The 72,089-nt window shown below is 32.2% G+C and overlaps 3 protein-coding genes across 3 annotated transcripts; 2 read left to right on the plus strand and 1 right to left on the minus strand.

Moving 5' to 3' along the window:
- The first annotated feature begins 2,181 nt into the window (after positions 1-2,181).
- Positions 2,182-6,784, plus strand: LOC129946516 (uncharacterized). The gene is made up of 2 exons (XM_056056730.1): positions 2,182-3,890; positions 6,491-6,784. The coding sequence occupies exons 1-2, from the start codon at positions 2,226-2,228 to the stop codon at positions 6,509-6,511; spliced, it is 1,686 nt and encodes a 561-aa protein (XP_055912705.1). The 5' UTR covers positions 2,182-2,225; the 3' UTR covers positions 6,512-6,784.
- Positions 6,785-14,796: 8,012 nt separating this feature from the next.
- Positions 14,797-17,577, minus strand: LOC129945078 (uncharacterized). The gene is made up of 2 exons (XM_056054738.1): positions 15,348-17,577; positions 14,797-15,155 (listed from the first exon to the last, which is right to left on the minus strand). The coding sequence occupies exons 1-2, from the start codon at positions 17,575-17,577 to the stop codon at positions 14,797-14,799; spliced, it is 2,589 nt and encodes an 862-aa protein (XP_055910713.1).
- Positions 17,578-24,619: 7,042 nt separating this feature from the next.
- LOC129945079 (uncharacterized protein K02A2.6-like) lies at positions 24,620-26,479 on the plus strand. The gene has a single exon (XM_056054739.1). The coding sequence runs from the start codon at positions 24,620-24,622 to the stop codon at positions 26,477-26,479; it is 1,860 nt and encodes a 619-aa protein (XP_055910714.1).
- The last annotated feature ends 45,610 nt before the right edge of the window (positions 26,480-72,089 follow it).

Below are 72,089 nucleotides of genomic sequence, written 5' to 3' on the forward strand. Positions count from 1 at the left end.
GATTGATGGTCCGTTAGAATCTTTATTTTCTTTGCACCATATAAATAGCTTCTTAAATTTTCGAGAGCCCAAACTTTGGCGAGTATTTCTTTTTCGTTCGTCGCATAGCTTTCCTCCGTTCTATTTAGTGATCTGGAAATAAAAGTTATAGGTCGGTCTTTGCCTGTGAAAGAACAGCTCCTATAGCGGTGTTCGACGCATCCGTTGTTAAAATGAATGGTTTCTCGAAGTCGGGGAAAATTAAAATTTCAGATGAGCTTAATAGTTTTTTTAAGTTTCTAAACGCTTTTAGTTGATTGGTTGGCTCTTATTTGAGCCTTTTCGCCCTCTATTGAGATTCGTTAATGGTTTTGCAATTTTAGCAAAATTCTTAATGAATCTACGGTAAAAGGAAGTTAAGCCAAGAAATCCTTTAAGTTCTTTTAGGTTTTCTGGAAGTTTCATTTTTGGAATTGTCCAACTTTTTTAGGGTCAGGTTTAATTCCTTTGTTTGTTATCAGTTAGTTTCTGTAGTATAAGTTCTAGATTTTTAAAATGTTCCTCAGTCTTACTGTCAAGTTTCTTTCGTCGCAAAGCAATTTTTCCCGCGGCTATTTTAATTTTTAATTTTTGTATAAATTAAAGTAAACGAACAATTCAAAAATTTCATTTAACAAACGAATTAAAATAAGATCTCTCGTTCAACTCAAAAAAAAAAAAATACAAAATTCCTTAAATTACGTCTTAAACACCAAATTCACAAAAGTGCTGATGTCAGGCTCAAACAAGAGACCTTTGGAAATGTCACCGGAACAATTAAAGGCTAATAAAAAAAGCAACTGTGATACCATGTCGGTCGCCGAAATGTCTGTGCCTGCACTAGAAAATTTGCTTGTTACTCTACTTGAAAAAAAAAACTATCTGATCTCCCAAAAAAGAAGGACTTTGATAGTATGTTTCAGCAGATACATAATCTACAAACTCAAAATGAACTTCTTTCTAATGAAGTGTTGGCTGTCAGAGAAAAAAACATCATTTTGGAAAGAAAAATGGACTACATGGAAAACCAATACAAATCCAATCACATCATTTTTTCTATACCAAATAATTTGAAAGAGAACCCAACAGAAACAATTAATCGATGCTCGAATCAAATTTTAGACCGCCAAGACATAACCTTCGAAGACGTCACAGAGCTCCCTTCAAGAGGAAGTCAAACTCGGTTGCTGGTGAGAACAGGAAACAACAGAATAACCTCAAAAATCTTCAAAAATTCTTGCAGATTGAAGGGAACCGGTGTTTACATAAATCCTGACCACACACGAGATGACCAGAAAAAACGTCAAATCTTGTTGCAAATAAGACATGCTATCAAAAAAAAACACCCATCGGCTAATCCTCTGGTCCGTGGCCTAAAACTGCAAGTAAACAATAAAACCATAAACTGCGCACATGATGGAAAACTTTATTGTGACAATCGAGATGGGATGGAGGTACTGAGAGAGATATTTGGAGAATTACATCTTGATGAGTATAAAAACAAAAATAAATCAAATCTTTTGAATACTCAAGTCAACTCGTCAAACGAAAATTCACGATCAACAAACTTCATGTCAACGTCAACAGCAGCTGTCACTCCAGGGATGTCATTAACTCTGCCATCCGGCAGCCACCAAGAAAAACAATGAAAAAGTGTTGCCGTCTGTCAAAAAGCAAGTAGTACCAACAAAAGTAGTAAAGTAAATAGTAGCGAAAAAAATGAAATTATAAATATTAACTTATTAGCTTATAATGTTGCTGGGCTTAGTAACAAATTATTATTTGTAGATTTTTTCAACTTTGTAAAAAAACATGTGTAGCATACTATTCCAAAATAGTCAGTAAACTTTTCTATCGCACTATGCCTAACTGCAAGCATTTGTTATTTACTTATATCAATGTACATAGAAATCGTTGTTTAAAATTATGATTGGGCCTTATGATCGAATGATTGAACCGAAAGTCATTCTTTCTTTTAGTTCTCTTTATCGATGTAAAGCTTTGTCAGATCATTAAATAAATATCCTTCAAGCGAAACAAGTCGTTCTTTATTAATTCGTCTTACAAAATCCCCTACAATTCATCAGAAGTGAGATAATCCACGTTTTAAAATAGTTTGTGAAAAAAAAAAAAAATTTGTCTGTTCTTTCCATCGAAAAAAAATCGTGTTTTTTTTCTCTTGCAATAATTAATTAAAACAATTAAATATGTCGCAAGCGTGGACAAAGTTCTTAAATGAAGCAACAATCGTTGTTCTCAAAGCTGTGTTAAGATCTTTATTGCTTCCAACCAGTGGTTCAAAAGCTGAATTAAAGCGACGTGTGGAAGTTGGAGTAAAAGATCTCACAGACGACGATCTGCGAAAGCTCATACAAGAGACTTCTAGAGAATCCACCGTTGAATCTGCCGACGAACAGTTTTCTGATGCTGAGGACAACAACGAGGAGCCACGTTCGGAGGAAGAAATTCTGGATGAGGAATTAGAAAAACTTCATCGGATTTTTAAGAAGAAACAGGAGATTCATAAACTGCAAAAACAGCTTCAAGAATTTCAACTCGAGGAGTCTGCAACCAGTACCAAATCGACTACAGTTTGTTTCAGGGATATTGAAGACTCCATACCCCCTTTTAGTGGCGACGACAATTTACCTGTGCAACGTTGGATAGAACAATTCGAAGACTATTCCGAAATCTTAGGCCTGGATGAAAGAAGTAAATTTCTTTACGGGAAAAGACTTTTGACAGGTACAGCCAAATTATACATCAGAACAATCATCACAAAAAGTTGGCAAGATATGAAAACTTATTTGATCAATGAGTTTAAAAAGAACGTGACTAAGGCTGATGTATACAGTGATCTTCAAAATAGAAAAAAACGTCATGACGAGACTTTCCAGCAGTACGTTCTTTCGATGATGGAAATAGCTTCACAAAGTGTCATTGAAGAAGAAGACATTATTCAATTTATAATTAAAGGAATCGCAGATGTTGAAATTAATAAGTCAATTTTGTATAACGCCAACACCATCATTGAATTAAAATCAGCCTTACGCAAATATGAGAAGTTAAAGCGCAATTGCCGAAACAATTTTTCTGACGTCAGGCCATCGAGAAGTACACCAAATAGTTCTCATGCACGCAACATTACACCAAGCCGATCAAATGTCACAAATCAAGGTTTTAATCGTATCAACACTCAAACAACACCTGATAAGCGAGAAGTTTCGTGTTTTAAGTGTGGGAAGCAGGGACACATTTCACCCCACTGCTCTGGGAAGAAATCAGTCATGATTGTGAATACGAAAGATCAAGTCGAAGAAAAAGAAAAAATTGATTTACCAGCCAGCGTGAACACATGTGAAGAGAACGAATCATCAAGCAATGAATTCGAGAAAATCATCAGCTTTAATTTTGTCAGTGATCAAATGGACTCATCAGCAACACTCTTGACTCTTTTGGATTCAGGGTCCCCCATCAGTTTTGTTCAAGCTAAGTATATACCTCCGTTTTTGATATCAACATTAGACCTGAGAAGCCATAAATATGTTGGAGTAAACAACAGCCCGCTGGATGTACTAGGAAGTATAAGTTGTATCATATCTTTTGAAAATTCATTTATAAATTTACAAATGTTAGTTGTTAAGAATAATTCAATGTCTTATCCTGTAATCTTAGGTAGAGATTTCATGGGCAAAAATGGTTTGGTTCTACAACAACAAAAGAAGAATTCTGTAAATGAAATTGATCGAGATCTCCAATTGTCATCTGGCGTTCGTGATGCTCCAGCTACAAGTCAAAATAATGAGCTGATAACTACAGGTGATGATGTCAACTTTGTTTTTAAGGTTATGAATATTGACCTGAGTTGCAATGTGAGTAAATTAGATCTTAATATTAATGAACATTTACCTGAGACTATAAAAGAAAACGTTATTAGGATCGTTACACCAGCTTTCTCTATTTCGAAAGTTAATAAGCCATCAAATGATTTTTTAAAAATGCAAATAGTTTTGTCCAAAGAAACTCCATTTCAATGTCCACCAAGGAGATTGCCTTATGTGCATAAAATAAAACTTCAAGAGATTTTAGAAAATTTAATGAAAAAAGGCATTATCCGCGAGTCGACTTCCTCATTTGCGTCACCCATAGTTCTGGTCCAGAAGAAGAGTGGGGAGCTTAGGCTTTGCGTTGATTACCGCGAATTGAATAAGATAACTTTAAGAGACAATTATCCCTTACCATTAATAGAGGATCACATTGATCGTCTTAAGAACAAAAAGTTTTTTACAACCCTCGACCTAAAAGATGGTTTCCACCACGTTAATGTGGCGGAAGACTCAATTAAATACACGTCTTTTACGACACCTCTAGGGCAATTTGAATATTTAAAGATGCCATTTGGCCTTAAAAATGGTCCATCTGTGTTCGAACGGTTTATTAAGCAAGTATTTAAAGATTTGATTGCAAAAGGTAAGATTTTGACATATTTGGACGATTTTTTAATTGCTACAGAAACTGTAGAAGAGAATTTAAATGTTTTAAAAGAAGTTATTCAGGTTTTAATTCAAAATGGTTTCGATCTTAGATTAGACAAGTGTTCTTTTTTACAAACCGAAATTCAATACCTGGGATATAAAATAAATAAAGATGGTATAAAGCCAAATGATGCCAATACCAACGCCATAAGGAATTTTCCAATTCCCAAGAGTACAAGAGAGGTTCACAGTTACGTGGGTCTTTGTTCATATTTTCGAAAATTTATACAAAATTTCTCAAATTTAGCCAAACCATTGTACGACCTTTTGAAGAAAAACGCACCATTTGTTTTTGGTGTAAATGAAATAGAATCTTTTAATTTACTAAAAACCAGGCTTTTACAATCTCCAGTTCTCTCAATCTATAGTCCTCATAACGTAATGGAGTTGCACTGTGATGCGAGTAGTGTAGGTTTTGGTGCCGTCTTACTCCAAAAACAACACGATAACAAATTCCATCCGATTTTTTATTTTTCGAAGCGAGCCACAGAAGTTGAAAGTAGATACCACAGTTACGAGCTTGAAACTTTGTCAATTATTTACGCCTTAAGACGGTTTAAAGTATATCTCGTTGGAATACCTTTTAAAATAGTCACAGACTGTCAAGCACTGACACTGACTCTAAAGAAAAAGTCAATTAATCCGCGCATTTCTCGTTGGGCCTTAGAGCTACAAAGTTTTGACTACAAGGTAGAACACCGTAAAGGGAACATGATGAATCACGTCGATGCTCTTAGTAGATCATTTAATATACTCCACGTTGAAGATGAATCATTTGAGTTTGTTTTAGCAGCAGTGCAGAGACAGGATCCTAAGATATTATTAATCATCAAAGAGTTGGAAAAATCTGAAAGCCCGATGTATCAAATGATAGATGGTCTAATATACCGAAAAACTAAAGAAAAGGTTCTTTTTTATGTCCCTCTAAATTTGGAAGACCAGGTAATTCGAACTCATCATGAAGCAATGTGCCATTTAGGGGTCGACAAGTGTTTCGAACACCTATCCACAACCTACTGGTTTCCTAAAATGAAGGATAAAATCAGAAATTATATTAAAACTTGTCTTAAATGTATTTGTTTTTCTCCTGATTCTGGAAAAATTCAAGGAATTTTGCATTCAATACCTAAGGGAAATATACCCTTTGACACATTGCATATTGACCACCTTGGTCCATTATCAAATGGGAGCAAAAAACACCTTCTCTGCGTAATAGATGGTTTTACAAAATTTTTAAAGCTTTATCCAGTTAAAACTACCCAAACTAAAGAAGCTATCATCTGTTTAAAGTCATATTTTGAAAACTATTCAAGGCCAAATCGGATTATATCCGATCGTGGGAGTTGTTTTACGTCAAAGGAATTTTCAGATTTTATGAGTGCAAATAACATTTATCATATAAAAGTTGCAACACATTCTCCTCAATCTAATGGCCAAATAGAGAGAATAAATCGAATTCTTATTCCCATGTTGGCCAAAGAATGTGATCCTAGTACAACGAGTGGGTGGGATAAGAATATTGCAAAAATTGAATTCGCTCTTAATAATACGTTGAATCGTAGCACAGGTTTTTCGCCTAGTACACTTTTGTTCGGAACGAACCAGAAGGGACAGTTTTGTGATAGCGTCAAAGAGTTTTTAAATGTTAAATTGGATTCCAAAAGAGTAAGATTCGAAGACATGAGAAATAAAGCTAGTGAAAATATAGAAAAAAACCAAAACTTAAACAAGATTTATTATGATAAGCGCCATAAGAAACCCCATGTGTACAAAGAAGGAGACTACATAATGGTAAAGAATATTATAAACACTCCTGGCATTAATAAGAAACTATTTGCAAAATTTAGGGGTCCATACGAAATAGATAAAGTTATGCCTAACGATAGGTACCTAATAAAAGATATTGATGGTCTACAATTAACCCGTTTACCATATAGGGGAGTCTCATCACCTTCTAATATGAGGCCATTTTTGACTAAATATATCTTGGAACATGACGAAGACGCGAATGACGTTGGAGATCATGATAACAATGATTTTAATAAATAAATAAAAAAAAATGAAAGATAAAAACCAAACAATTTTCTTTAGATCTCGATTTATAAGTAAGAACATACATATATGTATATAACTATATTTATGTTTTATAATGTAATTTCGTACAAATACATATATAATCATATTTATGTATATTTTAGTGTATCATGCATTATATGAATAATTGCATGCAAATTTTCACGATATTTTAAATTCATTTCATGCAAACTTTCGTATTATTTTAAAAGAAAAAAAAAAAAAAAAAAAACATCATTTAATCATATTTCATTTCAAAGATGTAAATGTTCGATGTTATTCAAAAGAAAATTTATTTTATTAACATTATTAACTTTAAAAAATACTTTATGTTTATTATCTATTAAAATAAAACAAACATAATCGCTATAATAAGAATCTTTATTTATGTTAGAAAAATGTAATCGGGGCGATTACTCGATCAGGCTGGCCGATCTGTAGCATACTATTCCAAAATAGTCAGTAAACTTTTCTATCGCACTATGCCTAACTGCAAGCATTTGTTATTTACTTATATCAATGTACATAGAAATCGTTGTTTAAAATTATGATTGGGCCTTATGATCGAATGATTGAACCGAAAGTCATTCTTTCTTTTAGTTCTCTTTATCGATGTAAAGCTTTGTCAGATCATTAAATAAATATCCTTCAAGCGAAACAAGTCGTTCTTTATTAATTCGTCTTACAAAATCCCCTACACATGATATATTTTTTCTGTTCGAAACATTTATAACGAGTGAAAAATTTGAACAATACTCTAAATATTTCTCTGGATTTAAATTGCGTTGGGTATCAGCAGTACAGTCAACTAAATTTGGAAGAGCTAGTGGTGGACTTTTATACGGTTTTAAAAAAGAAAAAATTAACGCTGTTTTTGTAGATGTCAACAACATACCTTGTGTTAAAATACTATGCACAAACTTAACTTTTTTTGTATTACCCACGTACCTTAATTGTAATAATTGGGAAAATGACTTTTTTGCGTTAGAAGACGTTTTAAATTCTTCGCTTGTCGAAAATGTTTTGCTTATAGGAGACGTTAACGCCCGAATAGGTTCAAACCAAATTATTCCAGCAAATTTCCATCTGAATTCAATACCTTCCTAGTTTCTTGAAACCCGATCTTCTAAAGATAAAACAATTAACAAAAATGGACGTCTATTTTTAGATTTATGCCAAACACATGATCTGTTTATCCTTAACGGTTGCTCCAATCATGATAGTAATGGGGAGTTTACTTTTATAGGGGGAGCGGGAAAATCAGTGATTGACTTTTGTACTGCATCAGCGGAATGGAGAAATCGTATTTTGTCTTTTAAAGTTGAGTCACAGTTTTTCTCTGATCACATGCCCTTGGTTGTCCAATTTACACTAAATAAAATCTCAAACTCAAATTACTCAGAAATCACCCTACCACCCAAAATTATTTGGAAAGAAAGTAAAAAAGAAAACTACCAAACAAAAATTTTGCATGAACTTCAGAAACTAACTGATACTTCTTTAGTTTTCGATACAAGTTCAAGACTAGACTCTCTTTGTAAATGTATAAAAGTTGCTACCCATATAAGAAACAACAGAAAAATTGTCAACTTCAAACAAAAATGGTTTGATAAGGACTGTTTGAATGCAAGAAATAATTCCTTCGATCTTTTAAAGAAATCAAGAAAACAAAATTTAAATGAAACAGCCACCAAACAGTATATTTCAGCAAATAAAGCTTACAAGGATTTGTGCAGATCAAAACGCCAGGAATATTATACATTAGTAGCACGCGAACTTTCAATGATCAAAGATAGTAAAAGTTTCTGGAATAATATAAAAGAATTGAAAGGATCTAAGCTTATTTGCGGAACAAACTTGAAAGCAAGTTGTCTAGCTGATTATTTCAAAAATTTACTCAATCCTGATCCAATCTCGAATCATTTTTCTTTTGCGGAACCTTTAATTTTAGATCAAACTCTCGATTGTCAAATTTCAATAATTGAAATCCAAACTGCAATCCATTACGCAGCGAACAACAAAGCCCCAGGTCCTGATAGAATAAGCAATGAGTTTTACAAAAATGCGCCTGTTGATTTTGTATATGAAATTCTTCACCTTTTTAATAATATTTTCAATACCGGAAAGGTTCCACAAGCTTTTCAAGATTCTCTGGTCTATCCAATTTTTAAAAAAGGCGATGTTTACCTAGCAAATAATTATAGAGGGATATCGTTTATGAATTCTATTGCGAAGCTATTTGCATCTGTACTCCTTAGTCGCATCAACATTTGGTTAGCAAATAATGAAGTGCTTAGTGAATACCAATCAGGTTTTCGTAAAGGCTACTCCACAGTTGATAACATTTTTACATTAAACTCAATTTCGCAGTATTTCCTTCGGCAAAAAAGAAGTTTGTACATATTTTTCGTGGACTTTAAAGCTGCTTTCGATTCGATAGACCGACAAGCATTATTTTATAAGCTATCACAAAAAGGACTGTCGACGAAACTTCTTTTGGTCCTGAAAAATATGTACAAAAATACTCGCTCAGCGGTTTGGGATGGGAAAGATATGTCTGAATGGTTTGAGACTACATCTGGTGTCAAACAAGGTTGTCTTTTAAGTGCAGTTCTCTTTGCTATATTCATTGATGATATGTCAATGTATCTGCCCGCTGGAATAAGTTTTGCAGGTCTAAACGTTAAGGTACTCATGTACGCAGATGACATTGTACTTTTAGCAGAATCGCCTCAAAGTTTACAACTTATGATAAATAAGCTAGTTGATTTTTGTAGAGTCTGGAAATTAACGGTAAATCTAGAAAAATCTAAAGTAATGATAGTAAGAAATATACAATCAAAACTTAAATCGAATGAAAAGTGGTTCTTTAATGGTGAAGCCATTGAAATAGTGACAGAATACAAATACCTTGGAATACTTTTGAAATCTAATATGAAGCTAACCTCACATCTCGAAAACTGATTGCATCAAAAAGTATGATTAACGCGTCATGGAAAGATGTTATGAGCAGCAAAGATGTACCAACCTCAGCCAAGTACAAGGTATTTTATGCTGTAATGTGTTCCGTTATGTGCTACGGTTGTCAAACATGGGGATATCAGTCACACGAAGAAGTAGAAAAACTTCAACGTTACTTTCTCAAACGGCTTTTCTTCTTACCATCCAATATTCCAAACTATGTTCTTACACTTGAAACCGGCCTTCCTGCTCTTTTTATTCATACTCTAAAACTCCACTTTGACTACATTTTGAAAGTACTGGCATATACACCAAATAGAATTCAATTGTCAATAGCAAAGTACATCATCGATAACAAAGTGGAGTGGATAGGAGAATGGAGAGAATGGGCAACGAAGTGTGGAATTGAGCTAAATTTTCAATATACTAACATAATCTTGCTAAAAGAACAACTCTACGGGTTATTACAGGCTGTCGACATCTACCAGCGTAATGAAAATTTACAAAAAATGTCATCTTCAATCAACAGAGTCATTTACCCCGATTTAAATCATAATATTTTAAATAACTATTTTAGTGATGAATACAGTACAAAGGAAATTTCTTTAATCTGTAAAGCAAGAAGTGAGCAACTTAATTTAAACGGCTCACCCTATAAGGGTTCACCCACATTTGCACCCTTTGTAATTTGAATTCAAAAGAGGATACTTTTCATTTTTTATCAATTTGCCCAGTCTATAAAGAACTTAGAGTCCTCTACTTCGGGAAACCAACTTTAACTATGGAGCAAACGTTAACAATTTTAAACGGTGAAAATTGGAAAAACCTAACCATTTATCTTGAAAAATCAATCTGTTACAGAGAAATGATTATAACAGAATTTTCTTAATACTTAAATTAAAAACAGTACAATTATATATCATGTTTTTATAATTACTAGTATATTATTGTTGTATATTATCTATTTTTTTAATTATTATTTTAAATAACTAAAATTTTGTTTTAACTAAACTAAAAGTCTGTACATAATGCTTAAATTAATGGGTTCAAAAACCCGTATTTTTGTTTTAGCCAAACTAAAAGCTCTTTTTTTTGTAATCTTGAAACCAAGTTTTACTCAATTTTATTTTTATTTTTGTTTTTACCAAACTAGAAGCTGTTAATCCATATGTCCAAAATATTATGTATTATCTAATAAGTAATTTATTTTTGTTTTAGCTAAACTGAAAGCCCTATTTGCATATTTATATAATTTTTGCAATTGTTCATTTACATTTTGTTAAATAGTAAACATTTTCTTTGTACACAATTTGAAAACACATAGTCAATCTGGCAGACGGCATTGCCACCGCCAAAACACTTTTATTACCAAATTTAAATGTTATTCAATTGTAACGGAAACTATTGTATTTAACAATTTTAAGTAATAAAAAAACATCTATCTATCTATCTACTCTGTTCCTCAATTGACGATCCAAAAATGATAATGTCGTCTATATAGACCAAACATATTTTCCCAATATACTCTCTTAAAACGTCATCAATTATTCTTTGAAAATAGCTGGTGCGTTTCGTAACCCAAATGGGAGTCGAGTATATTCCCATTTTCCGTTCATTGTGTTTCCACAATGCAGTTTTTTGGATATCACTTTCTTTAATTTTAATTCATTGTGGAAAATGCTGTTTTTTGGATATCACTTTCTTTAATTTTAATTTGATGGAACCCGGACGTTAAGTCTATTGTTGTAAAATATTTCGCTCTTAATAGGCTTGCAATTGTTGTCTGAATGTCTGGTATAGGATAGGTGTCAGGAATTGTGACACTGTTTAATCTGTGATCCTGGACTAATCTGAGTTTTCTTTTTCCACTAGCGTCCGTTTTTTTCGGCACAACCCACAATGGAGAGTTGTGCGGACTCCTCAAAGGGCCTTATTATTCCATCGTTCAGAAGCTTTCGTATTTGAGTGTCAATTTCTGCTCTCATATGAATCGGATATGGATAGGATCTCGTATATATTGCATCGTCGGTTGATGTTTTAATTTCTGCTCTAATGTTTGTGTCAATTGTATCTTCATCATTTACAGTACCAAATACATTTTTATATTTTTTTAAAAATTGTTCTTTATATTCTCTGGTAAATGTGTGTCTCTTTTTTCAATGTTATTTACTTGTTTAGATTCTTTCTGTCTTAATGGAATTTTAATATCAGGTTTGATTTTCAAAAGGTTTTCTTTCCTGTCTTTAACCGCCTCAAGCTCTTTCAATGTATCATCAGCGATGATACCGTCAAAAGTTCTGAGTCCTTATAATAAGTAAAATTCTAAAATTGTATCGTTTCCAATACTTTTAAAGAATTTTGCAGACATTTTTTGTTTATTTTAATTGATTCTCCAGCCGATTGCACTGAAAAAGGCTCATTTGTTGGGAGTGCTTTTGTAGCCAGTTCAGGTTTGATGAAGTTTTTATTCGCACGTGTGTCGATTAAAAACTTCAGTGTTTTATTATTTTTTGTTAAATATTCTATGTAGGGGATGCTTGACTTCCCTCTATCATAAAATTTATTTGTCCTTCTTCGAAATTTTCTTCTATGTCTTCATCCACGGCAAGGGCGGTTCCTCATCGAATTCTTTTGTATATTTTTGAAGATATTCTTCTTAGTCAAGGACGTCAGTGTGGTAAAGGCGTTGGCGTTTTTGAGGAAGATTTTCGGAATTTGGGGTATTGTTTCCAGAGTTATGACTAAGATTTTGATTATTATAAGGTTTGTTCATGTAATTGACCTGTCTAGAGTTTATTGACTTATCAACTTCCATAGGGATTGGAGGTTTTGGTTGAGTTGGCCTTGGCGGTGGAGGATGTCTATTAGGGAGTCTAGGAACATTATTACGTTAATAATTATTATTGTGTTGGATATTATAGGCCATGTTTCTATTTGGAAGATTGAGTTGAGAAGGATTATTATAATGCGGTTTTACAGGTCTAGGTTGATTCTTGAATTGTGAGATTATCATTTATCTGGTTGACTGGGGTAGTCACAGTATTAGAGCCTGCTTTTGAGTGTAAGGACATATTCCTAAAATTGAGGTTTTGTACTTCAAGGCACGATGCATATGCCTCAGGTGAGTTTTGTGGTTTTTGAATCATTAATATTTTCGAAAGATCGCCGTTAAGGCCGCGTATGAAAACTTCAAGAGCACGATTTCTATAGCTCTCGTTGAGTGCGTTTACAGTTTCTGAACTATAGTCTTCCGTTTTTATTTTATTAATGATTAGGGAGAATTGATGGTTTACAGTTGCGTAGAACTCATCAATACTTGAAGAACCCGGAGCGAGGCTATTTAATTGGTGTTCTAAGGTACGAATATCTCTTTTGTCTGCATAGTGCAGAGAGAGACATTTTTTTATTGACAACCAATCATTGTCGAAAATATTATACGACACCAAAGCTGTATCCGCACCGCCTCTTATTTTTGTCTTATACTTTGAAGTATAGACCTATAGATTGGTTTATTTTTTACAATTTCATAATCCCTTAAAATTGATTCGACATTATGAATCCATGAGATGTATTGGAAGGCAATCGGGTAACTTGCTTATTTCCTGCAGTTCCTTTTCCGTCTTAGGACCTGGTGGAGAAGTTGGTAATACATACACGTACTGTTTCTAATGAGGTTAATCTTCTCTGCAGATTTTGAGTAATTTCAATATGAAGGTTGATTGCACCTGTCAATTACGTAACTGCATTTTGTAGAGCTTCTATTTATGATTTAAGAAATTAAAGAGGAAATATTTTTTTTTGAACTGAATTGATGGATAAAAATGTTTCCTTTACCCTTTCCCAATAGTTTGGCAGTTAATAGAATGTTCAGAAGTTTGGAATATTTGATGATTTTTTCTCAAGTAAGAGATAGGATTTGTAAGATAATATTTAGATTTTTTCTATTAGGTGACTTAAAATCTTAGATTTTTTACAAGACTTCTTTTGATTAAACTTTTAGATAAATTTTGTTCAACTGTTTTTTATTTAAATATTTAACCGTTATTTAAAATAACTTATGAATTGAATACATTTTTTTTCTTTTGTTTTTGATTGTATTTAAGAATTAAATTTAAATATTTAATTGTATGTTTCGTTTTTATTTCTAAACGATAACTTCCTATATTTCGGTTATATGTATTTAATCTAATATTTTTTTTCTTGTGCAATGGTTTTTTTCCTTTTTGTCTGGTTTATTTTTTCAATATTCACTTCGTACATATAAAATATTTTCTTCTTACAAATTAATTGAGTAATTAAGACTTACGATATCAGACTCATTTTTAAATAAATCTCCATCGAACAGCTTCGTGTTACTCCTTTTTAATGTCCGCCGTTGAGTTTGGAGGGCCTTACTGGGGCACTCGTCTGTAACGTTCGGATTACCCTTGATTCCAGGAATTCTTTTCTTTTGTACTTCACTTGCGCCTTTGTTTCACAAAGAATATATTAGTTTGTAGCTTTGGGATATTATTTTCTGGACTACACGCACTGAATTTAACTTGTACTTCACTTTTTTAATTTGTTTTAAAAGTTAAAAAGAATTTCCTTGCTTCAAAATCAGGTAAACTGCTCGGGCGCCAGTTACAAAGTTTTATCTTTGTATTTTAAATAATTTTTATTGTTTACTTCGTCACAATCTGCTTAACACTAAAATACATTTTCCTTACTCACTAATATTTATTGAAAACTTTGTTTACTGAAAAAACGATACTTTTTATATTTTTAAGGCTTTTTATTTAACGATGCGTTCAAGGTGGAGGTCAATCTGCAACTGACTTTATATATTCTTTCTCTTAAGGAGATTACAATTGACTTTCAGAAATAACTGTTAGACTAAGAGTTTTACATTAGAAAAGCTATCGTATGATTTATATATTTATATAAATGGTAGATCGCATGATTTATTTATACGGTTTTTTTAAATTACGTACAACATTCGACACTCCGCCCACCTAAAAAAACTCTTTTTTAATTACATACAAATAATGAGATCTTCATGAAATGTAATTTAATAGAATTATTTATCAAAAACAAATGATTAATTAAAAAATCAATTCAACATTAGTCATAAATAAGGATATAGGTATTACATAATTTAAGTTTCGGTTAACATTTATACTTTGTGGTAATACAAGCCAATAGATAAATTCTTGTGATCTAGATAATGTTAATCGTCGTTCGGTAGAAGTAATGCAAGTTTAGTGATGTCACGTCTCATTACACCAGATTTTGTTCGTATCTCAACAACTCGAATAAGGCCATCTGCACCAGGAAAAAGATTTATGACTCGACCCATTAGCCATTTGCTTGGTGGAAGATTGTTGTCCAGAACCAGGACTAAATCGTTGAGCTCCATGTTACGTTTCTTCAAGGTCCATTTCGTTCTTTGTTGTAGTTGGTGAAGGTATTCGCGTTGCCACCTTCGCCAAAACTCTTGTTGAAGACGTTGTGTGTACTGCCAACGAGAAAGTGTATTTATCTTCGCATCGCACAGATTCTGCTCAGGTAATGTCATTGTTGGACCACCTGTAAGAAGAAAATTTTTAGTTAATGGTTATAAACTATATTTGTCGTCTATAAAAGCAGTTAATGGACGAGAATTCAGACACATCTCTATTTGACAAAGAAGAGTGCTAAGTTCTTCGAACGTTAGTGATGTCTGCCCCATAACTCGACGCAGGTGAAATTTAGTGGACTTAACCCCAGCCTCCCAGATACCTCCGAAATGAGGCGCATGTGGAGGTATAAACTCACAAGAAATTTCCTCTTCAGCTACATATTTGTGGATATTTTCATTGGAGTTAAATAATTTATAAATGGCTTTAAGTTCCCGAGATGCGCCAATAAAATTTGACCCATTGTCACTCAAAATTCTTTTAACAGATCCTCTCATTGACAAAAACCTTTTTAAAGCCGCAATCGCAGCATCCGATGTTAGATCCGAGACGAGTTCCAAATGAATTGCTCGCGTTGACAAGCAGATGAAAAGAGCCACATAACATTTTTGATGCTTTGCTCCACGGCCTTTATATGTTTGTATGGTTAAAGGCCCCGCATAATCCACCCCTGTGTTCGTAAACGGCTTACACATTTCTAGTCGAACCTTTGGCAAATTACCCATTTGTTGTTCTAACGGCCGAGCCGCATACCGCTGACACTTAACACACCCTCGAATGTATTTGCTAACTTTTCCCTTTAGATGCAAGATCCAATAATTTTGCCTTATAACTCCTAGCATGAGATGGGGTCCACCGTGTAGGTACTTATGATGATAAAAAGCAAGAATAAGAGTTGTTAAATGAGATTCCTTAGGCAAAATTGGTGGATGTTTTTGTTGAAACCCAAACTGTCCCTTCTGAATTCGACCTCCAACCCTAAGTAAATCATCATTTCCAATAAATGGATCCAAAGATTTCAGATTGCTATCAATACGTATCGGTTTTGAAAGTTTAAGTCGATTCAATTCCATTGAAAATGCTGCATTTTGGGTTTCCCTTATCCAAAAACATAGCTCAGCTTCCAGCTCATTTGTTGAAAGTGGTCCAAATTCCCTTTTTCCCTCATCTTCTCCCTTTAGTTTTGCATTGTGAATAAATCTTCGACACCAAGCCATTATCCGTTTAAGCCTTGTAAGTGAAGAAAAACGAAGAAGAATTTCATTCTCAGGCGGTGCTTCTGTAGTTGCTAAAGAAAGTGTGATGTTCCTTTTCTCAAGATCAGTTTCTGTATTTTTAAAAATGAATTTGTTCTGAATAGCTTCCATGTCCCGTAAGAATGCAGGTCCTTGCCACCACAAGTCAAATGAGGGCAATAGGTTTGGTTGAAGTCCTCTCGATGCACAATCCGCAGGGTTGAGCTTAGAAGAGACATGCCTCCATTGACTTTTAGGAACCAATTCCAAAATCTCTGATGTCCTATTTCCCACAAAAGTTGTCCACTTACAAGGATGTTGAGAAAGCCATGCCAAAACCACTTGTGAATCTGTCCATGCATAGCATTCCACATCACCCAAACCCATACCTTTCTTCACAGATGCAATAAGCTTGGCCAAGAGGTGGGCCCCGCAAAGTTCCAATTTGGGTATACTAATACGATTAACCGGTGCAACCTTGGTTTTTGATGCAAGTAAGGATACAAAACATTTACCCTTGGAGTGAATAGATATATAGATGCATGCCGCATACGCACGCTCTGACGCATCCGAGAAGCCATGAAATTGTATTCGACACCCTTCCTTTTCAGTTCGTATCCATCGAGGAATAGAAATGTTTTCCAGGCATCCTAGATTTTTTCGTATAGTTAACCATTTCTGCATCAGTGAAGGTGGAAGCTGATCATCCCAAGAAACCCCAGCTATATACAAATCCTGAATTAAAACTTTCGCCATAATTATCGAAGGACTCACCCATCCAAATGGATCAAAAATCCTTGAAATCTCAGAGAGAACAACCCTTTTAGTAGCTATTTTCTGTTCTTCTAATGTGACTCTAAAGAAGAAAAAATCTCCAGACGGATTCCAGTACAGACCAAGAGTTTTTACTGCCATATCTTCAGAAAGGCTTAAGGCTGACATTTCTAAACTATCTTCTGGAATATGCTGTAAAAACTCAGAACAGTTAGATGCCCACTTTCTTAAATCGATTCCTCCCCTTGCTAATAAGTTGCATAAATCTGTTTTCACACCTAATGCCTCCTCGATCGTATCACTCCCTCCCATAAAATCGTCTACATAAAAATTGTTCAAAAGATTTGCTGCCCCAACTGGATGCCTTCCCTGTTCATCTATGGCTAGTTGTTTCAAAGTCCTTATGGCTAGGAATGGAGCGCAAGTAGTGCCATATGTTACTGTTTGAAGATTGTATTCTTTTACCGGCTCACCTTCGTTTTGTCTCCACAGAATCCTTTGGAAATGTGCATCTTCAGGATGTACTACCACCTGTCGATACATTTTTGCAATGTCTGCCGTGTAGGCGATTCGATGTATTCGAAACCGACCCAGAATATCAACAAGATCTGATTGTATTTTAGGTCCATTTAGAAGAAGACTATTGAGAGACTGTCCAGATGTGCTTACAGCAGAGGCATCAAAATGGTAGTTGAGCTATCTAACTTAAATACAGCGTGATGTGGCATGTAAAATGATTTTTCATATGGCCTAACGATAAATACTCTTCCATAAATTTCGAATACTCTGCCTTAAGCGTGCTGTTGTTTTTGAATCGCCTTTCCAACATATCAAATCTGCGACCTGCCATAATTTTAGAATTCCCTAACATCCCAGTTAATTTCTTGAACGGCAACCTAACCATGTAACGACCATCTGGTAGACGGATGTGAGTTGCAACAAAATGATTCTCACAACTCTGTTCCTCCTCTGAATACAGATTCTTATCCCTTATGCTTTCAACTTCCCAAAATTGCCTGAGAGTCTTATCAACGTCTAAGCAAGATGTCAAAGTAATGTTAGGTTCCATTGTTTGATTCCCTTGATGAAAGTGTGCTTTACCCGAAATAACCCAGCCAAAGATGGTTTACAGTGCAATGGACGATTTACTTTTTGATTCCATTTTTTTAGTTGCCCAAGATTCTAAAGAAAACATCGCAACCAAGCAATATGTCGATCCGTCCCGGTGCCTCGAATGAAGGATCAGCTAGTGCAAGACCTTGAATCATATGTCTACAGTCATCTTCAATTTCAATCGATGACAAACTTGATGTGATTTCACTTAAAACATAAGCTGGTACCAATAGTTGTTCATTGTGTACACGCGATTTAATTTGTAGATTCACACCTCCCTTGGCAAAGTTTGAAAGCCTTTCACCCACTCCATTGATTGCAATGCGTGCGTTTGATCGAGGCAGATTCAACCTCTGAGCACATGCCTCACTAATCAAAGAAACTTGAGACCCTGAGTCCAATAATACTCTACACAATTGCCAGCAGCCAGAAGAATCCATAACAAAACAATTGCAGTTGGTAAAATAGAAGCAAACGATAAAAATTTATGTATTGTTGAAAGCGAATTCACACCCTCAGTTTTAGATGAAACTGACCCTTGACTATCAGATATTTTTGTGGTTGGATAGACTGAACTCCCTGGATTCGCACCAACTGAACCCTCATGGAGCAGTGTGTGATGCTTCCTATTACATACTTGGCAACAATATGAGTGACAAACCTTGCTTAAGTGACCCTGTTTCAAACAGTTGAAACATAAATTTTTATCTCTTACAAAATCCCTTTTACCTTTCACACTAAGTTTTCCAAACCCTGGGCACTTCTCTACCTGATGATTTTCTTGACAAAAAACGCAAGCCAAAGAAGAGGAAACTGCAGCACATCTTGCTTTGCTAAGTGGAGTAAACTTTTGCAATGAAGGTTTTTGAGCACGTGGTACAATCGTACACACTTCATAAATTCTCCTATCAATAAATTCAAGAAGCTCTTTGAACGTTGGCCTCTTCTTTTGAGCACTTTCACGCCTCCATAGTTGTTGAGAAGATTTGTCTAACTTTGATGAGACCACAAACACCAGCCAACAGTCCCAATAATCTGTTGGAATTTTCATGGCTTTCAAAGCCCCTATAGAATCACTTACAGATGACTTTAAAACCCTAAGTCCATCCTCCGTCACATGATTTAATGCCGGTTGATCCATTATTGTTTTCAAGTGTTCCTCAACAATAAGATTTTCCTTGCTATATGTTGCTACTAACTGTTCATATGCTTGTATGTAATTTACTTCCGTAATATCAAAACTGTTAATTACCGTTGCTGCATCATGAGTCAGCGAGCTCTGCAAATAATAAAACTTTTGTGTATTACTTAACTTCGGGTTATTATGAATAAGTGATACATACATATCATGAAAACTAGGCCAATTCTTAAATTTTCCATCGAAAGTTTGCAATTTAATCGGAGTAAGCTTGATTTCCGAATGGGGATATGTCATTGCAGAAGGTACCGAATCCTGCGCAGGCGTTTGAATAGACGCCTGTTCACCCTCATGTGGCGGCGGGGGAAGCGTACCAGATTGCAACATAGTCGGCTGCTCTGTACCAATTTGAGAAGCAGAAGGCTGTATGGAGCGTGAAACTAGCTCCCCAAGTGCAGTTTGATGTTCCAAAAGAACCCCTACCGCGGAGTTAATTTTGTCAATCGAAGTTTCACTAGCACCATTATTTAAATTTGTCCCTTGTTGAACAGTTAATCCCTTTAACAAAAACCTTCCCTTAGCCCTAGCTTGAAAATACTTTTCCTCTATGTCCACCCTTTGACCATCGCTTTCTGCCTTAAGTTCATCATCATCAGTGATTAACCCTTCTATCCAAAACTGAACCTCATGGAATTCTTTAAAGTGGTCTGACAATTTTTCTAACCTCTCTTCAATAAGCTCTTTAAAACATGCATCATCCCCAGGCGCATCGTTTATAAAATTGCAATCACGTGTAAGTTGCCCTTTAATTGTAGCCCTTTTTCGTTTCAATTCTTCCAACGACATTGTTATGTATTTATATGGTAATATAATATATGTATAATGGAAATTTAAAAATAGGTATATTGTTTTTTACCTGATTAACAGAATACTTAACAATTTTCCCTGAACGACAGGATTTATCCAACAACCAATGTCCAAAAACAGCAGCCACAGCACAGCAGCAGAAGCAACAGTACAAGCGCATTCACCGGCACATTACACGTGTAATTTTTCGCACAAACTGACTTGGTTTTGTGTGCTTCTATTTATTGCGTTATTTTCTTTTCCTCTCTTTTGTTTCAATTAAGAGCACAGAAACGAAACTGTCTTTATGTACTTAACAAAATACCGCACGGTTGAAAAAGCACTTCTTGTTCTTGTCTCCCGTCCGTTCGCCCGATGCTCACACAAGAGTCCCGTTGCTGAGCAGATGTATTAAATACCCACAAGATTTCGCGATTTGTCTTTTAACAACTTTACCGATTAGTAATCCCGATCAATGATTTGATTTAATTCTTTTTTACTAAGAAAAACCCGATAATTAATTTATTAATAAATTTCTCCCGTGGACTGTATACCATTACCATATACCACTACCAATTCCTATCCGGCTCGAAGGACCAAAATGTTTACTGAAAAAACGATACTTTTTATATTTTTAAGGCTTTTTATTTAACGATGCGTTCAAGGTGGAGGTCAATCTGCAACTGACTTTATATATTCTTTCTCTTAAGGAGATTACAATTGACTTTCAGAAATAACTGTTAGACTAAGAGTTTTACATAAGAAAAGCTATCGTATGATTTATATATTTATATAAATGGTAGATCGCATGATTTATTTATACGGTTTTTTTAAATTACATACAACATTCGACAAACAAACAAAATTATGGTGTCGTCGTCGTCGTCGTCGTACAATACGTACAGTAAGTGAAGACCCCATTTACTCAAAATTTTACCCCTACCCTATGGGTGTAAAAGATTTCGTTAATACTGAAGTTAAAGACCTTCTGCGGAATGGTATAATTAGACCATCAAGGTCACCCTACAACAATCCTATTTGGGTTGTTGATAAAAAGTGTAATAGACTTTCGGAAGCTCAACGAGAGAACCATAGATGATAAGTACCCCATCCCAAATGTAACGACAATTTTGTCAAATTTAGGTAAAGTGCTGTTTTTCACAACCCTAGACTTAAAATCAGGGTTTCACCAAATCGAACTAGCCGAACGAGACCGAGAAAAGATAGCTTTCTTTGTTAACGGAGGAAAGTATGAATTTTGTCGTCTCCACTTTGGTTTAAAAAATGCCCCCAGCATTTTTCAAAGGGCCATAGATGATGTCCTACGCGAGCAAAATTGGAAAATTTGCTATGTTTACATCGATTACGTTATTGTTTTTTCAAAAACTGAAAAAGAATATGTCGAAGATATCAATACATTGACAAGTTTTCCAAATTTGCGGTTTTGGTGCCAATACCGTCACGCACAATAATAGACGTAAAAGTTCCAATACTGGAGGTAATGAACATCTTCCCAAATACAAAACAAATCTTTGGTGACAATGAGGCTTCTTTAAAATCCGAGACAATTAGGTCAATTTTGCTCAATCATTTTAATTTTGACATAGTAAATGCTCCACTTTTACACAGTACATCTGACGGTCAGCTAGAAAGGTTTTACTGCACTCTATTAAAAATTGCAAGATGTCTTAAACTTGAAAGAAAAGTCGAGGGTACGATTGAATTAATACTATTACGAGTAGCAACGGTAGAATATAATAGGACCGTCCACTCTGTTACAAACCAAAGACCAATTGATGTAATACATTCGTCCCCGATAGATTTTAGAGAAAAAATAAAAACTAATTTTTAGTGTACGCGAAAAGGTTTTAGTGAAAACAAATAGAAGATTAGGTAATAAGTTAACTCCATTATACGTTGAAGAGAAAGTAGAAGCGCCGATTTGGGGACAACGGTCTTAATTAAAGGAAGGGTGGTCCTGAGATGAGTCGAAAAATATGACTGATCTTTTCCCGTAGTCACATATGCACAAGATTCTGGAAATAGATATAAGACATTTAGAAACACTTTTCGAAAGTATTAGTATTCATCATAGAAATACTAGAAGTCTTAATTTCTTGGGAACTGGACTAAAAATTGTGGATGGTACCCCTGATTTTGATGACTTTGAAAAAATAAAATTCAATCAGGCCCAGTTAATTGATTCTAATAACAGACAGGCTATTATTAAAACAAAATCCCAAGAATAAATTAACAGGTTAACAGATACGGTAAATAGTATTTTAGATTGACACTGGCCATCTCTACGAGATCTTGCTGGCAAGAAATAGGATTCTTATTTCCCAAATTCAGAATTGAATGCTTTCAATAACACTTGCAAAACTAAAAATTATACATCCAATAATTTTAGAAGATGATGGCATAAAATCAAGAATGAACGAACAATTTACAAATGTAAGCGTAACAGAGCTAATGGAAATATCTCATGTTAAGATTTTACAAAATGATAATGTATTGCATTTTATTATTAAGTACCCTATAGGACCTAAAATAGTATGTAAGAAAATAATTATCTACCCTGTTGCTCAGAACGGAAATATTATATTCTTCGATGGAGATGATGTGGTTGCGGAATGTGGAAGTCAAGTACTGGCTTTTGAGGACTTCAACAACGATAACATTTCATTGTCTGATAAATCCAATAAGAAATTAATTGCTGATTTAAATAATAAAGTTAATTATATAATTCATTACAAAACATTAATTCAATGCCTTAATGGTTGTTGCTACAGAAAATTCATAGGGTGATGCAATTCAAACGATCTCAATGGCTGAAAAAATATATTGATTTAAACAATGAACAAAAAGAAGAAACTTTTCAACTTTTATATGGAAAACGACAAAGTTAACAAAAATGTCTCAATATTGTGTCTAATAAGGGGATGAATGAAATGTTTGTATGCTTACATCAGCTGCTAAGGATCTCTTACCGATTTTTGTTTTTATTTACGTTCATAAGGCTGCTTCTCCTTGTTTACGATCTTTATACATACAAACATAGTTTTTATGTCTATGTCTTTATACATACATAGTTTGAAAAGGATCAGCGTAAACTTTGCAATAATGCTGTATTCGGAAAAACTATGGAAAAAATAAACAAACGAAAAGATGTTCGAATTGTCGATTCAATAGAAAGCAAAGGCACCCATCTCGGTAGTCGCGCCCTTATAGCTAAACCTAACCTTTCCAACGATATATCATAATGTAAATTTTGTGGAATTTTTTTTTTTCAAAACTTTGAAGTCGATTATCTCGGAAACTAAGCGTCCTAGAGCATTGAAAATAGCAAAATCGTAATCTAGGGATCAGTTCCTTTAAAACGATATATCATAATGTACCTATACATTTTGTGGATTTATTTTTTTCAAAACTTTGAAGTCGATTATCTCGGAAACTAAGCGTCCACGAGCATTGAAAATAGCAAATTCGTAATCTAGAGATCAGTACCTTTTCAACGATATATCATAATGTACATTTTGTGGAATTTTTTTTTCAAAACTTGAAGTCGATGATCTTGGAAACTAAGCGTTCTAGAGCATTGAAAATAGCAAATTCGTAATCTAGGAATCAGTACCTTTAAAACGATATATCATAATGTACTTTTCGTGATTTTTTTTCAAAACTTTGAAGTCGATTACCTCGGAAACTAAGCGTTCTAGAGCATTGAAAATAGCAAATTCGTAATCTAGAGATCAGTACCTTTCCAACGATATATCATAATGTACATTTTGTGAAAACATTTTTTTTTCTAAACTTTGAAGTCGATTATCTCGGAAACTAAGCGTCCTAGATCATTGAAAATAGCAAATTCGTAATCTAGGGATCAGTACCTTTAAAACGATATATCATAATGAACATTTAGTGATTTTTTTTTTGAAAACTTTGAAGTCGATTATCTCGGAAACTAAGCGTCCTAGAGCATTGAAAATAGCAAATTCGTAATCTAGAGATCAGTACCTTTCCAACGATATATCATGATGTAAATGTTGTGGAATTTTTTTTCAAAACTTTGAAGTCGATTATCTCGAAAACTAAGCGTCCTAGAGCATTGAAAATACCAAATTCGTAATCTATGTTGTATTAGATGTCTGTTAGTGCATTCTCTAATAGCATATATTGATATTGTACTGTACTACTCTAGATGTATATACACATAGCACACACGAGTCATGATGAGAGAACGAGGAGTCGAAGCAAGACCGTCTTAGAGGAAAGAACTGCCTGGCTGTGTGATAAAATTATAGATTAAATAAACCATTCCGATATATACATAAGTCTAAGCGTGTTTCATTATTTGGCCGAATAGCTAAATACTACATGGCGCAGCCGGTACAAAATCGAAGTTGAACTAAAATCAATTTATTAAAAAAAAAAAAAAAAAAAAAACCAACACAAAGAAGATAAGAGAAACACGTGGAAACAGCAACTATGGACTTCCCAAAACCAGAACACTTGAATCTTGACGGCAATCTGAAGGAGAATTGGAAAAGATTCAAATCACATTTCGAGATTTATTCGACTGCAACAAAAACTGATGGTGAGGATGAAAAAATACAAGTGGCAAGATTTCTGAGCTGTGCGGGCACAGAAGCTATAGAACTCTTTCATACCTTTGAGCTTAGTAGTGACGAGCAAAAGAAAATTGAAAAAGTTAAAGCTAAGTTTGAGGAATACAGTAATCCGCGAACGAATGTGGTATATGAAAGGTACCGATTTTACATGAGAAATCAAAAGGAAGGTGAACCTTTTGACCATTTCTTGAAAGAGATATCAACTCTGGTACAAAGCTGTAGCTTTGGAGATGAAAAGAAGTCCATGCTGAGGGACAGAATCGTCATTGGAATAGCAGACCATAGCATTCAAGCACAACTTTTGAAAACGAGTGAGTTGACCTTAGAAAAGGCAGTGGACACGTGTCGAGTGGCGGAGATGACAGGAGTGCAAAGCAAAATCATGCAAGGAGAGGCAGTATCTGGGAGAACAGCATCCGCAGTGGATGCAATTGGAAAAGAAGGGGGAAGTAGAAACAAGGCAGAATACCATCCTAAAAGTAGTAAAAATAGTGTTCCTTCTAATTTCAGATGTAAAGAGAATGCACAGCAGTTAGAGAAATGGGGCGAGGGAAGGGGACAGTTCAGCAAAATCAAATGCACATTTTGTAGCTACACACATTTGAAGGGCAAGTGCCCAGCGTATGGAAAAAAATGTGCCGCGTGTGGAAAAGTTAATCACTTTGCATCAATGTGTAGGAAACAAAAACTTGTGAGTGATGTTGCGGTTTTGCAAGAAGATGATGATTACGATAGTGATGAATTATTCATTGATGCAATTAAGTCGTATAAATCGAAAAACACGTGCTGGACTAAGTCTTTGACAGTAGAAAATACAGAGGTGATTTTTAAGCTAGACACAGGGTCGCAGGTAAACATTTTGCCAAGGAAATTGTTTGACAAAATAAGAACTCAGAATAGGCTCAAGAATTATGCTGTGAAATTGGAAGCTTACGGGGGTTTTAGACTTGAGGTAGTTGGAGCGGTAGAGTGTGAAGTTAAGGACGGAAACAAAAAATATAATATCCAGTTCGTAGTGGTGGAAAAGGGATGTCAGGCATTGCTAGGTTTGGAATCATGCATGGAATTAGGGCTAGTGGCTCGTATAGACAGTATAAATCAAAGTATGAAAGAGAAGTTTATAAAATTGAATGAAGATATATTTGAGGGATATGGATTTTTCCCAGACGAATGTCGATTAGAGCTTAAAAAAGATGCGCAACCAGTGAACAGGCCACCAAAACGTATACCCCTAAGCTTAAGAGAAAAAGTTAAGGAGACATTAGGTAAAATGGAAAAAAGGGGTGTAATTTCAAGAGTTAATGGGCCATGTGAATGGTCTCATCAGATGGTAGTAATAGAGAAGAGGGATGGGACCTTAAGATTTTGCCTTGATCCAAAAGAGTTGAATGCGGCTATAAAAGATGAAAGGTGCATGCTACCTACATTTGAAGACTTTAGAAATGCAATGAGAGATTACCAAATATTTACGGTATTAGACTTCAAAGAAGGATTTTGGCAGCTTAAACTGGATGAGAAGTCAAAGAAGTTGACAGTATTTAGTACACCATACAGTGGTTGCTATAATTTTAATGTGTTGCCGTTAGGAGTAAAAGTAGCAGCAGAGATATTTCAAAAGATAAACAACAAATATTTTGGGGTATTGCCAGGAACATTTGTTTTTGAAGATGACTTGATAATAGGTGGGAAAAACAGTGAGGAACATGATGAAAAGTAGAGTACTGCAGAGAGCCAGGGAGTTAGGAATTACATTTAACAAAAAGAAGGTGCAGTTTAGAGTGGAAAAAGTAAGGTACTTGGGACATATATTTTCAGCTGAAGGTACGACTCCAGATCCGGTAAGAGTTGAAGGGATCAAAGGTATAGAAAATCCAAAGAACCAAAAAGATTTACAGAAAATACTAGGAACAGTTAATTACTTAAGACCATTCATCCCCAAGCTGGCCGATATGATAGCACCATTTAGAGACTTATTAAAGAAAAATGTGGTGTTCACTTGGATTCTATGCAGGCGCCTTAGAACAAGTTAAACAAGCAATTGAAAAAGCAACAAAATTAAATACGTTCAACCCATCCCTACCGACAGTTATACAAGCTGATGCTTCAAAAGATGGTTTTGGCGGCTGTCTTATGCAACTAGGAAAACCGATTTGCTTTGCTTCGAAAAGCCTCACTCAGACAGAGACCCACTACGCCCAGATTGAGAAGGAACTATTAGCCATAGTTTTCGCATGTAAGAAATTTCATGAATATATTTATGGGAGAAAAGTCGTAGTGTATACAGATCATAAGCCACTTGTATCAATCATAAATAAACCGTTAGGAAACAATTATTCAACACGTTTACAAAGAATGAAAATTAAAATTATGATTTATGACTTAGAAGTGAGATATTTACCAGGAAAGGAGATGCATATAGCAGACTTGTTATCACGTAGTTCGGGAATGGATAAGGAGATAAATCTAGAGGATAGAAGAACAGAATACATACATTCAGTTAGTTTAGGAGAAAGATCAAAAAATTTGTATAAAAGAGAAACAGAAAAAGATAGTGTATTAAAGTAATTAACTAGGTATTATAGAGAAGGTTGGCCGTCGTCTAAAACTAAAATACCTGAGCAGTTAAGGTTCTTCTGGACTATAAAAGATAAATTGTATGAAGATAATGGATTAGTATTTTTTGAAGAAAGAGTATTTGTTCCAAAAAGCCTCATAAAGCATGCACTAGACGAGTTACATAGGAATCATTTTGGAATATCAAAAACTATAGCACGGACTAAAGGTATATTTTACTGGCCATATATGAATAGAGACATTGAAAATGTGATAAGTCGATGTCAAGTGTGTGAAAAATTTAGAGCCGCGAACCCACAACATAAAATGATATCTCGAGAAACACCAGAACTACCGTATCAAAGAGTAGGTTGCGATATTTTGGAATTTAAAGGAAAGCCATTTTTGGTCATAGTAGACTATTTATCAAAATGGTTTGATCTTAAGGAACTAGACACAAAGTCAGCTAAAAGTGTCGTTAGGGCGATGAAAGAAACGTTTTCGGTGCATGGGATACCAGAAGAAGTAGTTTGCGATAATCAGCCATTCAATTCATATATATGTAGGCAATTTGGAAAAGAATGGGATTTTAAATTCACGTACGCAAGTCCATTTTATCCAAAATGTTTAGAGAGTGTAGGAGACCTTTATCTTACTCTGTTAGAATATAGGAGTACAAAACTTGCTCATTTGGACTTTTCACCCTCACAACTGTTAATGAGTAGAAACTTAAGAACTAAACTCCCAATAGCAAAGAATCAGCTTAAGCCTAGAATATTAGAAACAGAAGATCTAATTAAGATGCAGCAAATTAAATTAAATCAGATAAACTACTATAATAGGAGAGCGAATAGAAAAGAATAAGAACTTAATAAAGGAGATAACGTGGTGTACAGAAAAGGAGTAGTTTGGGAGCCAGCTAAAATAGAAGAAAAAAGTAACAGTCCAAGGTCGTATGAGCTACGCACTGAAAACAATAAAGTAATTAGAAGGAACTCAGAACATTTGCGTAGATCATATAATGAACCAAAATTTAGAAATTTAAATGAGGAAGAAGAAAACATGCATAGGACCATAAACAATAGCGACTTTATGAAACAAGATTTAGAACAGCAAGGTGTTTCTTCGGAAAATTCAAAACAGGACATTAACATACCACAAAGTATTCCATCCTTGCAAACGCAAAATCACTACCAAACTCGCTATGGGCGAAGCGTTAAAAAGCCAATTTTTTTTGGAAGATAAACGTATAAAAAAAAAAATGAATTTATGATTGAAATACTTAATATATATAAGAACATAAGTAGTGTAAGTTACAAAATATGCATCAAAAAAAAAAAAAAAAAAAGAATAGAAAGTATTTGCAAATATGAACAAAATGAATTTCGCGTGTAAAAAAGGGGAGATTTTGTATTAGATGTCTGTTAGTGCATTCTCTAATAGCATATATTGATATTGTACTGTACTACTCTAGATGTATATACACATAGCACACAAGAGTCATGATGAGAGAACGAGGAGTCGAAGCAAGACCGTCTTAGAGGAAAGAACTGCCTGGCTGTGTGATAAAATTATAGATTAAATAAACCATTCCGATATATATATAAGTCTAAGCGTGTTTCATTATTTGGCCGAATAGCTAAATACTACATCAGTACCTTTTCAACGATATATCATAATGTACATTTGGGAATTTTTTTTTTCAAAACTTTGAAGTCAATTATCTCTTAAACTAAGCGTCCTAGAGCATTGAAAATAGCAAATTCGTAATAAGGAGATCAGTACCTTTTTAACGATATATCATAATGTACATTATGTGAATTTTTTTTCTAAACTTTCAAGTCGATTATCACGGAAACTAAGCGTCCTAGAGCATTCAAAATAGCAAATTCCTAATCTAGAGATCAGTATCATTTCAACGATATACCATATTGTACATGTTGTGATTTTTTTTTTTCAAAACTTTGAAGTGGATTATCTCGGAAACTAAGCGTTCTAGAGCATTGAAAATAGCAAATTCGTAATCTAGAGATCAGTTTCATTTCAACGATATACCATAATGTACATGTTGTGATTTTTTTTTTCAAAACTTTGAAGTGGATTATCTCGGAAACTAAGCGTCCTAGAGCATTGAAAATAGCAAATTCGCAACGATATAACATAATGTACATTTTGTGTTTTTTTTTAAACTTTGAAGTCAATTATCTCGGAAACTAAGCGTCCTAGAGCATTGAAAATACCAAATTCGTAATCTAGAGATCAGTACCTTTCCAAAGATATATCATAATGTACATTATGTGAATTTTTTTTTTCAAAACTTTGAAGTCGATTATCTCGGAACTAAGCGTCCTAGAGCATTCAAAATAGCAAATTCCTAATCTAGAGATCAGTATCATTTCAACGATATACCATATTGTACATGTTGTGATTTTTTTTTTCAAAACTTTGAAGTGGATTATCTCGGAAACTAAGCGTTCTAGAGCATTGAAAATAGCAAATTCGTAATCTAGAGATCAGTTTCATTTCAACGATATACCATAATGTACATGTTGTGATTTTTTTGTTCAAAACTTTGAAGTGGATTATCTCGAAAAATAAGCGTCCTAGAGTAATGAAAATAGCAAATTCGTAATCTAGAGATCAGTACCTTTTCAACGATATATCATAATGTACATTTTGTGTTTATTTCAAAACTTTAAAGTCGATTATCTCGGAAACTAAGCGTCCTAGAGCATTGAAAATAGCAAATTCGTAACGATATATCATAATGCACATTTTGTATTTTTTTTTCAAAACTTTGAAGTCGATTATCGCGAAAACTAAGCGTCCTAGAGCATTGAAAATAGCGAATTCGTAACGATATATCATAATTCACATTTTGTTTTTATTTCAAAACTTTAAAGTCGATTATCTCGGAAACTAAGCGTCCTAGGGCATTAAAATAGAAAATTCGTAACGATATATCATAATGTACATTTTGTATTTTTTTCAAAACTTTGAAATCGATTATCGCGGAAACTAAGCGTCCTAGAGCATTAAATATAGCAAATTCGTAATCTAGAGATCAGTACCTTTCCAAGGATATATCATAATGTACATTATGTGAATTTTTTTTTCAAAACTTTGAATTCGATTATATCGGAACTAAGCATTGAAAATAGCAAATTCGTAGAGATCAGTATCTTTTCTACGAAATATCATAATGTACATTTTGTGAAAATTTTGTTTTCAAAACTTTGAAGTCTATAATCTCGGAAACTAAGCGTCCTAGAGCATTGAAAATAGCAAATTCGTAATCAAGAGATCAGTTATTTTTCAACTATATATCATAATGTATATTTTGTGTTTTTTTCAAAACTTTGAAGTCGATTATCTCGGAAACTAAGCGTCCTACAGCATTGAAAATAGCAAATTCGTAATCTAGGGATGAGTACCTTTCATATATCATGATGTAAATGTTGTGGAATTTTTTTTCAAAACTTTGAAGTCGATTATCTCGAAAACTAAGCGTCCTAGAGCATTGAAAATAGCAAATTCGTAATCTAGGGATCAGTACCTTTTCAACGATATATCATAATGCACATTTTGTGTTTATTTCAAAACTTTGAAGTCGATTATCTCGAAAAATAAGCGTCCTAGAGTATTGAAAATAGCAAATTCGTAATCTAGAGATCAGTACCTTTTCAACGATATATCATAATGTACATTTTGTGAAAATTTTGTTTTCAAAACTTTGAAGTCGATTATCACGGAAACTAAGCGATTTAGAAAATTGAAAATAACAAATTCGTAATCTAGAGAGCAGTACCTTTTCAACGATATATCATAATGCACATTTTGTGTTTATTTCAAAACTTTAAAGTCGATTATCTCGGAAACTAAGCGTCCTAGAGCATTAAAATAGCAAATTCGTAATCTAGAGATCAGTACCTTTCCAAGGATATATCATAATGTACATTATGTGAATTTTTTTTTTCAAAACTTTGAAGTCGATTATCTCGGAAACTAAGCGTCCTAGAGCAATGAAAATAGCAAATTCGTAATCTAGGGATCTGCACCTTTCCAACGATATATCATGATGTAAATGTTGTGGAATTTTTTTTTCAAAACTTTGAAGTCGATTATCTCGAAAAATAAGCGTCCTAGAGTATTGAAAATAGCAAATTCGTAATCTAGAGATCAGTACCTTTTCAACGATATATCATAATGTACATTTTGTGAAAATTTTGTTTTCAAAACTTTGAAGTCTATAATTTCGGAAACTAAGCGTCCTAGAGCATTGAAAATAGCAAATTCGTAATCAAGAGATCAGTACCTTTTCAACGATATATCATGATGTACATTTTGTGTTTTTTTCAAAACTTTGAAGTCGATTATCTCGGATACTGAGCGTCCTAGAGCATTGAAAATAGCAAATTCGTAACGATATATCATAATGCACATTTTGTGTTTATTTCAAAATTTTTAAGTCGATTATCTCGGAAACTAAGCGTCCTAGAGCATTGAAAATAGCAAATTCGTAAACTAGGGATCAGTACCGTTGCAACGATATATCATAATGTACATTTTGTGTTTATTTCAAAACTTTAAAGTCGATTATCTCGGAAACTAAGCGTCCTAGAGCATTGAAAATAGCAAATTCGTAACGATATATCATAATGCACATTTTGTGTTTATTTCAAAATTTTTAAGTCGATTATTTCGGAAACTAAGCGTCATAGAGCATTGAAAATAGCAAATTCGTAATCAAGAGATCAGTTCTTTTTCAACGATATATCATAATGTACATTTTGTGTTATGTGTTAGCAAATTCGTAATCTAGAGATCAGTACCTTTTCAACGATATATCATAATGTACATTTTGTGAAAATTTTGTTTTCAAAATTTTAAGTCGATTATCACGGACACTAAGCGATTTAGAAAATTGAAAATAACAAATTCGTAATCTAGAGAGCAGTACCTTTTCAACGATATATCATAATGCACATTTTGTGTTTATTTCAAAACTTTAAAGTCGATTATCTCGGAAACTAAGCGTCCTAGAGCATTAAAATAGCAAATTCGTAACGATATATCATAATGTACATTTTGTATTTTTTTCAAAACTTTGAAGTCGATTATCGCGGAAACTAAGCGTCCTAGAGCATTGAAAATAGCAAATTCGTAATCTAGAGATCAGTACCTTTCTAAGGATATATCATAATGTACATTATGTGAATTTTTTTTTTCAAAACTTTGAAGTCGATTATCTCGGAAACTAAGCGTCCTAGAGCAATGAAAATAGCAAATTCGTTATCTAGGGATCAGCACCTTTCCAACGATATATCATGATGTAAATGTTGTGGAATTTTTTTTCAAAACTTTGAAGTCGATTATCTCGAAAAATAAGCGTCCTAGAGTATTGAAAATAGCAAATTCGTAATCTAGAGATCAGTACCTTTTCATCGATATATCATAATGTACATTTTGTGAAAATTTTGTTTTCAAAACTTTGAAGTCTATAATTTCGGAAACTAAGCGTCCTAGAGCATTAAAAATAGCAAATTCGTAATCAAGAGATCAGTACCTTTTCAACGATATATCATGATGTACATTTTGTGTTTTTTTCAAAACTTTGAAGTCGATTATCTCGGATACTGAGCGTCATAGAGCATTGAAAATAGCAAATTCGTAATCTAGGGATCAGCACCTTTCCAAGGATATATCATAATGTACATTATGTGAATTTTTTTTTTCAAAACTTTGAAGTCGATTATCTCGGAAACTAAGCGTCCTAGAGTATTGAAAATAGCAAATTCGTAATCTAGAGATCAGTACCTTTTCAACGATATATCATAATGTACATTTTGTGAAAATTTTGTTTTCAAAACTTTGAAGTCTATAATTTCGGAAACTAAGCGTCCTAGAGCATTAAAAATAGCAAATTCGTAATCAAGAGATCAGTACCTTTTCAACGATATATCATGATGTACATTTTGTGTTTTTTTCAAAACTTTGAAGTCGATTATCTCGGATACTGAGCGTCATAGAGCATTGAAAATAGCAAATTCGTAAACTAGGGATCAGTACCGTTGCAACGATATATCATAATGTACATTTTGTGTTTATTTCAAAACTTTAAAGTCGATTATCTCGGAAACTAAGCGTCCTAGAGTATTGAAAATAGCAAATTCGTAATCAAGAGATCAGTTCTTTTTTAACGATATATCATAATGTACATTTTGTGTTATGTGTTAGCAAATTCGTAATCTAGAGATCAGTACCTTTTCAACGATATATCATGATGTACATTTTGTGAAAATTTTGTTTTCAAAATTTTAAGTCGATTATCACGGAAACTAAGCGATTTAGAAAATTGAAAATAACAAATTCGTAATCTAGAGAGCAGTACCTTTTCAACGATATATCATAATGCACATTTTGTGTTTATTTCAAAACTTTAAAGTCGATTATCTCGGAAACTAAGCGTCCTAGAGCATTAAAATAGCAAATTCGTAACGATATATCATAATGTACATTTTGTATTTTTTTCAAAACTTTGAAGTCGATTATCGCGGAAACTAAGCGTCCTAGAGCATTGAAAATAGCAAATTCGTAATCTAGAGATCAGTACCTTTCCAAGGATATATCATAACGTACATTATGTGAATTTTTTTTTCAAAACTTTGAAGTCGATTATCTCGGAAACTAAGCGTCCTAGAGCAATGAAAATAGCAAATTCGTAATCTAGAGATCAGTACCTTTTCAACGATATATCATAATGTACATTTTGTGAAAATTTTGTTTTCAAAACTTTGAAGTCTATAATTTCGGAAACTAAGCGTCCTAGAGCATTAAAAATAGCAAATTCGTAATCAAGAGATCAGTACCTTTTCAACGATATATCATGATGTACATTTTGTGTTTTTTTCAAAACTTTGAAGTCGATTATCTCGGATACTGAGCGTCATAGAGCATTGAAAATAGCAAATTCGTAAACTAGGGATCAGTACCGTTGCAACGATATATCATAATGTACATTTTGTGTTTATTTCAAAACTTTAAAGTCGATTATCTCGGAAACTAAGCGTCCTAGAGTATTGAAAATAGCAAATTCGTAATCAAGAGATCAGTTCTTTTTTAACGATATATCATAATGTACATTTTGTGTTATGTGTTAGCAAATTCGTAATCTAGAGATCAGTACCTTTTCAACGATATATCATGATGTACATTTTGTGAAAATTTTGTTTTCAAAATTTTAAGTCGATTATCACGGAAACTAAGCGATTTAGAAAATTGAAAATAACAAATTCGTAATCTAGAGAGCAGTACCTTTTCAACGATATATCATAATGCACATTTTGTGTTTATTTCAAAACTTTAAAGTCGATTATCTCGGAAACTAAGCGTCCTAGAGCATTAAAATAGCAAATTCGTAACGATATATCATAATGTACATTTTGTATTTTTTTCAAAACTTTGAAGTCAATTATCGCGGAAACTAAGCGTCCTAGAGCATTGAAAATAGCAAATTCGTAATCTAGAGATCAGTACCTTTCCAAGGATATATCATAACGTACATTATGTGAATTTTTTTTTCAAAACTTTGAAGTCGATTATCTCGGAAACTAAGCGTCCTAGAGCAATGAAAATAGCAAATTCGTAATCTAGGGATCAGCACCTTTCCAAGGATATATCATAATGTACATTATGTGAATTTTTTTTTTCAAAACTTTGAAGTCGATTATCTCGGAAACTAAGCGTCCTAGAGCAATGAAAATAGCAAATTCGTAATCTAGGGATCAGCACCTTTCCAACGATATATCATGATGTAAATGTTGTGGAATTTTTTTTCAAAACTTTGAAGTCGATTATCTCGAAAAATAAGCGTCCTAGAGTATTGAAAATAGCAAATTCGTAATCTAGAGATCAGTACCTTTTCAACGATATATCATAATGTACATTTTGTGAAAATTTTGTTTTCAAAACTTTGAAGTCTATAATTTCGGAAACTAAGCGTCCTAGAGCATTGAAAATAGCAAATTCGTAATCAAGAGATCAGTACCTTTTCAACGATATATCATGATGTACATTTTGTGTTTTTTTCAAAACTTTGAAGTCGATTATCTCGGATACTGAGCGTCATAGAGCATTGAAAATAGCAAATTCGTAAACTAGGGATCAGTACTTTTCCAACAATATATCATGATGTAAATGTTGTGGAAATTTTTTCAGAACTTTGAAGTCGATTATCTCGAAAACTAAGCGTCCTAGAGTATTGAAAATACCAAATTCGTAATCTATAGATCAGTACCGTTCCAACGATATATCATGATGTGAATTTGGGAAATTTTTTTTTCAAAACTTTGAAGTCGATTATCTCGGAAACTAAGCGTCCTAGAGTATTGAAAATAGCAAATTCGTAATCTAGAGATCAGTACCTTTTTAACGATATATCATAATGTACATTATGTGAATTTTTTTTTTTTTTCAAAACTTTGAAGTCGATTATCTCGGAAACTAAGCGTCCCAGAGCATTGAAAATAGCAAATTCGTAATCTAGAGATCAGTATCTTTTCAACAAAATATCATAATGTACATTTTGTGAAAATTTTGTTTTCAAAACATTAAAGTCTATAATCTCGGAAACTAAGCGTCCTAGAGCATTGAAAATAGCAAATTCGTAATCAAGAGATCAGTTCTTTTTCAACGATATATCATAATGTATATTTTGTGTTTTTTTCAAAACTTTGAAGTCGATTATCTCGGAAACTAAGCGTCCTACAGCATTGAAAATAGCAAATTCGTAATCTAGGGATCAGTACTTTTCCAACGATATATCATGATGTAAATGTTGTGGAATTTTTTTCAAAACTTTGAAGTCGATTATCTCGAAAACTAAGCGTCCTAGAGTATTGAAAATACCAAATTCGTAATCTATAGATCAGTACCGTTCCAACGATATATCATGATGTAAATTTGGGAAATTTTTTTTTTCAAAACTTTGAAGTCGATTATCTCGGAAACTAAGCGTCCTAGAGTATTGAATATAGCAAATTCGTAATCTAGAGATCAGTACCTTTCCAAGGATATATCATAATGTACATTATGTGAATTTTTTTTTTTTTTAAACTTTGAAGTCGATTATCTCGGAAACTAAGCGTCCTAGAGCAATGAAAATAGCAAATTCGTAATCTAGGGATCTGCACCTTTCCAACGATATATCATGATGTAAATGTTGTGGAATTTTTTTTTTCAAAACTTTGAAGTCGATTATCTCGAAAAATAAGCGTCCTAGAGTATTGAAAATAGCAAATTCGTAATCTAGAGATCAGTACCTTTTCAACGATATATCATAATGTACATTTTGTGAAAATTTTGTTTTCAAAACTTTGAAGTCTATAATTTCGGAAACTAAGCGTCCTAGAGCATTGAAAATAGCAAATTCGTAATCAAGAGATCAGTACCTTGTCAACGATATATCATGATGTACATTTTGTGTTTTTTTAAAAACTTTGAAGTCGATGATCTCGGATACTGAGCGTCCTAGAGCATTGAAAATAGCAAATTCGTAATCTAGGGATCAGTAACGTTGCAACGATATATCATAATGTACATTTTGTGTTTATTTCAAAACTTTAAAGTCGATTATCTCGGAAACTAAGCGTCCTAGAGCATTGAAAATAGCAAATTCGTAACGATATATCATAATGCACATTTTGTGTTTATTTCAAAATTTTTATGTCGATTATCTCGGAAACTAAGCGTCATAGAGCATTGAAAATAGCAAATTCGTAATCAAGAGATCAGTTCTTTTTTAACGATATATCATAATGTACATTTTGTGTTATGTGTTAGCAAATTCGTAATCTAGAGATCAGTACCTTTTCAACGATATATCATAATATACATTTTGTGAATTTTTTTTTTCAAAACTTTGAAGTCGATTATCTCGGAAACTAAGCGTCCTAGAGCATTGAAAATAGCAAATTCGTAATCTAGAGATCAGTACCTTTCCAAGGATATATCATAATGTACATTATGTGAATTTTTTTTTTCAAAACTTTGAAGTCGATTATCTCGGAAACTAAGCGTCCTAGAGCAATGAAAATAGCAAATTCGTAATCTAGGGATCAGCACCTTTCCAAGGATATATCATAATGTACATTATGTGAATTTTTTTTTTCAAAACTTTGAAGTCGATTATCTCGGAAACTAAGCGTCCTAGAGCAATGAAAATAGCAAATTCGTAATCTAGGGATCAGCACCTTTCCAAGGATATATCATAATGTACATTATGTGAATTTTTTTTTTCAAAACTTTAAAGTCGATTATCTCGGAAACTAAGCGTCCTAGAGCATTAAAATAGCAAATTCGTAACGATATATCATAATGTACATTTTGTATTTTTTTCAAAACTTTGAAGTCGATTATCGCGAAAACTAAGCGTCCTAGAGCATTGAAAATAGCAAATTCGTAATCTAGAGATCAGTACCGTTCCAACGATATATCATGATGTAAATTTGGGAAATTTTTTTTTCAAAACTTTGAAGTCGATTATCTCGGAAACTAAGCGTCCTAGAGTATTGAAAATAGCAAATTCGTAATCTAGAGATCAGTACCTTTTTAACGATATATCATAATGTACATTATGTGAATTTTTTTTTTTTCAAAACTTTGAAGTCGATTATCTCGGAAACTAAGCGTCCCAGAGCATTGAAAATAGCAAATTCGTAATCTAGAGATCAGTATCTTTTCAACGAAATATCATAATGTACATTTTGTGAAAATTTTGTTTTCAAAACTTTAAAGTCTATAATCTCGGAAACTAAGCGTCCTAGAGCATTGAAAATAGCAAATTCGTAATCAAGAGATCAGTTCTTTTTCAACGATATATCATAATGTATATTTTGTGTTTTTTTCAAAACTTTGAAGTCGATTATCTCGGAAACTAAGCGTCCTACAGCATTGAAAATAGCAAATTCGTAATCTAGGGATCAGTACTTTTCCAACGATATATCATGATGTAAATGTTGTGGAATTTTTTTCAAAACTTTGAAGTCGATTATCTCGAAAACTAAGCGTCCTAGAGTATTGAAAATACCAAATTCGTAATCTATAGATCAGTACCGTTCCAACGATATATCATAATGTAAATTTGGGAAATTATTTTTTTCAAAACTTTGAAGTCAATTATTTCGAAAACTAAGCGTCCTAGAGCATTGAAAATAGCAAATTCGTAATCTAGAGATCAGTACCTTTCCAACGATATATCATGATGTAAATGTTGTGGAATTTTTTTCAAAACTTTGAAGTCGATTATCTCGAAAAATAAGCGTCCTAGAGTATTGAAAATAGCAAATTCGTAATCTAGAGATCAGTACCTTTTCAACGATATATCATAATGTACATTTTGTGAAAATTTTGTTTTCAAAACTTTGAAGTCGATTATCTCGGAAACTAAGCAATTTAGAAAATTGAAAATAACAAATTCGTAATCTAGAGAGCAGTACCTTTTCAACGATATATCATAATGTACATTTTGTGTTTTTTTCAAAACTTTGAAGTCGATTATCTCGGAAACTAAGCGTCCTAGAGCATTGAAAATAGCAAATTTTTAACGATAAATCATAATGCACATTTTGTGTATATTTCAAAATTTTTAAGTCGATTATCTCGGAAACTAAGCGTCATAGAGCATTGAAAATAGCAAATTCGTAATCTAGAGATCAGTACCTTTTAAACGATATATCATAATGTACATTTTGTGTTTTTTTCAAAACTTTGAAGTCGATTATCTCGGAAACTAAGCGTCCTACAGCATTGAAAATAACAAATTCGTAATCTAGGGATCAGTACCTTTCCAACGATATATCATGATGTAAATGTTGTGGAATTTTTTTTCAAAACTTTGAAGTCGATTATCTCGAAAACTAAGCGTCCTAGAGCTTTGAAAATAGCAAATTCGTAATCAAGAGATCAGTACTTTTTCAACGATATATCATAATGAACATTTTGTGTTTTTTCAAAACTTTGAAGTCGATTATCTCGGAAACTAAGCGTCATAGAGCATTGAAAATAGCAAATTCGTAATCAAGAGATCAGTTCTTTTTTAACGATATATCATAATGTACATTTTGTGTTATGTGTTAGCAAATTCGTAATCTAGAGATCAGTACATTTTCAACGATATATCATAATGTACATTTTGTGAATTTTTTTTTTCAAAACTTTGAAGTCGATTATCTCGGAAACTAAGCGTCCTAGAGCATTGAAAATAGCAAATTCGTAATCTAGAGATCAGTACCTTTCCAAGGATATATCATAATGTACATTATGTGAATTTTTTTTTTCAAAACTTTGAAGTCGATTATCTCGGAAACTAAGCGTCCTAGAGCAATGAAAATAGCAAATTCGTAATCTAGGGATCAGCACCTTTCCAAGGATATATCATAATGTACATTATGTGAATTTTTTTTTTCAAAACTTTGAAGTCGATTATCTCGGAAACTAAGCGTCCTAGAGCAATGAAAATAGCAAATTCGTAATCTAGGGATCAGCACCTTTCCAAGGATATATCATAACGTACATTATGTGAATTTTTTTTTTCAAAACTTTAAAGTCGATTATCTCGGAAACTAAGCGTCCTAGAGCATTAAAATAGCAAATTCGTAACGATGTATCATAATGTACATTTTGTATTTTTTTCAAAACTTTGAAGTCGATTATCGCGAAAACTAAGCGTCCTAGAGCATTGAAAATAGCAAATTCGTAATCTAGAGATCAGTACCGTTCCAACGATATATCATGATGTAAATTTGGGAAATTTTTTTTTTCAAAACTTTGAAGTCGATTATCTCGGAAACTTAGCGTCCTAGAGTATTGAAAATAGCAAATTCGTAATCTAGAGATCAGTACCTTTTTAACGATATATCATAATGTACATTATGTGAATTTTTTTTTTTCAAAACTTTGAAGTCGATTATCTCGGAAACTAAGCGTCCCAGAGCATTGAAAATAGCAAATTCGTAATCTAGAGATCAGTATCTTTTCAACGAAATATCATAATGTACATTTTGTGAAAATTTTGTTTTCAAAACTTTAAAGTCTATAATCTCGGAAACTAAGCGTCCTAGAGCATTGAAAATAGCAAATTCGTAATCAAGAGATCAGTTCTTTTTCAACGATATATCATAATGTATATTTTGTGCTTTTTTCAAAACTTTGAAGTCGATTATCTCGGAAACTAAGCGTCCTACAGCATTGAAAATAGCAAATTCGTAATCTAGGGATCAGTACTTTTCCAACGATATATCATGATGTAAATGTTGTGGAATTTTTTTCAAAACTTTGAAGTCGATTATCTCGAAAACTAAGCGTCCTAGAGTATTGAAAATACCAAATTCGTAATCTATAGATCAGTACCGTTCCAACGATATATCATAATGTAAATTTGGGAAATTATTTTTTTCAAAACTTTGAAGTCAATTATTTCGAAAACTAAGCGTCCTAGAGCATTGAAAATAGCAAATTCGTAATCTAGAGATCAGTACCTTTCCAACGATATATCATGATGTAAATGTTGTGGAATTTTTTTCAAAACTTTGAAGTCGATTATCTCGAAAAATAAGCGTCCTAGAGTATTGAAAATAGCAAATTCGTAATCTAGAGATCAGTACCTTTTCAACGATATATCATAATGTACATTTTGTGAAAATTTTGTTTTCAAAACTTTGAAGTCGATTATCTCGGAAACTAAGCAATTTAGAAAATTGAAAATAACAAATTCGTAATCTAGAGAGCAGTACCTTTTCAACGATATATCATAATGTACATTTTGTGTTTTTTTCAAAACTTTGAAGTCGATTATCTCGGAAACTAAGCGTCCTAGAGCATTGAAAATAGCAAATTCTTAACGATAAATCATAATGCACATTTTGTGTATATTTCAAAATTTTTAAGTCGATTATCTCGGAAACTAAGCGTCATAGAGCATTGAAAATAGCAAATTCGTAATCTAGAGATCAGTACCTTTTCAACGATATATCATAATGTACATTTTGTGTTTTTTCAAAACTTTGAAGTCGATTATCTCGGAAACTAAGCGTCCTACAGCATTGAAAATAACAAATTCGTAATCTAGGGATCAGTACCTTTCCAACGATATATCATGATGTAAATGTTGTGGAATTTTTTTTCAAAACTTTGAAGTCGATTATCTCGAAAACTAAGCGTCCTAGAGCTTTGAAAATAGCAAATTCGTAATCAAGAGATCAGTACTTTTTCAACGATATATCATAATGTACATTTTGTGTTTTTTCAAAACTTTGAAGTCGATTATCTCGGAAACTAAGCGTCCTAGAGCATTGAAAATAGCAAATTCGTAATCTACGGATCAGTACCTTTCCAACGATATATCATGATGTAAATGTTGTGGAATTTTTTTTTAAAACTTTGAAGTCGATTATCTCGAAAACTAAGCGTCCTAGAGTATTGAAAATACCAATTTCGTAATCTAAGATCAGTACCTTTTTAACGATATATCATAATGTACATTTTGTGAAAATTTTGTTTTCAAAACTTTAAAGTCGATTATCTCGGAAACTAAGCGTCCTAGAGCATTGAAAATAGCAAATTCTTAACGATAAATCATAATGCACATTTTGTGTATATTTCAAAATTTTTAGGTCGATTATCTCGGAAACTAAGCGTCATAGAGCATTGAAAATAGCAAATTCGTAATCTAGAGATCAGTACCTTTTCAACAATATATCATAATGTACATGTTGTGTTTTTTTCAAAACTTTGAAGTCGATTATCTCGGAAACTAAGCGTCCTACAGCATTGAAAATAACAAATTCGTAATCTAGGGATCAATACCTTTCCAACGATATATCATGATGTAAATGTTGTGGAATTTTTTTTCAAAACTTTGAAGTCGATTATCTCGGAAACTAAGCGTCATAGAGCATTGAAAATAGCAAATTCGTAATCTAGAGATCAGTACCTTTTCAACAATATATCATAATGTACATGTTGTGTTTTTTTCAAAACTTTGAAGTCGATTATCTCGGAAACTAAGCGTCCTACAGCATTGAAAATAACAAATTCGTAATCTAGGGATCAATACCTTTCCAACGATATATCATGATGTAAATGTTGTGGAATTTTTTTTCAAAACTTTGAAGTCGATTATCTCGAAAACTAAGCGTCCTAGAGCTTTGAAAATAGCAAATTCGTAATCAAGAGATCAGTACTTTTTCAACGATATATCATAATGTACATTTTGTGTTTTTTCAAAACTTTGAAGTCGATTATCTCGGAAACTAAGCGTCCTAGAGCATTGAAAATAGCAAATTCGTAATCTACGGATCAGTACCTTTCCAACGATATATCATGATGTAAATGTTGTGGAATTTTTTTTTAAAACTTTGAAGTCGATTATCTCGAAAACTAAGCGTCCTAGAGTATTGAAAATACCAATTTCGTAATCTAAGATCAGTACCTTTTTAACGATATATCATAATGTACATTTTGTGAAAATTTTGTTTTCAAAACTTTAAAGTCGATTATCTCGGAAACTAAGCGTCCTAGAGCATTGAAAATAGCAAATTCTTAACGATAAATCATAATGCACATTTTGTGTATATTTCAAAATTTTTAAGTCGATTATCTCGGAAACTAAGCGTCATAGAGCATTGAAAATAGCAAATTCGTAATCTAGAGATCAGTACCTTTTCAACAATATATCATAATGTACATGTTGTGTTTTTTTCAAAACTTTGAAGTCGATTATCTCGGAAACTAAGCGTCCTACAGCATTGAAAATAACAAATTCGTAATCTAGGGATCAATACCTTTCCAACGATATATCATGATGTAAATGTTGTGGAATTTTTTTTCAAAACTTTGAAGTCGATTATCTCGGAAACTAAGCGTCATAGAGCATTGAAAATAGCAAATTCGTAATCTAGAGATCAGTACCTTTTCAACAATATATCATAATGTACATGTTGTGTTTTTTTCAAAACTTTGAAGTCGATTATCTCGGAAACTAAGCGTCCTACAGCATTGAAAATAACAAATTCGTAATCTAGGGATCAATACCTTTCCAACGATATATCATGATGTAAATGTTGTGGAATTTTTTTTCAAAACTTTGAAGTCGATTATCTCGAAAACTAAGCGTCCTAGAGCTTTGAAAATAGCAAATTCGTAATCAAGAGATCAGTACTTTTTCAACGATATATCATAATGTACATTTTGTGTTTTTTCAAAACTTTGAAGTCGATTATCTCGGAAACTAAGCGTCCTAGAGCATTGAAAATAGCAAATTCGTAATCTACGGATCAGTACCTTTCCAACGATATATCATGATGTAAATGTTGTGGAGTTTTTTTTTAAAACTTTGAAGTCGATTATCTCGAAAACTAAGCGTCCTAGAGTATTGAAAATACCAATTTCGTAATCTAAGATCAGTACCATTTTAACGATATATCATAATGTACATTTTGTGAAAATTTTGTTTTCAAAACTTTGAAGTCTATAATCTCGGAAACTAAGCGTCCTAGAGCATTGAAAATAGCAAATTCGTAATCAAGAGATCAGTACTTTTTCAAGGATATATCATAATGTACATTTTGTGTTTTTTCAAAACTTTGAAGTCGATTATCTCGGAAACTAAACGTCCTAGAGCATTAAGAATAGCAAATTCGTAATCTAGGGATCAGTACCTTTCCAACGATATATCATGATGTAAACGTTGTGGAATTTTTTTTTCAAAACTTTGAAGTCGATTATCTCGAAAACTAAACGTCCTAGAGCATTAAAAATAGCAAATTCGTAATCTAGAGATCAGTACCTTTTCAACGATATATCATAATGTACATTTTGTGAAAATTTTGTTTTCAAAATTTTGAAGTCGATTATCTCGGAAACTAAGCAATTTAGAAAATTGAAAATAGCAAATTCGTAATCTAGAGATCAGTACCTTTTCAACGATATATCATAATGTACATTTTGTGTTTTTTTCAAAACTTTGAAGTCGATTATCTCGGAAACTAAGCGTCCTACAGCATTGAAAATAACAAATTCGTAATCTAGGGATCAGTACCTTTCCAACGATATATCATGATGTAAATGTTGTGGAATTTTTTTTCAAAACTTTGAAGTCGATTATCTCGAAAACAAAGCGTCCTAGAGCTTTGAAAATAGCAAATTCGTAATCAAGAGATCAGTACTTTTTCAACGATATATCATAATGTACATTTTGTGTTTTTTCAAAACTTTGAAGTCGATTATCTCGGAAACTAAGCGTCCTAGAGCATTGAAAATAGCAAATTCGTAATCTACGGATCAGTACCTTTCCAACGATATATCATGATGTAAATGTTGTGGAATTTTTTTTTAAAACTTTGAAGTCGATTATCTCGAAAACTAAGCGTCCTAGAGTATTGAAAATACCAATTTCGTAATCTAAGATCAGTACCTTTTTAACGATATATCATAATGTACATTTTGTGAAAATTTTGTTTTCAAAACTTTAAAGTCGATTATCTCGGAAACTAAGCGTCCTAGAGCATTGAAAATAGCAAATTCTTAACGATAAATCATAATGCACATTTTGTGTATATTTCAAAATTTTTAAGTCGATTATCTCGGAAACTAAGCGTCATAGAGCATTGAAAATAGCAAATTCGTAATCTAGAGATCAGTACCTTTTCAACAATATATCATAATGTACATGTTGTGTTTTTTTCAAAACTTTGAAGTCGATTATCTCGGAAACTAAGCGTCCTACAGCATTGAAAATAACAAATTCGTAATCTAGGGATCAATACCTTTCCAACGATATATCATGATGTAAATGTTGTGGAATTTTTTTTCAAAACTTTGAAGTCGATTATCTCGAAAACTAAGCGTCCTAGAGCTTTGAAAATAGCAAATTCGTGATCAAGAGATCAGTACTTTTTCAACGATATATCATAATGTACATTTTGTGTTTTTTCAAAACTTTGAAGTCGATTATCTCGGAAACTAAGCGTCCTAGAGCATTGAAAATAGCAAATTCGTAATCTACGGATCAGTACCTTTCCAACGATATATCATGATGTAAATGTTGTGGAATTTTTTTTTAAAACTTTGAAGTCGATTATCTCGAAAACTAAGCGTCCTAGAGTATTGAAAATACCAATTTCGTAATCTAAGATCAGTACCTTTTTTACGATATATCATAATGTACATTTTGTGAAAATTTTGTTTTCAAAACTTTGAAGTCTATAATCTCGGAAACTAAGCGTCCTAGAGCATTGAAAATAGCAAATTCGTAATCAAGAGATCAGTACTTTTTCAAGGATATATCATAATGTACATTTTGTGTTTTTTCAAAACTTTGAAGTCGATTATCTCGGAAACTAAACGTCCTAGAGCATTAAGAATAGCAAATTCGTAATCTAGGGATCAGTACCTTTCCAACGATATATCATGATGTAAACGTTGTGGAATTTTTTTTCAAAACTTTGAAGTCGATTATCTCGAAAACTAAGCGTCCTAGAGCATTAAAAATAGCAAATTCGTAATCTAGAGATCAGTACCTTTCCAAGGATATATCATAATGTACATTATGTACATTTTTTTTTTCAAAACTTTGAAGTCGATTATCTCGGAAACTAAGCGTCCTAGAGCAATGAAAATAGCAAATTCGTAATCTAGGGATCAGTACCTTTTCAACGATATATCATGATGTAAATGTTGTAGAATTTGTTTTCAAAATTTTGAAGTCGATTATCTCGGAAACTAAGCGTCCTAGAGTATTGAAAATAGCAAATTCGTAATCCAGAGATCAGTACCTTTTCAACGATATATCATAATGTACATTTTGTGAAAGTTTTGTTTTCAAAACTTTGAAGTCGATTATCTCGGAAACTAAGCGATTTAGAAAATTGAAAATAACAAATTCGTAATCTAGAGAGCAGTACCTTTTCAACGATATATCATAATGCACATTTTGTGTTTATTTCAAAACTTTAAAGTCGATTATCTCGGAAACTAAGCGTCCTAGAGCATTGAAGATTGCAAATTCGTAACGATATATCATAATGTACATTTTGTATTTTTTTCAAAACTTTGAAGTCGACTATCTCGGAAACTAAGCGTCCTAGAGCATTGAAAATAGCAAATTCGTAACGATATATCATAATGTACATTTTGTATTTTTTTCAAAACTTTGAAGTCGATTATCTCGGAAACTAAGCGTCCTAGAGCATTGAAAATAGCAAATTCGTAATCTAGAGATCAGTACCTTTCCAACGATATATCATGATGTAAATGTTGTGGAATTTTTTTTCAAAACTTTGAAGTCGATAATCTCGGAAACTAAGCGATTTAGAAAATTGAAAATAACAAATTCGTAATCTAGAGAGCAGTACCTTTTCAACGATATATCATAATGCACATTTTGTGTATATTTCAAAACTTTGAAGTCGATTATCTCGGAAACTAAGCGTCCTACAGCATTGAAAATAGCAAATTCGTAATCAAGAGATCAGTACTTTTTCAACGATATATCATATGTACATTTTGTGTTTTTTTTTCAAAACTTTGAAGTCGATTATCTCGGAAACTAAGCGTCCTAGAGCAATGAAAATAGCAAATTCGTAATCAAGGGATCAGCACCTTTCCAACGATATATCATGATGTAAATGTTGTGGAATTTTTTTTCAAAACTTTGAAGTCGATTATCTCGAAAAATAAGCGTCCTAGAGTATTGAAAATAGCAAATTCGTAATCTAGAGATCAGTACCTTTTCAACGATATATCATAATGTACATTTTGTGACAATTTTGTTTTGAAAACTTTGAAGTCTATTATTTCGGAAACTAAGCGTCCTAGAGCATTGAAAATAGCAAATTCGTAATCAAGAGATCAGTACCTTTTCAACGATATATCATGATGTACATTTTGTGTTTTTTCAAAACTTTAAAGTCGATTATCTCGGAAACTAAGCGTCCTACAGCATTGAAAATAGCAAATTCGTAATCTAGGGATCAGTACCTTTCCAACGATATATCATGATGTAAATGTTGTGGAATTTTTTTTCAAAACTTTGAAGTCGATTATCTCGAAAACTAAGCGTCCTAGAGCATTGAAAATAGCAAATTCGTAATCAAGGGATCAGTACTTTTAAAACGATATATCATGATGTAAATGTTGTGGAATTTTTTTCAAAACTTTGAAGTCGATTATCTCGAAAACTAAGCGTCCTAGAGTATTGAAAATACCAAATTCGTAATCTAGAGATCAGTACCGTTCCAACGATATATCATAATGTAAATTTGAGAAATTATGTTTTTCAAAACTTTGAAGTCAATTACCTCGAAAAATAAGCGTCCTAGAGCATTGAAAATAGCAAATTCGTAATCTAGAGATCAGTACCTTTCCAACGATATATCATGATGTAAATGTTGTGGAATTTTTTTTCAAAACTTTGAAGTCGATTATCTCGAAAAATAAGCGTCCTAGAGTATTGAAAATAGCAAATTCGTAATCTAGAGATCAGTACCTTTTCAACGATATATCATAATGTACATTTTGTGAAAATATTGTTTTCAAAACTTTGAAGTCGATTATCTCGGAAACTAAGCAATTTAGAAAATTGAAAATAACAAATTCGTAATCTAGAGAGCAGTACCTTTTCAACGATATATCATAATGCACATTTTGTGTTTATTTCAAAACTTTAAAGTCGATTATCTCGGAAACTAAGCGTCCTAGAGCATTGAAGATTGCAAATTCGTAACGATATATCATAATGTACATTTTGTATTTTTTTCAAAACTTTGAAGTCGATTATCTCGGAAACTAAGCGTCCTAGAGCATTGAAAATAGCAAATTCGTAACGATATATCATAATGTACATTTTGTATTTTTTTCAAAACTTTGAAGTCGATTATCTCGGAAACTAAGCGTCCTAGAGCATTGAAAATAGCAAATTCGTAATCTAGAGATCAGTACCTTTCCAACGATATATCATGATGTAAATGTTGTGGAATTTTTTTTCAAAACTTTGAAGTCGATTATCTCGGAAACTAAGCGATTTAGAAAATTGAAAATAACAAATTCGTAATCTAGAGAGCAGTACCTTTTCAACGATATATCATAATGCACATTTTGTGTATATTTCAAAACTTTGAAGTCGATTATCTCGGAAACTAAGCGTCCTACAGCATTGAAAATAGCAAATTCGTAATCAAGAGATCAGTACTTTTTCAACGATATATCATAATGTACATTTTGTGTTTTTTTTCAAAACTTTGATTATCTCGGAAACTAAGCGTCCTAGAGCAATGAAAATAGCAAATTCGTAATCTAGGGATCAGCACCTTTCCAACGATATATCATGATGTAAATGTTGTGGAATTTTTTTTCAAAACTTTGAAGTCGATTATCTCGAAAAATAAGCGTCCTAGAGTATTGAAAATAGCAAATTCGTAATCTAGAGATCAGTACCTTTTCAACGATATATCATAATGTACATTTTGTGAAAATTTTGTTTTCAAAACTTTGAAGTCTATTATTTCGGAAACTAAGCGTCCTAGAGCATTGAAAATAGCAAATTCGTAATCAAGAGATCAGTACCTTTTCAACGATATATCATGATGTAAATGTTGTGGAATTTTTTTCAAAACTTTGAAGTCGATTATCTCGAAAACTAAGCGTCCTAGGGCATTGAAAATAGCAAATTCGTAATCAAGGGATCAGTACTTTTAAAACGATATATCATGATGTAAATGTTGTGGAATTTTTTTCAAAACTTTGAAGTCGATTATCTCGAAAACTAAGCGTCCTAGAGTATTGAAAATACCAAATTCGTAATCTAGAGATCAGTACCGTTCCAACGATATATCATAATGTAAATTTGAGAAATTATTTTTTTCAAAACTTTGAAGTCAATTACCTCGAAAAATAAGCGTCCTAGAGCATTGAAAATAGCAAATTCGTAATCTAGAGATCAGTACCTTTCCAACGATATATCATGATGTAAATGTTGTGGAATTTTTTTTCAAAACTTTGAAGTCGATTATCTCGAAAAATAAGCGTCCTAGAGTATTGAAAATAGCAAATTCGTAATCTAGAGATCAGTACCTTTTCAACGATATATCATAATGTACATTTTGTGAAAATATTGTTTCCAAAACTTTGAAGTCGATTATCTCGGAAACTAAGCAATTTAGAAAATTGAAAATAACAAATTCGTAATCTAGAGAGCAGTACCTTTTCAACGATATATCATAATGCACATTTTGTGTTTATTTCAAAACTTTAAAGTCGATTATCTCGGAAACTAAGCGTCCTAGAGCATTGAAAATAGCAAATTCGTAATCTAGAGATCAGTACCTTTTCAACGATATATCATGATGTACATTTTGTGTTTTTTTCAAAACTTTGAAGTCAATTATCTCGAAAAATAAGCGTCCTAGAGTATTGAAAATAGCAAATTCGTAATCTAGAGGTCAGTACCTTTTCAACGATATATCATAATGTACATTTTGTGAAAATTTTGTTTTCAAAACTTTGAAGTCGATTATCTCGGAAACTAAGCGATTTAGAAAATTGAAAATAACAAATTCGTAATCTAGAGAGCAGTACCTTTTCAACGATATATCATAATGCACATTTTGTGTTTATTTCAAAACTTAAAAGTCGATTATCTCGGAAACTAAGCGTCCTAGAGCATTGAAGATTGCAAATTCGTAACGATATATCATAATGTACATTTTGTATTTTTTTCAAAACTTTGAAGTCGATTATCTCGGAAACTAAGCGTCCTAGAGCATTGAAAATAGCAAATTCGTAATCTAGAGATCAGTACCTTTCCAACGATATATCATGATGTAAATGTTGTGGAATTTTTTTTCAAAACTTTGAAGTCGATTATCTCGGAAACTAAGGGATTTAGAAAATTGAAAATAACAAATTCGTAATCTAGAGAGCAGTACCTTTTCAACGATATATCATAATGCACATTTTGTGTATATTTCAAAATTTTTAAGTCGATTATCTCGGAAATTAAGCGTCATAGAGCATTGAAAATAGCAAATTCGTAATCTAGAGATCAGTACCTTTTCAACGATATATCATAATGTACATTTTGTGTTTTTTCAAAACTTTGAAGTCGATTATCTCGGAAACTAAGCGTCCTAGAGCAATGAAAATAGCAAATTCGTAATCTAGGGATCAGCACCTTTCCAACGATATATCATGATGTAAATGTTGTGGAATTTTTTTTCAAAACTTTGAAGTCGATTATCTCGAAAAATAAGCGTCCTAGAGTATTGAAAATAGCAAATTCGTAATCAAGAGATCAGTACCTTTTCAACGATATATCATGATGTACATTTTGTGTTTTTTCAAAACTTTGAAGTCGATTATCTCGGAAACTGAGCGTCCTACAGCATTGAAAATAGCAAATTCGTAATCTAGGGATCAGTACCTTTCCAACGATATATCATGATGTAAATGTTGTATAATTTTTTTTCAAAACTTTGAAGTCGATTATTTCGAAAACTAAGCGTCCTAGAGTATTGAAAATACCAAATTCGTAATCTAGAGATCAGAACCGTTCCAACGATATATCATAATGTAAATTTGAGAAATTATTTTTTTCAAAACTTTGAAGTCAATTACCTCGAAAAATAAGCGTCCTAGAGCATTGAAAATAGCAAATTCGTAATCTAGAGATCAGTACCTTTCCAACGATATATCATGATGTAAATGTTGTGGAATTTTTTTTCAAAACTTTGAAGTCGATTATCTCGAAAAATAAGCGTCCTAGAGTATTGAAAATAGCAAATTCGTAATCTAGAGATCAGTACCTTTTCAACGATATATCATAATGTACATTTTGTGAAAATATTGTTTTCAAAACTTTAAAGTCGATTATCTCGGAAACTAAGCAATTTAGAAAATTGAAAATAACAAATTCGTAATCTAGAGAGCAGTACCTTTTCAACGATATATCATAATGCACATTTTGTGTTTATTTCAAAACTTTAAAGTCGATTATCTCGGAAACTAAGCGTCCTAGAGCATTGAAAATAGCAAATTCGTAACGATATATCATAATGCACATTTTGTGTATATTTCAAAATTTTTAAGTCGATTATCTTGGAAACTAAGCGTCATAGAGCATTGAAAATAGCAAATTCGTAATCTAGAGATCAGTACCTTTTCAACGATATATCATAATGCACATTTTGTGTTTATTTCAAAACTTTAAAGTCGATTATCTCGGAAACTAAGCGTCCTAGAGCATTGAAAATAGCAAATTCGTAACGATATATCATAATGCACATTTTGTGTATATTTCAAAATTTTTAAGTCGATTATCTTGGAAACTAAGCGTCATAGAGCATTGAAAATAGCAAATTCGTAATCTAGAGATCAGTACCTTTTCAACGATATATCATGATGTACATTTTGTGTTTTTTTCAAAACTTTGAAGTCGATTATCTCGGAAACTGAGCGCCATAGAGCATTGAAAATAGCAAATTCGTAAACTAGGGATCAGTACCGTTGCAACGATATATCATGATGTAAATTTGGGAAATTTTTTTTTTCAAAACTTTGAAGTCAATGATCTCAAAAACTAAGCGTCCTAGAGCATTGAAAATAGCAAATTCGTATTCTAGAGATCAGTACCTTTCCAACGATATATCATGATGTAAATGTTGTGGAATTTTTTTTCAAAACTTTGAAGTCGATTATCTCGAAAACTAAGCGTCCTAGAGCATTGAAAATAGCAAATTCGTAATCAAGAGATCAGTACTTTTTCAACGATATATCATAATGTACATTTTGTGTTTTTTCAAAACTTTGAAGTCGATTATCTCGGAAACTAAGCATCCTAGAGCATTGAAAATAGCAAATTCGTAATCTAGGGATCAGTACCTTTCCAACGATATATCATGATGTAAATGTTCTGGAATTTTTTTTTTAAACTTTGATGTCGATTATCTCGAAAACTAAGCGTCCTAGAGTATTGAAAATACCAATTTCGTAATCTAAGATCAGTACCTTTTCAACGATATATCATAATGTACATTTTGTGAAAATTTTGTTTTCAAAACTTTGAAGTCTATAATCTCGGAAACTAAGCGTCCTAGAGCATTGAAAATAGCAAATTCGTAATCAAGAGATCAGTACTTTTTCAAGGATATATCATAATGTACATTTTGTGTTTTTTCAAAACTTTGAAGTCGATTATCTCGGAAACTAAACGTCCTAGAGCATTAAAAATAGCAAATTCGTAATCTAGAGATCAGTACCTTTCCAAGGATATATCATAATGTACATTATGTGAAATTTTTTTTTCAAAACTTTGAAAACGATTATCTTTGAAACTAAGCGTCCTAGAGCAATGAAAATAGCAAATTCGTAATCTAGGGATCAGTACCTTTCCAACGATATATCATGATGTAAATGTTGTGGAATTTTTTTTTCAAAATTTTTAAGTCGATTATCTCGGAAACTAAGCGTCATAGAGCATTGAAAATAGCAAATTCGTAATCTAGAGATCAGTACCTTTTCAACGATATATCATAATGTACATTTTGTGTTTTTTTCAAAACTTTGAAGTCGAATATCTCGGAAACTAAGCGTCCTACAGCATTGAAAATAGCAAATTCGTAATCTAGGGATCAGTACCTCACCAACGATATATCATGATGTAAATGTTGTTAATTTTTTTTTTAAACTTTGAAGTCGATTATCTCGAAAACTAAGCGTCCTAGAGTATTGAAAATAGCAAATTCGTAATCTAGAGATCAGTACCTTTCCAACGATATATCATGATGTAAATGTTGTGGAATTTTTTTTCAAAACTTTGAAGTCGATTATCTCGAAAACTAAGCGTCCTAGAGCATTGAAAATAGCAAATTCGTAATCAAGAGATCAGTACTTTTTCAACGATATATCATAATGTACATTTTGTGTTTTTTCAAAACTTTGAAGTCGATTATCTCGGAAACTAAGCATCCTAGAGCATTGAAAATAGCAAATTCGTAATCTAGGGATCAGTACCTTTCCAACGATATATCATGATGTAAATGTTCTGGAATTTTTTTTTTAAACTTTGATGTCGATTATCTCGAAAACTAAGCGTCCTAGAGTATTGAAAATACCAATTTCGTAATCTAAGATCAGTACCTTTTCAACGATATATCATAATGTACATTTTGTGAAAATTTTGTTTTCAAAACTTTGAAGTCTATAATCTCGGAAACTAAGCGTCCTAGAGCATTGAAAATAGCAAATTCGTAATCAAGAGATCAGTACTTTTTCAAGGATATATCATAATGTACATTTTGTGTTTTTTCAAAACTTTGAAGTCGATTATCTCGGAAACTAAACGTCCTAGAGCATTAAAAATAGCAAATTCGTAATCTAGAGATCAGTACCTTTCCAAGGATATATCATAATGTACATTATGTGAAATTTTTTTTTCAAAACTTTGAAAACGATTATCTTTGAAACTAAGCGTCCTAGAGCAATGAAAATAGCAAATTCGTAATCTAGGGATCAGTACCTTTCCAACGATATATCATGATGTAAATGTTGTGGAATTTTTTTTTCAAAATTTTTAAGTCGATTATCTCGGAAACTAAGCGTCATAGAGCATTGAAAATAGCAAATTCGTAATCTAGAGATCAGTACCTTTTCAACGATATATCATAATGTACATTTTGTGTTTTTTTCAAAACTTTGAAGTCGAATATCTCGGAAACTAAGCGTCCTACAGCATTGAAAATAGCAAATTCGTAATCTAGGGATCAGTACCTCACCAACGATATATCATGATGTAAATGTTGTTAATTTTTTTTTCAAAACTTTGAAGTCGATTATCTCGGAAACTAAGCGTCCTAGAGCAATGAAAATAGCAAATTCGTAATCTAGGGATCAGTACCTTTTCAACGATATATCATGATGTAAATGTTGTAGAATTTGTTTTCAAAACTTTGAAGTCGATTATCTCGAAAACTAAACGTCCTAGAGCATTAAAAATAGCAAATTCGTAATCTAGAGATCAGTACCTTTCCAAGGATATATCATAATGTACATTATGTGAATTTTTTTTCAAAACTTTGAAGTCGATTATCTCGGAAACTAAGTGTCCTAGAGCAATGAAAATAGCAAAATCGTAATCTAAGGATCAGTACCTTTTCAACGATATATCATGATGTAAATGTTGTAGAATTTGTTTTCAAAACTTTGAAGTCTATAATCTCGGAAACTAAGCGTCCTAGAGTATTGAAAATAGCAAATTCGTAATCTAGAGATCAGTACCTTTTCAACGATATATCATAATGTACATTTTGTGAAAATATTGTTTTCAAAACTTTAAAGTCGATTATCTCGGAAACTAAGCAATTTAGAAAATTGAAAATAACAAATTCGTAATCTAGAGAGCAGTACCTTTTCAACGATATATCATAATGCACATTTTGTGTTTATTTCAAAACTTTAAAGTCGATTATCTCGGAAACTAAGCGTCCTAGAGCATTGAAAATAGCAAATTCGTAACGATATATCATAATGCACATTTTGTGTATATTTCAAAATTTTTAAGTCGATTATCTTGGAAACTAAGCGTCATAGAGCATTGAAAATAGCAAATTCGTAATCTAGAGATCAGTACCTTTTCAACGATATATCATAATGCACATTTTGTGTTTATTTCAAAACTTTAAAGTCGATTATCTCGGAAACTAAGCGTCCTAGAGCATTGAAAATAGCAAATTCGTAACGATATATCATAATGCACATTTTGTGTATATTTCAAAATTTTTAAGTCGATTATCTTGGAAACTAAGCGTCATAGAGCATTGAAAATAGCAAATTCGTAATCTAGAGATCAGTACCTTTTCAACGATATATCATGATGTACATTTTGTGTTTTTTTCAAAACTTTGAAGTCGATTATCTCGGAAACTGAGCGCCATAGAGCATTGAAAATAGCAAATTCGTAAACTAGGGATCAGTACCGTTGCAACGATATATCATGATGTAAATTTGGGAAATTTTTTTTTTCAAAACTTTGAAGTCAATGATCTCAAAAACTAAGCGTCCTAGAGCATTGAAAATAGCAAATTCGTATTCTAGAGATCAGTACCTTTCCAACGATATATCATGATGTAAATGTTGTGGAATTTTTTTTCAAAACTTTGAAGTCGATTATCTCGAAAACTAAGCGTCCTAGAGCATTGAAAATAGCAAATTCGTAATCAAGAGATCAGTACTTTTTCAACGATATATCATAATGTACATTTTGTGTTTTTTCAAAACTTTGAAGTCGATTATCTCGGAAACTAAGCATCCTAGAGCATTGAAAATAGCAAATTCGTAATCTAGGGATCAGTACCTTTCCAACGATATATCATGATGTAAATGTTGTGGAATTTTTTTTTTAAACTTTGAAGTCGATTATCTCGAAAACTAAGCGTCCTAGAGTATTGAAAATAGCAAATTCGTAATCTAGAGATCAGTACCTTTCCAACGATATATCATGATGTAAATGTTGTGGAATTTTTTTTCAAAACTTTGAAGTCGATTATCTCGAAAACTAAGCGTCCTAGAGCATTGAAAATAGCAAATTCGTAATCAAGAGATCAGTACTTTTTCAACGATATATCATAATGTACATTTTGTGTTTTTTCAAAACTTTGAAGTCGATTATCTCGGAAACTAAGCATCCTAGAGCATTGAAAATAGCAAATTCGTAATCTAGGGATCAGTACCTTTCCAACGATATATCATGATGTAAATGTTGTGGAATTTTTTTTTTAAACTTTGATGTCGATTATCTCGAAAACTAAGCGTCCTAGAGTATTGAAAATACCAATTTCGTAATCTAAGATCAGTACCTTTTCAACGATATATCATAATGTACATTTTGTGAAAATTTTGTTTTCAAAACTTTGAAGTCTATAATCTCGGAAACTAAGCGTCCTAGAGCATTGAAAATAGCAAATTCGTAATCAAGAGATCAGTACTTTTTCAAGGATATATCATAATGTACATTTTGTGTTTTTTCAAAACTTTGAAGTCGATTATCTCGGAAACTAAACGTCCTAGAGCATTAAAAATAGCAAATTCGTAATCTAGAGATCAGTACCTTTCCAAGGATATATCATAATGTACATTATGTGAAATTTTTTTTTTCAAAACTTTGAAGTCGATTATCTTTGAAACTAAGCGTCCTAGAGCAATGAAAATAGCAAATTCGTAATCTAGGGATCAGTACCTTTCCAACGATATATCATGATGTAAATGTTGTGGAATTTTTTTTTCAAAATTTTTAAGTCGATTATCTCGGAAACTAAGCGTCATAGAGCATTGAAAATAGCAAATTCGTAATCTAGAGATCAGTACCTTTTCAACGATATATCATAATGTACATTTTGTGTTTTTTTCAAAACTTTGAAGTCGAATATCTCGGAAACTAAGCGTCCTACAGCATTGAAAATAGCAAATTCGTAATCTAGGGATCAGTACCTCACCAACGATATATCATGATGTAAATGTTGTTAAATTTTTTTTTCAAAACTTTGAAGTCGATTATCTCGGAAACTAAGCGTCCTAGAGCAATGAAAATAGCAAATTCGTAATCTAGGGATCAGTACCTTTTCAACGATATATCATGATGTAAATGTTGTAGAATTTGTTTTCAAAACTTTGAAGTCGATTATCTCGAAAACTAAACGTCCTAGAGCATTAAAAATAGCAAATTCGTAATCTAGAGATCAGTACCTTTCCAAGGATATATCATAATGTACATTATGTGAATTTTTTTTCAAAACTTTGAAGTCGATTATCTCGGAAACTAAGTGTCCTAGAGCAATGAAAATAGCAAAATCGTAATCTAAGGATCAGTACCTTTTCAACGATATATCATGATGTAAATGTTGTAGAATTTGTTTTCAAAACTTTGAAGTCTATAATCTCGGAAACTAAGCGTCCTAGAGTATTGAAAATAGCAAATTCGTAATCTAGAGATCAGTACCTTTTCAACGATATATCATAATGTACATTTTGTGAAAGTTTTGTTTTCAAAACTTTGAAGTCTATAATTTCGGAAACTAAGCGCCCTAGAGCATTGAAAATAGCAAATTCGTCATCAAGAGATCAGTACCTTTTCAACGATATATCATGATGTACATTTTGTGTTTTTTTCAAAACTTTGAAGTCGATTATCTCGGAAACTGAGCGCCATAGAGCATTGAAAATAGCAAATTCGTAAACTAGGGATCAGTACCGTTGCAATGATATATCATGATGTAAATTTGGGAAATTTTTTTTTTCAAAACTTTGAAGTCAATGATCTCAAAAACAAAGCGTCCTAGAGCATTGAAAATAGCAAATTCGTATTCTAGAGATCAGTACCTTTTCAACGATATATCATAATGTACATTATGTGAATTTTTTTTTTTTCAAAACTTTGAATTTGATTATCTCGAAAAATAAGCGTCCTAGAGTATTGAAAATAGAAATTCGTAATCTAGAGATCAGTACCTTTTCAACGATATATCATAATGTACATTTTGTGAAAATTTTGTTTTCAAAACTTTGAAGTCTATAATCTCGGGAACTAAGCGTCCTAGAGCATTGAAAATAGCAAATTCGTAATCTAGGGATCAGTACCTTTCCAACGATATATCATGATGTAAATGTTGTGGAATTTTTTTTTTAAACTTTGAAGTCGATTATCTCGAAAACTAAGCGTCCTAGAGCATTGAAAATAGCAAATTCGTAATCAAGAGATCAGTTCTTTTTCAACGATTTATCATAATGTATATTTTGTGTTTTTTTCAAAACTTTAAAGTCGATTATCTCGGAAACTAAGCGTCCTACAGCATTGAAAATAGCAAATTCGTAATCTAGGGATCAGTACCTTTCCAACGATATATCATGATGTAAATGTTGTGGATTTTTTTTTCAAAACTTTGAAGTCGATTATCTCGTAAACTAAGCGTCCTAGAGTATTGAAAATACCAATTTCGTAATCTAAGATCAGTACCTTTTCAACGATATATTATAATGTACATTTTGTGAAAATTTTGTTTTCAAAACTTTGAAGTCTATAATCTCGGAAACTAAGCGTCCTAGAGCATTGAAAATAGCAAATTCGTAATCAAGAGATCAGTACTTTTTCAAGGATATATCATAATGTACATTTTGTGTTTTTTCAAAACTTTGAAGTCGATTATCTCGGAAATTAAACGTCCTAGAGCATTTAAAATAGCAAATTCGTAATCTAGAGATCAGTACCTTTCCAAGGATATATCATAATGTACATTATGTGAAATTTTTTTTTCAAAACTTTGAAGTCGATTATCTTGGAAACTAAGCGTCCTAGAGCAATGAAAATAGCAAATTCGTAATCTAGGGATCAGTACCTTTCCAACGATATATCATGATGTAAATGTTGTGGAATTTTTTTTTCAAAACTTTAAAGTCGAATATCTCGGAAACTAAGCGTCCTAGAGCAATGAAAATAGCAAATTCGTAATCTAGGGATCAGTACCTTTCCAACGATATATCATGATGTAAATTTGGGAAATTTTTTTTTTCAAAACTTTGAAGTCAATGATCTCAAAAACTAAGCGTCCTAGAGCATTGAAAATAGCAAATTCGTAATCTAGAGATCAGTACCTTTTCAACGATATATCATAATGTACATTTTGTGAAAATTTTGTTTTCAAAACTTTGAAGTCTATAATCTCGAAAACTAAGCGTCCTAGAGCATTGAAAATAGCAAATTCGTAATCTAGGGATCATTACTTTTCCAACGATATATCATGATGTAAATGTTGTGGAATTTTTTTCAAAACTTTGAAGTCGATTATCTCGAAAACTAAGCGTCCTAGAGCATTGAAAATAGCAAATTCGTAATCAAGAGATCAGTTCTTTTTCAACGATTTATCATAATGTATATTTTGTGTTTTTTTTCAAAACTTTGAAGTCGATTATCTCGGAAACTAAGCGTCCTACAGCATTGAAAATAGCAAATTCGTAATCTAGGGATCAGTACCTTTCCAGCGATATATCATGATGTAAATGTTGTGGATTTTTTTTTCAAAACTTTGAAGTCGATTATCTCGAAAAATGAGCGTCCTAGAGTATTGTTTTCAAAACTTTGAAGTCTATAATCTCGGAAACTAAGCGTCCTAGAGCATTGAAAATAGCAAATTCGTAATCAAGAGATCAGTACTTTTTCAAGGATATATCATAATGTACATTTTGTGTTTTTTCAAAACTTTGAAGTCGATTATCTCGGAAATTAAACGTCCTAGAGCATTTAAAATAGCAAATTCGTAATCTAGAGATCAGTACCTTTCCAAGGATATATCATAATGTACATTATGTGAAATTTTTTTTTCAAAACTTTGAAGTCGATTATCTTGGAAACTAAGCGTCCTAGAGCAATGAAAATAGCAAATTCGTAATCTAGGGATCAGTACCTTTCCAACGATATATCATGATGTAAATGTTGTGGAATTTTTTTTTCAAAACTTTAAAGTCGAATATCTCGGAAACTAAGCGTCCTAGAGCAATGAAAATAGCAAATTCGTAATCTAGGGATCAGTACCTTTCCAACGATATATCATGATGTAAATTTGGGAAATTTTTTTTTTCAAAACTTTGAAGTCAATGATCTCAAAAACTAAGCGTCCTAGAGCATTGAAAATAGCAAATTCGTAATCTAGAGATCAGTACCTTTTCAACGATATATCATAATGTACATTTTGTGAAAATTTTGTTTTCAAAACTTTGAAGTCTATAATCTCGAAAACTAAGCGTCCTAGAGCATTGAAAATAGCAAATTCGTAATCTAGGGATCATTACTTTTCCAACGATATATCATGATGTAAATGTTGTGGAATTTTTTTCAAAACTTTGAAGTCGATTATCTCGAAAACTAAGCGTCCTAGAGCATTGAAAATAGCAAATTCGTAATCAAGAGATCAGTTCTTTTTCAACGATTTATCATAATGTATATTTTGTGTTTTTTTTCAAAACTTTGAAGTCGATTATCTCGGAAACTAAGCGTCCTACAGCATTGAAAATAGCAAATTCGTAATCTAGGGATCAGTACCTTTCCAGCGATATATCATGATGTAAATGTTGTGGATTTTTTTTTCAAAACTTTGAAGTCGATTATCTCGAAAAATGAGCGTCCTAGAGTATTGAAAATACCAATTTCGTAATCTAAGATCAGTACCTTTTCAACGATATATCATAATGTACATTTTGTGAAAATTTTGTTTTCAAAACTTTGAAGTCTATAATCTCGGAAACTAAGCATCCTAGAGCATTGAACATAGCAAATTCGTAATCAAGAGATCAGTACTTTTTCAAGGATATATCATAATGTACATTTTGTATTTTTTCAAAACTTTGAAGTCGATTATCTCGGAAATTAAACGTCCTAGACTATTAAAAATAGCAAATTCGTAATCTAGAGATCAGTACCTTTCCAAGGATATATCATAATGTACATTATGTGAAATTTTTTTTTCAAAACTTTGAAGTCGATTATCTTGGAAACTAAGCGTCCTAGAGCAATGAAAATAGCAAATTCGTAATCTAGGGATCAGTACCTTTCCAACGATATATCATGATGTAAATGTTGTGGAATTTTTTTTTCAAAATTTTTAAGTCGATTATCTCGGAAACTAAGCGTCATAGAGCATTGAAAATAGCAAATTCGTAATCTAGAGATCAGTACCTTTCCAAGGATATATCATAATGTACATTATGTGAATTTTTTTTTTCAAAACTTTGAAGTCGATTATCTCGGAAACTAAGCGTCCAACAGCATTGAAAATAGCAAATTCGTAATCTAGGGATCAGTACCTTTTTAACGATATATCATGATGTAAACGTTGTGGAATTTTTTTTCAAAACTTTGAAGTCGATTATCTCGAAAACTAAACGTCCTAGAGCATTAAAAATAGCAAATTCGTAATCTAGAGATCAGTACCTTTCCAAGGATATATCATAATGTACATTATGTGAAATTTTTTTTTCAAAACTTTGAAGTCGATTATCTCGGAAACTAACCGTCCTAGAGCAATGAAAATAGCAAATTCGTAATCTAGGGATCAGTACCTTTCCAACGATATATCATGATGTAAATGTTGTAGAATTTGTTTTCAAAACTTTGAAGTCGATTATCTCGGAAACTAAGCGTCCTAGAGTATTGAAAATAGCAAATTCGTAATCTAGAGATCAGTATCTTTTCAACGATATATCATAATGTACATTTTGTGAAATTTTTTTTTTCAAAACTTTGAAGTCAATGGTCTCAAAAACTAAGCGTCCTAGAGCATTGAAAATAGCAAATTCGTAATCAAGAGATCAGTACTTTTTCAAGGATATGTCATAATGTACATTTTGTGTTTTTTCAAAACTTTGAAGTCGATTATCTCGGAAACTAAACGTCCTAGAGCATTAAAAATAGCAAATTCGTAATCTAGAGATCAGTACCTTTCCAAGGATATATCATAATGTACATTATGTGAAATTTTTTTTTCAAAACTTTGAAGTCGATTATCTTTGAAACTAAGCGTCCTAGAGCAATGAAAATAGCAAATTCGTAATCTAGGGATCAGTACCTTTCCAACGATATATCATGATGTAAATGTTGTGGAATTTTTTTTTCAAAATTTTTAAGTCGATTATCTCGGAAACTAAGCGTCATAGAGCATTGAAAATAGCAAATTCGTAATCTAGAGATCAGTACCTTTTCAACGATATATCATAATGTACATTTTGTGTTTTTTTCAAAACTTTGAAGTCGAATATCTCGGAAACTAAGCGTCCTACAGCATTGAAAATAGCAAATTCGTAATCTAGGGATCAGTACCTCACCAACGATATATCATGATGTAAATGTTGTTAAATTTTTTTTTCAAAACTTTGAAGTCGATTATCTCGGAAACTAAGCGTCCTTGGGCAATGAAAATAGCAAATTCGTAATCTAGGGATCAGTACCTTTTCAACGATATATCATGATGTAAATGTTGTAGAATTTGTTTTCAAAACTTTGAAGTCGATTATCTCGAAAACTAAACGTCCTAGAGCATTAAAAATAGCAAATTCGTAATCTAGAGATCAGTACCTTTCCAAGGATATATCATAATGTACATTATGTGAATTTTTTTTCAAAACTTTGAAGTCGATTATCTCGGAAACTAAGTGTCCTAGAGCAATGAAAATAGCAAATTCGTAATCTAAGGATCAGTACCTTTTCAACGATATATCATGATGTAAATGTTGTAGAATTTGTTTTCAAAACTTTGAAGTCTATAATCTCGGAAACTAAGCGTCCTAGAGTATTGAAAATAGCAAATTCGTAATCTAGAGATCAGTACCTTTTCAACGATATATCATAATGTACATTTTGTGAAAGTTTTGTTTTCAAAACTTTGAAGTCTATAATTTCGGAAACTAAGCGTCCTAGAGCATTGAAAATAGCAAATTCGTCATCAAGAGATCAGTACCTTTTCAACGATATATCATGATGTACATTTTGTGTTTTTTTCAAAACTTTGAAGTCGATTATCTCGGAAACTGAGCGCCATAGAGCATTGAAAATAGCAAATTCGTAAACTAGGGATCAGTACCGTTGCAATGATATATCATGATGTAAATTTGGGAAATTTTTTTTTTCAAAACTTTGAAGTCAATGATCTCAAAAACAAAGCGTCCTAGAGCATTGAAAATAGCAAATTCGTATTCTAGAGATCAGTACCTTTTCAACGATATATCATAATGTACATTATGTGAATTTTTTTTTTTTCAAAACTTTGAATTTGATTATCTCGAAAAATAAGCGTCCTAGAGTATTGAAAATAGAAATTCGTAATCTAGAGATCAGTACCTTTTCAACGATATATCATAATGTACATTTTGTGAAAATTTTGTTTTCAAAACTTTGAAGTCTATAATCTCGGGAACTAAGCGTCCTAGAGCATTGAAAATAGCAAATTCGTAATCTAGGGATCAGTACTTTTCCAACGATATATCATGATGTAAATGTTGTGGAATTTTTTTCAAAACTTTGAAGTCGATTATCTCGAAAACTAAGCGTCCTAGAGCATTGAAAATAGCAAATTCGTAATCAAGAGATCAGTTCTTTTTCAACGATTTATCATAATGTATATTTTGTGTTTTTTTCAAAACTTTAAAGTCGATTATCTCGGAAACTAAGCGTCCTACAGCATTGAAAATAGCAAATTCGTAATCTAGGGATCAGTACCTTTCCAACGATATATCATGATGTAAATGTTGTGGATTTTTTTTTTCAAAACTTTGAAGTCGATTATCTCGTAAACTAAGCGTCCTAGAGTATTGAAAATACCAATTTCGTAATCTAAGATCAGTACCTTTTCAACGATATATTATAATGTACATTTTGTGAAAATTTTGTTTTCAAAACTTTGAAGTCTATAATCTCGGAAACTAAGCGTCCTAGAGCATTGAAAATAGCAAATTCGTAATCAAGAGATCAGTACTTTTTCAAGGATATATCATAATGTACATTTTGTGTTTTTTCAAAACTTTGAAGTCGATTATCTCGGAAATTAAACGTCCTAGAGCATTTAAAATAGCAAATTCGTAATCTAGAGATCAGTACCTTTCCAAGGATATATCATAATGTACATTATGTGAAATTTTTTTTTCAAAACTTTGAAGTCGATTATCTTGGAAACTAAGCGTCCTAGAGCAATGAAAATAGCAAATTCGTAATCTAGGGATCAGTACCTTTCCAACGATATATCATGATGTAAATTTGGGAAATTTTTTTTTTCAAAACTTTGAAGTCAATGATCTCAAAAACTAAGCGTCCTAGAGCATTGAAAATAGCAAATTCGTAATCTAGAGATCAGTACCTTTTCAACGATATATCATAATGTACATTTTGTGAAAATTTTGTTTTCAAAACTTTGAAGTCTATAATCTCGAAAACTAAGCGTCCTAGAGCATTGAAAATAGCAAATTCGTAATCTAGGGATCATTACTTTTCCAACGATATATCATGATGTAAATGTTGTGGAATTTTTTTCAAAACTTTGAAGTCGATTATCTCGAAAACTAAGCGTCCTAGAGCATTGAAAATAGCAAATTCGTAATCAAGAGATCAGTTCTTTTTCAACGATTTATCATAATGTATATTTTGTGTTTTTTTTCAAAACTTTGAAGTCGATTATCTCGGAAACTAAGCGTCCTACAGCATTGAAAATAGCAAATTCGTAATCTAGAGATCAGTACCTTTCCAACGATATATCATGATGTAAATGTTGTGGATTTTTTTTCAAAACTTTGAAGTCGATTATCTCGTAAACTAAGCGTCCTAGAGTATTGAAAATACCAATTTCGTAATCTAAGATCAGTACCTTTTCAACGATATATCATAATGTACATTTTGTGAAAATTTTGTTTTCAAAACTTTGAAGTCTATAATCTCGGAAACTAAGCGTCCTAGAGCATTGAAAATAGCAAATTCGTAATCAAGAGATCAGTACTTTTTCAAGGATATATCATAATGTACATTTTGTGTTTTTTCAAAACTTTGAAGTCGATTATCTCGGAAATTAAACGTCCTAGAGCCTTTAAAATAGCAAATTCGTAATCTAGAGATCAGTACCTTTCCAAGGATATATCATAATGTACATTATGTGAAATTTTTTTTTTAAAACTTTGAAGTCGATTGTCTTGGAAACTAAGCGTCCTAGAGCAATGAAAATAGCAAATTCGTAATCTAGGGATCAGTACCTTTCCAACGATATATCATGATGTAAATGTTGTGGAATTTTTTTTTCAAAATTTTTAAGTCGATTATCTCGGAAACTAAGCGTCATAGAGCATTGAAAATAGCAAATTCGTAATCTAGAGATCAGTACCTTTTCAACGATATATCATAATGTACATTTTGTGTTTTTTTCAAAACTTTGAAGTCGATTATCTCGGAAACTAAGCGTCCTACAGCATTGAAAATAGCAAATGCGTAATCTAGGGATCAGTACCTTTCCAACGATATATCATGATGTAAATGTTGTGGAATTTTTTTTTCAAAACTTTGAAGTCGATTATCTCGGAAACTAAGCGTCCTAGAGCAATGAAAATAGCAAATTCGTAATCTAGGGATCAGTACCTTTCCAACGATATATCATGATGTAAATTTGGGAAATTTTTTTTTTCAAAACTTTGAAGTCAATGGTCTCAAAAACTAAGCGTCCTAGAGCATTGAAAATAGCAAATTCGTAATCTAGAGATCAGTACCTTTTCAACGATATATCATAATGTACATTATGTAAATTTTTATTTTTTCAAAACTTTGAATTTGATTATCTCGAAAAATAAGCGTCCTAGAGTATTGAAAATAGCAAATTCGTAATCTAGAGATCAGTACCTTTTCAACGATATATCATAATGTACATTTTGTGAAAATTTTGTTTTCAAAACTTTGAAGTCTATAATCTCGGGAACTAAGCGTCCTAGAGCATTGAAAATAGCAAATTCGTAATCTAGGGATCAGTACTTTTCCAACGATATATCATGATGTAAATGTTGTGGAATTTTTTTCAAAACTTTGAAGTCGATTATCTCGAAAACTAAGCGTCCTAGAGCATTGAAAATAGCAAATTCGTAATCAAGAGATCAGTTCTTTTTCAACGATTTATCATAATGTATATTTTGTGTTTTTTTCAAAACTTTGGAGTCGATTGTCTCGGAAACTAAGCGTCCTACAGCATTGAAAATAGCAAATTCGTAATCTAGGGATCAGTACCTTTCCAGCGATATATCATGATGTAAATGTTGTGGATTTTTTTTTCAAAACTTTGAAGTCGATTATCTCGAAAAATGAGCGTCCTAGAGTATTGAAAATACCAATTTCGTAATCTAAGATCAGTACCTTTTCAACGATATATCATAATGTACATTTTGTGAAAATTTTGTTTTCAAAACTTTGAAGTCTATAATCTCGGAAACTAAGCATCCTAGAGCATTGAACATAGCAAATTCGTAATCAAGAGATCAGTACTTTTTCAAGGATATATCATAATGTACATTTTGTGTTTTTTCAAAACTTTGAAGTCGATTATCTCGGAAATTAAACGTCCTAGACTATTAAAAATAGCAAATTCGTAATCTAGAGATCAGTACCTTTCCAAGGATATATCATAATGTACATTATGTGAAATTTTTTTTTCAAAACTTTGAAGTCGATTATCTTGGAAACTAAGCGTCCTAGAGCAATGAAAATAGCAAATTCGTAATCTAGGGATCAGTACCTTTCCAACGATATATCATGATGTAAATGTTGTGGAATTTTTTTTTCAAAATTTTTAAGTCGATTATCTCGGAAACTAAGCGTCATAGAGCATTGAAAATAGCAAATTCGTAATCTAGAGATCAGTACCTTTCCAAGGATATATCATAATGTACATTATGTGAAATTTTTTTTTCAAAACTTTGAAGTCGATTATCTCGGAAACTAAGCGTCCAACAGCATTGAAAATAGCAAATTCGTAATCTAGGGATCAGTACCTTTTTAACGATATATCATGATGTAAACGTTGTGGAATTTTTTTTCAAAACTTTGAAGTCGATTATCTCGAAAACTAAACGTCCTAGAGCATTAAAAATAGCAAATTCGTAATCTAGAGATCAGTACCTTTCCAAGGATATATCATAATGTACATTATGTGAAATTTTTTTTTCAAAACTTTGAAGTCGATTATCTCGGAAACTAACCGTCCTAGAGCAATGAAAATAGCAAATTCGTAATCTAGGGATCAGTACCTTTCCAAGGATATATCATAATGTACATTATGTGAAATTTTTTTTTCAAAACTTTGAAGTCGATTATCTCGGAAACTAACCGTCCTAGAGCAATGAAAATAGCAAATTCGTAATCTAGGGATCAGTACCTTTTTAACGATATATCATGATGTAAACGTTGTGGAATTTTTTTTCAAAACTTTGAAGTCGATTATCTCGAAAACTAAACGTCCTAGAGCATTAAAAATAGCAAATTCGTAATCTAGAGATCAGTACCTTTCCAAGGATATATCATAATGTACATTATGTGAAATTTTTTTTTCAAAACTTTGAAGTCGATTATCTCGGAAACTAACCGTCCTAGAGCAATGAAAATAGCAAATTCGTAATCTAGGGATCAGTACCTTTCCAACGATATATCATGATGTAAATGTTGTAGAATTTGTTTTCAAAACTTTGAAGTCGATTATCTCGGAAACTAAGCGTCCTAGAGTATTGAAAATAGCAAATTCGTAATCTAGAGATCAGTATCTTTTCAACGATATATCATAATGTACATTTTGTGAAAGTTTTGTTTTCAAAACTTTGAAGTCTATAATTTCGGAAACTAAGCGTCCTTGAGCATTGAAAATAGCAAATTCGTAATCTAGGGATCAGTACTTTTCCAACGATATATCATGATGTAAATGTTGTGGAATTTTTTTCAAAACTTTGAAGTCGATTATCTCGAAAACTAAGCGTCCTAGAGTATTGAAAATACCAAATTCGTAATCTAGAGATCAGTACCGTTGCAACGATATATCATGATGTAAATTTGGGAAATTTTTTTTTTCAAAACTTTGAAAACAATTATCTCAAAAACTAAGCGTCCTAGAGCATTTAAAATAGCAAATTCGTAATCTAGATATCAGTACCTTTTCAACGATATATCATAATGTACATTTTGTGTTTATTTCAAAACTTTAAAGTCGATTATCTCGGAAACTAAGCGTCCTAGAGCATTGAAAATAGCAAATTCGTAACGATATATCATAATGCACATTTTTTGTTTTTTTCAAAACTTTGAAGCCGATTATCTCGGAAACTGAGCGCCATAGAGCATTGAAAATAGCAAATTCGTAAACTAGGGATCAGTACCGTTGCAACGATTTATCATGATGTAAATTTGTGAAATTTTTTTTTTCAAAACTTTGAAGTCAATGATCTCAAAAACTAAGCGTCCTAGAGCATTAAAAATAGGAAATTCGTATTCTTGAGATCAGTACCTTTTCAACGATATATCATAATGTACATTATGTGAATTTTTTTTTTCTTCAAAACTTTGAATTTGATTATCTCGAAAAATAAGCGTCCTAGAGTATTGAAAATAGCAAATTCGTAGTCTAGAGATCAGTACCTTTTCAACGATATATCATAATGTACATTTTGTGAAAATTTTGTTTTCAAAACTTTGAAGTCTATAATCTCGGGAACTAAGCGTCCTAGAGCATTGAAAATAGCAAATTCGTAATCTAGGGATCAGTACCTTTCCAACGATATATCATGATGTAAATGTTGTGGATTTTTTTTCAAAACTTTGAAGTCGATTACCTCGAAAACTAAGCGTCCTAGAGCATTGAAAATAGCAAATTCGTAATCTAGGGATCAGTACTTTTCCAACGATATATCATGATGTAAATGTTGTGGAATTTTTTTCAAAACTTTGAAGTCGATTATCTCGAAAACTAAGCGTCCTAGAGTATTGAAAATACCAAATTCGTAATCTAGAGATCAGTACAGTTGCAACGATATATCATGATGTAAATTTGGGAAATTTTTTTTTCAAAACTTTGAAGTCAATTATCTCAAAAACTAAGCGACCTAGAGTATTGAAAATAACAAATTCGTAATCTAGGGATCAGTACTTTTCCAACGATATATCATGATGTAAATGTTGTGGAATTTTTTTCAAAACTTTGAAGTCGATTATCTCGAAAACTAAGCGTCCTAGAGTATTGAAAATACCAAATTCGTAATCTAGAGATCAGTACCGTTGCAACGATATATCATGATGTAAATTTGGGAAATTTTTTTTTTCAAAACTTTGAAGTCAATTATCTGAAAAACTAAGCGTCCTAGAGCATTGAAAATAGCAAATTCGTAATCTAGAGATCAGTACCTTTTCAACGATATATCATAATGTACATTTTGTGAAAATTTTGTTTTCAAAACTTTGAAGTCGATTATCACGGAAACTAAGCGATTTAGAAAATTGAAAATAACAAATTCGTAATCTAGAGATCAGTACCTTTCCAAGGATATATCATAATGTACATTATGTGAATTTTTTTTTTCAAAACTTTGAAGTCTATAATTTCGGAAACTAAGCGTCCTAGAGCGTTGAAAATAGCAAATTCGTAATCAAGAGATCAGTATACCTTTTCAACGATATATCATGATGTACATTTTGTGTTTTTTTCAAAACTTTGAAGTCGATTATCTCGGATACTGAGCGTCATAGAGCATAGAAAATAGCAAATTCGTGAACTAGGGATCAGTACCGTTGCAACGATATATCATGATGTAAATTTGGGAAATTTTTTTTTTCAAAACTTTGAAGTCAATTATCTCAAAAACTAAGCGTCCTAGAGCATTGAAAATAGCAAATTCGTAACGATATATCATAATGCACATTTTGTGTTTATTTCAAAATTTTTAAGTCGATTATCTCGGAAACTAAGCGTCATAGAGCATTGAAAATAGCAAATTCGTAACGATATATCATAATGCACATTTTGTGTTTATTTCAAAATTTTTAAGTCGATTATCTCGGAAACTAAGCGTCATAGAGCATTGAAAATAGCAAATTCGTAATCAAGAGATCAGTACCTTTTCAACGATATATCATAATGTACATTTTGTGAAAATTTTGTTTTCAAAACTTTGAAGTCGATTATCACGGAAACTAAGCGATTTAGAAAATTGAAAATAACAAATTCGTAATCTAGAGATCAGTACCTTTCCAAGGATATATCATAATGTACATTATGTGAATTTTTTTTTTCAAAACTTTGAAGTCTATAATTTCGGAAACTAAGCGTCCTAGAGCGTTGAAAATAGCAAATTCGTAATCAAGAGATCAGTATACCTTTTCAACGATATATCATGATGTACATTTTGTGTTTTTTTCAAAACTTTGAAGTCGATTATCTCGGATACTGAGCGTCATAGAGCATAGAAAATAGCAAATTCGTGAACTAGGGATCAGTACCGTTGCAACGATATATCATGATGTAAATTTGGGAAATTTTTTTTTTCAAAACTTTGAAGTCAATTATCTCAAAAACTAAGCGTCCTAGAGCATTGAAAATAGCAAATTCGTAATCTAGAGATCAGTACCTTTTTAACGATATATCATAATGTACATTATGTGAATTTTTTTTTTTCAAAACTTTGAAGTCGATTATCTCGGAAACTAAGCGTCCTAGAGCATTGAAAATAGCAAATTCGTAATCTAGAGATCAGTATCTTTTCAACGAAATATCATAATGTACATTTTGTGAAAATTTTGTTTTCAAAACTTTGAAGTCTATAATCTCGGAAACTAAGCGTCCAAGACATTGAAAATATCAAATTCGTAATCAAGAGATCAGTTCTTTTTCAACGATATATCATAATGTATATTTTGTGTTTTTTTTCAAAACTTTGAAGTCGATTATCTCGAAAACTAAGCGTCCTAGAGCATTGAAAATAGCAAATTCGTAATCTAGGGATCAGTACTTTTCCAACGATATATCATGATGTAAATGTTGTGGAATTTTTTTCAAAACTTTGAAGTCGATTATCTCGAAAACTAAGCGTCCTAGAGCATTGAAAATAGCAAATTCGTAAACTAGGGATCAGTACCGTTGCAACGATATATCATGATGTAAATGTTGTGGAATTTTTTTCAAAACTTTGAAGTCGATTATCTCGAAAAATAAGCGTCCTAAAGTATTGAAAATAGCAAATTCGTAATCTAGAGATCAGTACCTTTCCAACGATATATCATGATGTAAATGTTGTGGATTTTTTTTTCAAAACTTTGAAGCCGATTATCTCGAAAACTAAGCGTCCTAGAGCATTGAAAATAGCAAATTCGTAAACTAGGGATCAGTACCGTTGCAACGATATATCATGATGTAAATTTGGGAAATTTTTTTTTTCAAAACTTTGAAGTCAATGATCTCAAAAACTAAGCGTCCTAGAGCATTAAAAATAGCAAATTCGTATTCTAGAGATCAGTACCTTTTCAACGATATATCATAATGTACATTATGTGAATTTTTTTTTTTCAAAACTTTGAATTTGATTATCTCGAAAAATAAGCGTCCTAGAGTATTGAAAATAGCAAATTCGTAATCTAGAGATCAGTACCTTTTCAACGATATATCATAATGTACATTTTGTGAAAATTTTGTTTTCAAAACTTTGAAGTCTATAATCTCGGGAACTAAGCGTCCTAGAGCATTGAAAATAGCAAATTCGTAATCTAGGGATCAGTACTTTTCCAACGATATATCATGATGTAAATGTTGTGGAATTTTTTTCAAAACTTTGAAGTCGATTATCTCGAAAACTAAGCGTCCTAGAGCATTGAAAATAGCAAATTCGTAATCAAGAGATCAGTTCTTTTTCAACGATTTATCATAATGTATATTTTGTGTTTTTTTCAAAACTTTGAAGTCGATTATCTCGGAAACTAAGCGTCCTACAGCATTGAAAATAGCAAATTCGTAATCTAGGGATCAGTACCTTTCCAACGATATATCATGATGTAAATGTTGTGGATTTTTTTTTCAAAACTTTGAAGTCGATTATCTCGAAAACTAAGCGTCCTAGAGCATTGAAAATAGCAAATTCGTAATCTAGGGATCAGTACTTTTCCAACGATATATCATGATGTAAATGTTGTGGAATTTTTTTCA

This window comes from Eupeodes corollae, chromosome 2, assembly GCF_945859685.1.
Source record: "Eupeodes corollae chromosome 2, idEupCoro1.1, whole genome shotgun sequence".
In the NCBI taxonomy this organism is placed as follows: domain Eukaryota; kingdom Metazoa; phylum Arthropoda; class Insecta; order Diptera; family Syrphidae; genus Eupeodes; species Eupeodes corollae.

Excerpts from the sequence above, each read along its gene's own strand:
- LOC129946516 (XM_056056730.1), top strand. The coding sequence starts at position 2,226 with ATGTCGCAAGCGTGGACAAAGTTCTTAAATGAAGCAACAATCGTTGTT. Across the intron at positions 3,891-6,490 it reads ATATTGACCTGAGTTGCAAT|GGGAGTCTCATCACCTTCTA; the intron begins GTGAGTAAATTA and ends TTTACCATATAG.
- LOC129945078 (XM_056054738.1), bottom strand. The coding sequence starts at position 17,577 with ATGTATCGACAGGTGGTAGTACATCCTGAAGATGCACATTTCCAAAGG. Across the intron at positions 15,156-15,347 it reads ACATGCGCCTCATTTCGGAG|GTGGTCCAACAATGACATTA; the intron begins GTATCTGGGAGG and ends TTCTTCTTACAG.
- LOC129945079 (XM_056054739.1), top strand. The coding sequence starts at position 24,620 with ATGGACTTCCCAAAACCAGAACACTTGAATCTTGACGGCAATCTGAAG.